This window comes from Danio aesculapii, chromosome 14 (assembly GCF_903798145.1).
Source record: "Danio aesculapii chromosome 14, fDanAes4.1, whole genome shotgun sequence".
NCBI lineage: Eukaryota > Metazoa > Chordata > Actinopteri > Cypriniformes > Danionidae > Danio > Danio aesculapii.
The window spans coordinates 48,077,158-48,149,246 of NC_079448.1; the positions used below are offsets into that span (position 1 = coordinate 48,077,158).

A 72,089-nucleotide genomic window follows, 5' to 3' on the forward strand; every position below is an offset into this window, starting at 1 on the left:
ACTGTGAGGATTGGGTTTAGGGTTGGAGTAGGTGTAGACGTTAATAACTGATGGGTACAGTGCCATCTTATCGACAATATAGTTTAAACGTGGGTCTCAATAACTTCAAGTAAAGCCTCTACTACAAGTTATGCCCCCATTATGTTATGCCCCTCTCTTGCAGTCTGCAGACAGACCCTAACTGAATGTACAAGTCCACCGCTTGAGGGGATTCCAGAGAATGGAGTCCAATAAACTTTGGTTCCGACTACATTAGTTCACTAGCAAAATAAAACCAGAGGTTGATTAATGCTTTGCGGGTTTCCCAGTTTGTAATGAAAGATGCAGACACAGTAACGTCACTGTGAAGACCAAGGTTATTAAATGTGTTCTATGAACAGCATGTTGAAATAGGACTTGCACTTAAAAATGGACACAAAACCCTCACTGCACTGCTTTTAACTGGTATGTAAACATGTTCGATTGTCAGAGAGTCAACAGCAGAGTTTGAGCTAGTGACGTTATCGCCAGCAGAGGTGTGAATGCATGATTAGTTTTGGGTCTTGACCCTGATTGTCATTGTTATCAAATGATCCCTGAAATCAGTGTTTAAAGACTCTCCACATCAGTATTAGAACAAAAGGACAAAGCACAGACAAGAGAAAGAGTGTTGTGGAGTGATGCACTTATAAGAGATTAACGTGATCTGCCCAGACGATTGATCCCAATCTCAGGCCCCAAAAATCAAAACAACCTTTCACCACAATGGACCTTTAGCCACGTTGTTCTCTTTGATACTGGACACACATAACCTTTGATCTTGAACAGGTCCGTTAATGTTAATGATCCTGTTAATGACTGTTTTTTTTTCTATTTCTGTTGTTTATTTGCTATTTACAGCTAATCTTGTATTTCACTCCGGTTCAAAGGTTTACTATGGCCTTGTCCTGTTGGCACATGTTAGAGGAGATCTGTCCAAAACCCTATAAATCTGAAGGAACATTTTGACCAAACAGCAGGCTGGTGTCTTCATCAACTGAGTATGGGGGTCTGTGAAAATGATTGAGAAAATACATGAATAAGTATTTAAAATATTAGAATAATAATAATTAAGGGTGGCAAGGTGGATCAGTGGTTAGCACTGCCATCTCACAGCAAGAAAGTCGCTGGTTCGCGTCCCAGCTGTCAGTTTGCATTTCTGTGTGGAGTTTGCATATTCTCCCCGTGTTGGTGTGGGTTTCCTCCAGGTACTCCGGTTTCCCCCACAGTCCAAATACATGCGCTACAGGTGAATTAGATCAGGGGGTTTCAAACTTTTTAATCTCAGGGACCCCCAAATATGATGATTCCTTGCAGGGGACCCCTTTGCCTAAAGTTTAGAGGCACTTATGTATTTTAGTTATAAATATGTAAACTAAAATTCTGTATAACGTAAAGACATTATAGTTGATATTTCACAGGCATGCAAAATGGTATTGGTTTTAAAACTATTTATTTTATTAGTTGGCAACTCACTATAGCTGAATATGAAATATAATGATTCTCAACATTTTTATATTTCATAAAAAACACCAAAAACAACAACGAAATATTTACATTAACTGAACAAGATAGCTTTTCTAAATGAGGCACTGGTAGATGAAAAGGTAAACCTGGACATTTGTGACATTTGTAGTTTCTATAGTTTTATCCCGTCTTGTATTTATGGAAATATTTACATTAAACTTATGCGTCTGCTTACTGTGTTGTCTGACAAAGGCACACAATCTACCTTTCGTGCAGCTTCCTCTCCAAATAACTCTCTGACGATGTCTTTGGTAGCTGGTAATAACAACGCTTTGCCAACTGTGTGCAGCTTCTTAGCACACGCGACGTGGAGTGATGCCAAATATCATGCTTATAAACACCTCTTGGGGACTATTGCTTGCTGCCGAAAAATACTAGCCTGCCTGGCCAAACACAACTCCTGATGTTTGAAATAGTCAGTCGATTTTCCTGCCTCATTGGGATGTTTCTAGATGGCGCTTGAGCTTGGATGGCTTCATGCATTCGTTGGAGAGAACCTCTTGACAAAGAACAAACTGGGGTCTATCGACTCCCTGCTTTAACATGCAGCTAAAACCAAACACAATGTAAGATTTGTCATATTTTCTGGTTTTTGCCTTAACGCTCGCCAAGTCAGATGTGCATGAACTGCTTGAGGGAGCGGGATTCTTAAAAAAATCTTTCCATCATCTGTACTGCACTGTACTAATTGCTCCATTCAACTGTATGCAAAACCTTGAAGAGCGCAAAGGATTTTGGGATAAACGCATTACAATTAAGTAGCCACTTATATAAATCATAAAACTATATACAGATTAATAATTAATAGTCATTAATAATTTTAGGATTGAAAAAAATCTCAAAATAATTTTTTGTTTCTGCCAAAATTTTCGCGGACCCCCTAGCGAACTTTTGCGGCCCACCAGGGGTCCGCGGACCCCAGTTTGAAAACCCCTGAATAAGATAAACTAAATTGGTGTGTGTGTGTGTGTGTGTGTGAGAGAGAGAGAGAATGAGTGTGTATAGATGTTTCCCAGTACTGGGTTGCAGCTGGAAGGGCATCCGCTGTGTAAAACATTTGCTGGATAAGTTGGCGGTTCATTCCACTGTGGCGACCCCTGATGAATAAAGGAACTAAGCCGAAGGAAAATTAATAAACGAATATTAAGAAAAACAGATAAGTATAATATCAAAGTATATAACATTAAATCACGTAAAATATGATTCATATAATTATTCTAAATAAATACAGAAAAAATTATATATTTCAATAAATAAATGGCAAGTTTGTGGAAATGTGAAGGGTTTTAAATGATTATAAAAACAAAAGTTTGATAAAAAAAAAAGTTTAAATAAACGTATTATCATTGGGAAATAGTTTTATTAAAACAAACAAATAAATAAAAAAATTAATTTAAATAAAAATATTTAAATAAATGAACGTATAAAGAGATAAGAAAAACAAGTTAAAAAGTAGTTATTATTTTTCTCAATATTATATTTTGACCCATTTATAAAAGAACTTTTTAAAGTATAACATCTTTATATAAAAATATATATATATTTCATTTTAACATTTAATTTTCCCTACAGATGATCACATTAAAAGTTGGAATCTGAAAGATTTGTTGTCATAACAGAGCAGTTATTGAGCCTGAGTTCACTAATGTAAATATTATGTAAAGATATTACGTGTATGGGTTGTTTGAGTCATGGATAAATCTCTCCCACTGCAAACATAATCTTATACTCGCACAAACAATATATAAACACATCTAAACAGAACTAAAGCAAAGTTCAGTCGTTGCTGTATCGAAAATATAAGTATTTCTTCTTTCCAGGTATTTTTGTCACCAAATATGGAAATGTGAGCTTTAAAAGCCGTATGATGTACGTCAACGATGACGAAATACTCTGATTTGCGTACGTCTTGCACTTTTCACTCTGATTGGTGAAGGCAACTTTAAACTCCTCCCATTCTCCGGTTTCTACTTCAGGGAAAGCACGGAGTGTTCTTTGACAGTAGAGCCAAACCATTTATTGTTTGGTGGGTGCGCATCGTGTCACAAAATTAGCCGTTTTGTAGTTTTTACTACACGTTTTGATCTATTTATAATTTAGCGATATTAAAAAAACGATTATAATTTCATTAATATAAGCAATACTTAAAGGATTGTGTAATTATAATCAACATACAAAACTCAAATCTCGGAACTCCCCTATTAAAATATAGTTCACGTGTCAGCCTGGAATATGATGACACTTCTACCGGCATTTTTTCCATACAGCGAAAAGACAACGAAACTTGTCTAACTAGTGTTAAAATGGACGTTGATCTAACTTCTTCATCGTAAAGCGATTAGATTAAGTGAATTATTTTAAAGGACGAACGACTGTAGAATAATAATAATAATGTATCCCGCCCGCCGCTGTTCATCACTGTTTCACCGAGACCTGGCCGCAGTCTGTCTGTCATCATTGGGGACACATCCAAAAAAATCCGCTCAACCGAAGAAAAACAGCCTTCAGAATTCACGACACTGGTCACACTCATCTCCTCTGCTTCTCAGTCGGTTACAAGGTAATTTAGATCTCTTTACACATTCCTCTGGTTTAGTCAGTCGATGGCTGTGTTTCACAACTATAATGAGTTCCCTTGGAAGTAGGTGACTCGGAATGCGCATTTAACGCCCAAAAGCTGTCTAGACAAGCAGTTCACGGATTTAAGACTAACTTATTAAGGTAAAGTTGGTTTTATATTCGCACATTAGTTCAATTTTGAACAGTGACAACTTGTAACAAGGTGCCTATATTGTACTTTGAATATTTGGTGTGAAATAGCATGTAATTATGCTATTATAGAACAACATTAGCACTATTTAATTGATTGTAAACAATACTTTAATAGTCATTGGCTGCTAATATGATTTCCCTATTTAAAATTTACAAAGAACAATTTTCTGAAATTATATTATTAAGGAGAGTCTGAATGTGTGAATATAAAGCCAACTTTACCTTAATGACTACCTTTGGGTGTAAATCAGTTTATTTGTGAAAGGATTTAGGACAGTCTGAGTGATCTTATCTTCTAACGTGTAAGTCATGCTTTAATAGGTGACTCATGTATAGTGGGAGTGATGATGACTTGTCTTAGGCATCCTGTCATGTGTGAAAAATTACTACATTTTCTCATAACAAGTCATTTGTTTGCTTATAAAAGGTGTTTCATGATTTTTATTCAGACACATTAGAAAATACAGTAAAAATTGCAGTTACTTTATATTCTTAGATTTATTTTTAAAGTTTATGTTTAATATTTGTATAACATATGTTATGAGTTGGTATTCAATTACGATTTGGTATCTATTAGTATATGGTTTGGGATTGGTAATATTCATTTTTATTACGATTGGTATATAATTATGATTTGGTTTATATTAATAACTGGTCTGAGATTAAAAAAAGAATTTATAGCATGCTGCATTTATCTGCTCAAAATACAATAAAGCACAGATAAACATAACCTTGTCATTTTTAGATTAATTTTCAAGTGTAATTTATTTAAGCGATGCAAACCTGAATTTATTATTATAATATTATTATTACTTCAGACTTAAGTCACATGATGTTTTTCAGAAATATGCTGTGTTTCTTATCATTGATGATAAGAACAATTGTCTTAAACATTTTGTAGAATTAAAAGTTTTTATTTAAGATGCAATGCTTTCTAAATAGTGCTGCACGATATTGGAAAATCTAACATTGCTATATTTTTTTTAATTTCGCGATTATATGAATACAACTTCACTTAGATGAGTTGAATAACTATTTGAAAAGAATTTACCGTTTTATTTTGATTGGGATGATTCTGTAGGGGCGTGAAAAAATATAATAAACAATCTACAAGCAGATAAATTCATTAAAGATACAAATAAAAAATATATATTTATTTAATAATTGTAATCCGAAGAGTTGAACTGTATTCAACTATACAGTAATTGAAAAATCAAATGTAAAATAATACTGCATAGTCTTCATTTTATAAACAATTCAATACAGTTAATCATTGTTAATATGTCAATGGTACAAATAGTATAATTTCTTATGCCTGAACGCTTTTAAAACACTCAAAGTCACAGGCCTCAAAAAACACTTGTGAAATGATAAATTATAAACCAGACTCAACATTGCAAATACTCACGATGTGACTATTGAGAATCATCACATTGCAATAACGATGCTGAAACGATATATTGTGCAGCCCTACTTTCTAACAAAAACTATGAATTGCTTAATAATAATAACTGCTAAAATAAATCTTTCTCTTCTTTAAAAATCTCAATCCAAGCTTTCAATATGTAATTTATGATACCTAGTGCATCATAGGGTTGTTGCGATACTATTCATTCATGTTACAATACTATACCAGCTGAAGTATCACGATACCAAGTAGTATTGTGATGCTGTAATTCATAACTCAAGTCTATGAAATAAAGAAAATTGTCAGAAATAATATATGTTATAACAGGCCTACTTGAATTTTATTCATAATTCCCTTATTACTGAAAAAAAAATTGTATTTGCACGTCACTTCACCTAAATGTATTAGTTCTTTTTGGGGGGGTTTCTAGATAACTGACCAACAAAAATACATAAAAATAAAGATACAAATTATACCAAATAAAATTAGTTAAAAAAAGAGCATTTGTCCAACTAAATTAGGCTATTGACCTTATTCTTCAATGCAGAAGTGCGCTCAATTTTGCAATTGTTTTAGAACTTCCGATTCAGCTCCCTATGGGAGAAATGACTAGGAATAATAAACGGCAGAAAACGGTCAAACTACTTACTCTACAAACAAGTATTTGCATGACAATACAGACAAAGTAGAATAATATAATAGGAAAATATCAGTTTGCAACACCAAGCAGCAAAACGAGCTGTTTTTAACGTTTAAAAATGAATGGAAGTGAATGAGACCGGAAGTCTCGAGCCAAAATGATTCAAATGGCTGCGCCCACTCGTACGCGGAGAATAAGGTGAATAGGAAGTGGCCAAAATTGTTTCACTGTTTCCGAATTGTACAGTTTTACAACCTTAGAGGGGTCCATAGACCTAGCATTTGGTGACTTTTCCACGTGCATAGACCGTTAATGACGATACTACTGTTTACAAACTACAGTGGCAACGGCAGTATTTTGGAGCCATAGTATCACGATACTACCATGGTACCGGTAAACCGTGCAACCCTAGTGCATCCAACATTAACTTTTTATACAATTTTAGTAGAAAAAAGTGGCTTTATTAAATGTTTTATGATTTTTTTTATTCAGACACAGTTCATTTATGTATTTCAATAATAAGAGCAATGTTATTTTGTGTCATTTATGCTGTTATAAGAATTCAAAATGAGAACAAGCTTTTATTTTTTATTAATAAAATTCTTTAATACAATATATGCAGGCGGTTCATTCCGCTGTGGCGACCTCAGATTAATAAAGGGACTAAACTGAAAAGAAAATCAATGAATTATTTTTATTTAAATAATAAATGCATGCATTTATTATTATTTTAATTTTCCAGTTTATTAGCTTGAATTAATCTTATTTATTTAAATAATCATTTTAGTACCAAGTCAACTGCAAATGCAATGTCTAGTTTTCTGTTAAAATTAGTTAAAATACTTATATTCAAGCAATGTTTCCTTACTTTAATCGTTTTTTGTTTTAATTAATAGCAACATGAAAAAGAAGCTTTTAATTTTCTTAAGATCTAACTCTGTTAAAGTTACAGTTCTGTAGAAAGTATGTTCGTTATAACTATTATATTTAGTTTCTTAATATTGTTTGTTGTGTCAGTGTTCTGTACTTGAATCTATTCTAGTGTACCTTCCCAGTAACATGATCGTCCAGCTAAAGGTCAGCAAACAGTAACAGCCCCCTAATGGTTCACTGCTCAAATTGAACTGTTTTTCTACGCTATCAGATTCTGATATGGTCTCTCGGCTCATTTTATATTTAACAAGCTCGTCTTTTGCGTCATTTGTGCAGTTGACTCACAGCATTAAACAGTAAGTACACAATGTGAATGTACGCGTCTGTTCTCAGATATTGAAAAGATAGAAGTAGACAAGCGTGTGGTATTTTAATCCAAAAGTTATAAAGAGATAAAACTCAGCACAGTGTAAGTGAATCCAGATCTGTGCGCACAAAGCCCCCTGCAGGACTGCTCTTGTGTAAGGGATTTGACCTGGATCAGGATGAGGTCTGAGGACCGGGACGTTATGTAAGTTGGATTGAATAAGCTAAAAGAAAAAGCAGCTCCAGTAAATGCTGGGATATTTACAATGAGTAATTAGGATTTACAATGATTATTTTTAGGGTGTGTGCATATACAGTATACTAAGGTTGCACAATATTGGAAAAAACTGACATTTCAATATTTTATTTTTATGCAATATCTATTGTGATATTCTATATAATTTCACTAGAGGAAATGTATAGCTCTATTTAGAAAGAATTTACATAATTTTACATTGATTATGATGATTTTGTAGAGCACATCTGCATTAAAAACAATAAACCAATCAAAAGTATTGATAAAAACAGAGCAAAGATATAAATGAAAAACATTAACAGATGTTTATTTTTCTCTGGGAGTCTAGCAGTATTGAGGTGCACAAATTGAGATATCAAATGTAAAAAAAACAGTGAAGTTTTCATTGTGTGTGTGTGTGTGTGTGTATATATATATATATATATATATATATATATATATATATATATATATATATATATATATATATATATATATATATATATATATATATATATATATATACACTTGCAATTAATCTTTCTTAAAGTTAAAAACATTATAATTTAATGTTCATGAATGCTTTAAATGCTTACACAATCACGTGCCTTAAAAACACAATCAACTGTGGTTCTTGGTCAACTATAATCTTGATTCGACATTGCAGATCCAGCGATGTGACTATTGCAGATGCGCAAAGCGTTATCGATGTTAAAACGATATATTGTGCAGCCCTAATATATACAGTAGAAGGCAAAGTTATTCACCCTCCTGAGCAATATTTAGTCATTTTCAAATATTTCTCATGTGATATTTAACAAATGAAGGAATTCATTAATTTTCTTTTTGGCTTAGTCCCTTTATTAATCTGGGTTCGCCACAGCTTAATGAACTTACTCAGCATATGTTTTACACAGCAGATGCCCCTCCAGCTGCAACCCATCACTGGGAAACATCCATACACACTCATTCACACACATACACTCCGGCCAATTTTAGCTTATCCATTTCCTCAATAGCACATGTCTTTGGACTTGTGGGGGAAACCGGAGCACCCGGAGGAAACTCACGCCAACACGGGGAGAACATGAACTCCACACAGAAATGCCAACTGACCCAGCAGAAGCTCAAACCAGTGACCTTCTTGCTGTGAGGCGATCATGCTACCCACTGCGCCAACGTGACACCCAGGAAGGAAATTTTCACAGTATTTCCTATAATATTTTTTTAAAGAAAGTCTTATTTGTTTAATTTCGACTAGAATAATATCAGTTCAATTTCTTTTTAAAACCATTGTATGGTCAATATTATTAGCCCCCTTATGCAATAATTGTTTTGTTTGTCTACAGAACAAACCATCATTATATACGATCACTTGCCTAATTACCCTAACTAGCCTAATTAACCTAGTTAAGCCTTTAAATTGCACTTTAAGCTGAATGCTAGTATCTTGAAATATATATTTAGTCGAATATTATTCATTTATTTGTTTGTTTATTTAACAGGGACAATACACTTGACATTGTTATACAAAGACAACCAATGCTGTGTACATAGGGCATATAGCATGAAGCTAATTTGCAACCCTTGTGGTTAGTCTTTATTTTTTAAAAATCTACAAATAAAAACAATAAAACAAACATGTACAGTATATACACAGCCGCAAACATAACATGCAAGTCAATCCGCATACTAAAGTGAAATGTAAATTGACCGACCTGAATGAATAATACTTAATGTTCACAGATTTCAACCACTCTTTCAGCTTTACAGAAAAAACTGAGTTCTATTTGTAATGTCAAATCAACAGGCATTGCATTCTATAGATGTGAACCTTTCACTGAAAAGGATGACTGACCCACAGTGGTTCTGCATCTGCGGATCCTATAATTCCCACTTACTGCCCCTCAAGTTATTGCCCCATCACTGCTGAATTTATGTGTCAACTCACAGACTACCAGTAGAATAATATGTTCTGTCATCATGGCAAAGATGAAAAGAGATCAGTTATTATAGATGAGTTATTAAAACTATTATGTTTAGAAATGTGTTTTTAAAAAATCTTCTCTCAGTTAAACAGAAATTGGGGAAAAAAATATACAGGAGGGCTAATAATTCTGACTTCAACTATATATATGAGAGCCATTGTACGATTAAAAGATGTAATTATGGAGTTGTGGATGCGTCTCGCTCAATTTCTGTGTTGAATATAGCCCTAAGCCAAGGTGTAGCTTCTCATTAAATCATTTAAGCACAGTTTTCAGGTTATAGTTGGTGTGAATTGTCTTCCATAATATGGTTGACAGCGTGTATGCTAAACAAAAAATAGCTGTTAGAGAGTGCATTTGTCATTAATTATCACACGCAATAATTTTACGCATCCCCAGGTTTGCAAACCCTGCTGAACACATTATGTTTCGCTTCATGATCTTACATAATGTGTCAAACGAAGTGGTAAATGTCAGAACGATGTGCAAATAGGGCATCAGTTGCGTAACGAGGCTTTATAAGCTCTTGATGGTATGGAATAGAGTATATCTATTTATTTGTTGCTTGTTTGCTTTGGGTTATGGGTTAAATATTGTTAAGACTTTGCAATAAATGTAATTTTGGATTTTTCTACAGTGTTTATGAATGTGTTCATGTTATTTTTGGGGGGTTTTCTAGATAACTGACCAACAAAAGTACATACAAATTATACTAAATAAAATGAGTTACAAAAAACAGTATTTGTCCAACGAAATTGGGCTACTGACCTTATTGTAAATAATAATTGTATGAAATATTTTTCAATTAAATGTTTATATTTATTTTTATTTTATTTATTATATTAGTAAATGGTTTGGGATTAGTAAAAATAGAAATTAATTTATTTTTTATGATTATATTTGAGTTTCAAATACTGCATTTATCTGTTAAAAATACAGTTTAAGATTTTTTAGATTTGTTTTAAAGTGGAATTTATTTATGTGATGATAAACTCAATTTATATTACTACTTCAGACTGAAATGCCACACAGTTATTCAATTAGCAATATGCAGATTTGCTTATCGATGATCATTTTTATTTGAAATAAAATGCTTTCTAAAAAATAAAAGTCAGAATAGCCACTTTTAATAGCCAGTTTTGCTGAAATAAAGCTTTAATTTCTTTATAAATCTTACTCAATACTTTTAAAAAGTAGTTTTCTTTTTAGTTTATGCTACCTAGTGTGTATTATATTAATAAATTGTTTGTGATTAGTAAAAAGGGAAATGTATTTAGTTTATGATTACATTTGAGGTTCAAAAGCTGCATTTATCTGCTTGAAAATACAGTAAAACTTACACCCTAAGATTTGTATAAAGTGGAATTTATTTATGTGAAGCAAAACTGCATTTATATTATTACTTCAAACTAGCGCTGGGCGATATGGCAAAAATCTATCTCTATAATTATTTTCCATATTGAACAATAACGATATACATTTCATTATGAGTTGTAAATGCTTTCAGGTTTAAAATAGTATCCCAACAATGAGTGAAGCCACAAAAATTAGAGGGTCCATTAAATGGCAGAACATTTTTTCGGATGATACATTTTCGGTGGGTGAAAATTCGGTACGTCTCTAATATTAACACACTTCTAGATTCTCGTTGTTGCACATTTCTGCTGTGTGATTGGCTCTTAGATCAATATGAAGTAAAAAAAGCCCAGAGCTTAGCATTTTTATTGACATAAATTTTATTGCGATTCAATATAATATTATTTATCGGCCCAAGCTCTTCTTTAAACTTAAGTGCCATACAATGTTTCAGAAATATGCTGGTTTGCTTATCAGTGAATAACAGTGAGCATTTATTTAATATAAAATGCTTTCTAAAAAAATAAAAGTCAGAATTATTAGCCAGTTTTGCTGAAATAAAGCTTTCATTTCTTCAAAAATCCCACTCCATACTGTAAAAATAGTTTTTTTTTTTAGTTTACGATACCTAGTGGGTTAACTAAAGTCACCAAACATAACCTTATTATAAAATATGGTGAAAATAATGACTTTATGAAATTATAGTCTAATAAACCACACTGTCTACCTCAATCCATAAACTAAATTTTATTTATTTTTTTTATTTATTTATTTTTTTTTATTGGTGTTTAACAAGACAATACATCACTGTATATAATACAACATAGGAAAAATTACAGTTTGTCTTATTTTTCTTATTTTCCCCACAATCCCCTCAAAATAAAATAAATTTAATTTATGAATAATTTATGAATTAAAAAAAAATATTAATGATAAATGAGCAAGTATACGATAAGAGCAAAAAAAATAAATAAATAAAAAAAATAAATTGACTAAATAAAATAAAAATAAATAAAATCGGAAAAAAGTTCACATTAAGGAGTCAATATTTTCTCTTTCTAATTATTTACTGTGTATTAGATCTGATATCAACTGAACAGGGTAAGCCTTTGATATAGTCTAAAACAGGGTTCCAGGTCTTGTAAAAAGATTTGAGAGATCCTGCGAGTAAACATCTTAATTTCTCAAGTTTTATGCAACTAAAGATTTCTCGGATCCACATGTCATGTGATGGAGGAATCACCTGTTTCCATTTGATAAGAATGGCTCGTCTAGCTAAAAGAGTAGAAAAAGCAATAACTTGGCGAGATGCAACAGTCCATAAACTAAATTTAAAGTGAACCGTTCCTGTCAGCCACGTGTGCACATATATGCACAGGCACGCATCGGGTCCCTTCTCGTGATTTTCAAATGAGTCATTGTTCAGAATGAATGGCAAGGGAAGCACAGACACACTGGCTCATTCAGGAACCCTTTTGTGTAGAAACACACACTATAATACACACGCAGTCACATCCGTAACCACCGGAATATTCCCATATACAAAAGCCAGAGAGTTTAATGGTTGGATGCTTGTGTTCTGCTGTGTCCGTCAACTCATTTCATACACTAACCCATTGGATCGCCATTGGATTAATCTAAAGAGAAGAGGATTGCGCCTTCAGTTCAACAGCATCTGAGACATTCGGTTAAAAAAGGACAAAGAGGTATTTAAAATAAATGTTTCTAAGTCATAATGGCATGTGATTTAAAAATCTACAATTACGATTGGTTTAAACTGTTTAATCACTGACTGAACAATTACTAAGCAGTGAGCAGCATTACCCGTGACCATCCCTGAGCATTCAGTGCTTGACTATTACATTAATAACTGGAAAATCTTTACTAGTCATGTATAAATAACAGAAAGATTCTGCTTTTTCTACCTGAGAGTCTATATACTGTATAATGGGTGAGATGTAGAAGTAGTTTATCTGAGGAGGCAGACGGAGCAGGATGGATTCAGATGGTAAATGTAAGCTGGATGAATTAAAGCTGTGTGTGTCTGGTTATAATATTTATTTAAGCTGCTTTTGAACTGCTTTGGATTCTTGTGAAAAGTGCTTTATAATTTGAATTGAGCTGAATATTTAGATGAACACTCTGAGAATATCTGATTGTGGACATGTTGTACTTGATATACATGTCGTTATTTGTATTTTCTTATAGTACTTTTTTGTACACACTCAGAAATAACAGTACAATATCTTTCAAAGGTACACATACTGTACAAGTGGACGTTAGTACATTTAGGGTACACTTTTGTCATTTTAAGGTTCAGTTTTACCTTTAGGGTACTATGAGGTACACATTTGAACTTTTTAGGTATAAAATTGTACCTTTAAGGAGTCCCAGTGACAGATTTTGTACTTTTATTTCTGAGAGTGTAGCTTCAGGGTGAGAAAACTGCCTCATAAATAAAATGTATTCATATTTTTATTATTACTATCAGTAGTTGTCGTAGGTGTAGTAATAGTATTAGTATTGGTAGTAGTATTGGTTGTAGTATTAGTATTGGTTGTAGTATTAATATTAGTATTGGTGGTAGTATTAGTATTGGTAGTAGTATTAGTATAAGTATTACTAGTTTTAGTATTGGTAGTAGTATTAGTATAAGTATTACTAGTTTTAGTATTGGTAGTTGTTATGAAGCGGACAGGAGACAGAGGTAAGGAAACGTTAGGGTGTTTATTAAATGACAACAAGGAGCACATGAAGGATAGCCAGGAGGATCAGGAATGATGTTGGGGTCTTTTCCTCCGTGGCTGGGTAACAGGAATACACGAGGATGGACAGCACACACCAGATACAGCTGACAGAGGATGACACAGACTTGGAAGGACTGGAAGACAGGACGATTCGGGTGGACCAGGAAGACTAGGAGGAATACAAAGAGAACAGGTAAGTAAAGCGTTTGTTTTAGCTGAGGATGACTACGCTGAGTGGTCGCTCAGTTGTCCGCTTTCGTCGAGACGAGCCCGGACAATGAGCGACTGGAGTGCTGTGCTTTTATCTGGTGCTCGTGAATGTGATGCAGCTGTGTGCTCATTAGAAGTCAGGTGATGGTGATCTTCGTGAGTGGGGATCGTGAGAGCCTGACCAATCCGTGACAGTACCCCCCTCCCCAGGGCCCGCTCCTGAGGGCCGACACCTCCGACGCCGTGGTGGTCTCCCTCTGCCTCTAGGCGCTGGGAACTCAGGGTGGCTCTCATGAAACTCCACCATGAGACTAGGATCGAGAATATCAGCTCTGGGAACCCATGTCCTTTCTTCGGGGCCGTACCCTTCCCAGTCCACCAGGTACTCCAACTGGCCACCACGACGTCGGGAACGCAAGATCTCCTTCACTGCGTAGACGGCTCCTTCTTCTAGGAGCAGTGGAGGAGGGGGGTTCCTCTTCGTGGTCAGGCTCTGTGGAGGGAAGAACAGGATCGTGATAGGGTTTCAGGAGTGATACGTGGAATGTAGGGTGAATACGGTAGTGAGAGGGTAATTGTAGTTTGTAGGTGACGGGGTTAACCTGTTCCACGATGGTGAAGGGACCAACAAATCGGGGACTTAACTTGCGAGAGGGCAGTCGCATGCGTATGTCCCGGGTGGATAGCCACACCTTTTGTCCGGGTGTGTATCTGGGTTCTTCAGACCTTCTTCTATCGGCGGTTACCTTGCTTCGACGGACTGCCCTCTGCAGATGTTGATGAGCCTCGTCCCAGACTCTCTCGCTCTCCCGGAACCAGTGATCCACTGCGGGGACATCAGATGGTTCGCCATCCCAGGGAAAGAGCGGTGGTTGGAAGCCCAGGACGCACTGGAATGGCGTGAGTCCGGTGGAGGGTTGCCGCAGTGAATTTTGGGCATATTCTGCCCAGCCCAAATACTGGCTCCAGGAGCTCTGGTGACCACTGCAGAAGGTCCTCAGGAACCGTCCCACCTCCTGAATCTTCCTCTCTGTCTGCCCGTTGGTTTGGGGATGATATCCAGAAGAGAGGCTGACGGCCACACCTAGGAGCTTGAAGAAGGCTTTCCATAGACGTGAGATGAACTGTGGACCTCTGTCCGACACAATATCTTCTGGAATACCAAATGACCTGAAGACTTGATTAAAGATATTGTCGGCTGTTTCAAAGGCTGTGGGAAGACCTTTCAGAGGGATTAGTTTGACAAACTTTGAGAATCTATCTACGATGACTAGAATACAGGTATTACCTTCTGACGAGGGGAGGTCAGTGATAAAGTCCACTCCTAGGTGTGACCAGGGACGGTTCGGAATCGGCAAGGGATGGAGCTTTCCAGCGGGTAGATGACGTGGGCTCTTGGATTGGGCACAGTCCTTACAGCCCTGAACATATTGCCTCACATCCCTTGCCATGTTTGGCCACCAGAATCGTTGGGATACTAGCGAGAGAGTATTGTTGATCCCTGGATGTCCAGTGCCTAGCGAGGTATGTAAGGAGTGGATCAGATCTACCCGGTGTTCAGGTGGTATGAACTGCCGATGAGGAGGGCATCCCGGCGGAGCAGGGGCTTCCGGAGTGGCAACGACTGGAGGAGCGTTCCAGGTGATCGGACAAATGGAGATGTGTTCGGGAAGAATCTTCGTTGGGAGTTCTTCATGATCGTGATGCTCGTGTAAACGAGAGAGAGCGTCTGCTCTTAGATTCTTGGGTCCTGGACGATAGGAAATGGAGAAATCAAAACGTGAGAAGAAAAGTGACCATCTGGCTTGACGTGGACATAGTCTCTTGGCCTCTTTGATATATTGGAGGTTTTTGTGATCTGTGATCACCTGGAACGGATGTTTGGCTCCCTCCAACCAGTGACGCCACTCCTCCAAGGCTAGCTTGATTGCTAGAAGCTCCCTGTCTCCTATGCTGTAATTCTGCTCCGCCGGGCTCAACTTCCGAGAGAAATAGGCACAGGGATGCAGTCGGGGCGGTGTATCATGATGTTGGGATAATACTGCCCCGACGCCGGTGGTGGATGCGTCCACTTCCACCACGAAAGGAAGATTTGGGTCAGGATGAGTCAGGAGTGGGGCCCTTGTGAACTCCTTCTTAAGAAGGCGGAAGGCTGCGGCTGCTTCTTTGGTCCACTCCAGTCCTTTGGGTTTACCCTTGAGGAGATTAGTGAGAGGTGATGTAATCCTGCTGTAGTCCTTGATAAACCGTCTATAAAAGTTAGCAAACCCAAGAAACCTCTGGAGCTCCTTAATGGAAGTGGGTTCTGACCAGGATAGAACAGCCTCAATTTTCTTCCCATCCATACGTATACCGGTTTGGTCAATGATGTATCCCAAGAAATGAATCGACTTCTGGTGGAATGAGCATTTCTCCGCTTTGAGGTAGAGGTGATGTTCTCTCAATGTGTGTAGGACCTCCGCAACGTGTTGGCGATGTTCGGCCTCACTCCGGGAGTAAATGAGGATGTCATCTATGTACACTATTACAAAGTGGTGAAGAAACTCCCGGAGGACTTCATGAATGAAGTTTTGGAATACGGAGGGGGCGTTGACCAGACCGTAAGGCATGACCTCATATTCATAGTGGCCAGTAGGGGTCACGAATGCTGTCTTCCATTGGTCCCCCTCACGTATTCTTATCAGATTATACGCGCTGCGGAGGTCCAATTTAGTGAAGACTTTAGCTTCTCGGAGCTGTTCCAAAGCGGCTGGTACCAGAGGAAGGGGATATCGGTATTTTACTGTACCGTTATTTAGGACCCTGTAGTCGATGCATGGACGCAGCCCTCCGTCCTTCTTGGCCACAAAGAAGAAGCTTGAGGCGGCTGGTGATTTTGAGTGACGTATGTACCCCTGACTCAGAGCCTCCCTTATGTAATCTTCCATTGCCTGATTCTCTGGAAGCGAGAGCGGGTAGATCCTACCTCTTGGCAACTGGGCATCTGGAACTAGGTCGATCGCGCAGTCCCATGGCCGATGCGGCGGTAGCTGGGAAGCTCTCTTGGGGCAGAAGACATCATGAAAGGAGCTGTACTCCTTAGGAATGTGGATAGACTGCTTCTCAGGAGGACTCTCGACCGATGTTGTAAACAAAGAAATGGGGTTCCGACCTTGAAGAGGGAGATTTGGAAAACAGGTAGGTGTACATCCAGATCCCCATTTCTTTATCTCTCCTGTGCCCCAAGAGATGATGGGATCGTGCTTCACCAGCCACGGGCGCCCTAGAATGATGTCCATATTTGCACCCCTCCAGAACCAGAAATTGAATCCTCTCTTGATGTAACAACCCCACTTGAAGAAGGATGTCTTCGCATTGTCGATGGATACGGGTCGAAGATCGAGTGCACTGGGTTATCGGTTGTATCTGGTATATATGCGAGGACGCCTCAGTACGTAGGTGGAGTTGACGACAGAGGGATTGGGAGATGAAGTTCCCTGCTGACCCGGAGTCGATGAGGGCTGTGACAAGGAGAGAAATAGAGGCAGTAGTTATTTGTACGGTGGTAGTAAGTGGTTTACATTGTTCAATATTCGTACTGAATACACTCACTGAAGTCCGAATGGGACGAAGGGGACACTCCATACGGGTGTGTCCACTGACACCGCAGTATAGACACAGACCCCGGGTCAGCCTCCTCTGTCGTTCCGCTGATGTCAGTCTTCCAGACTCTATTATCATGGGTTCTGGTTCTGGAGAGGCTGTTGACTCAGGCGATTGGAGGAGTGCAGACGAGGGGGTGATGGTGTCCTGTTGATAGGAACGGAGACGATCGGAACATCGGAGAGAATGTTGGATGAATCTCTCCAGACCCATAGTATCATCTAATGTGGCCAGCTGGATTCGGAGAGTGGGTTCCAAGCCGAGCCGGTACGTGGTCAACAACGATCTCTCATTCCATCCACTTGCAGCTGCTAGAGTGCGAAACCGGAGAGCATATTCCTGTGTAGATAGAGTACCTTGCTTTAGATGATACAGCTGCTCTCCAGCGGCTACTTCCCCATCAGAACGTCCAAACACCTCTTTGAAATACTCCGTGAAGGTAGTGATGGAATTCATGACCGGCCCGGCTTGGTTCCAGATCGTCTCAGCCCATTTAAGTGCAGGCCCAGAGAGTAGTGATACGATGTAGGCGATCTTTGACTTATCTGTGGGATATAGAGAAGGTTGCATTTCGAATATGAGGGAACATTGTAACAGAAAACCATTGCACTCCCCCGCTCCGCCTGAGTAGGGCGCTGGTCGGGCCATGGGACTGGAAGGAAGGGCCGAAGAAGAAACTGTGGAGGCGGAAGTGCTCGGTGCTGGTGGTGCGTTGGAAAGTGGAGCTGGTGGCTGTAGAATCCGCTTCAACTGGTCCACCAGCTCTTGAAAGTGATCGGGGGTGCTCATGTTGTCGTCGTTATTGGTCCGGGCTTCTGTTATGAAGCGGACAGGAGACAGAGGTAAGGAAACGTTAGGGGTGTTTATTAAATGACAACAAGGAGCACATGAAGGATAGCCAGGAGGATCAGGAATGATGTTGGGGTCTTTTCCTCCGTGGCTGGGTAACAGGAATACACGAGGATGGACAGCACACACCAGATACAGCTGACAGAGGATGACACAGACTTGGAAGGACTGGAAGACAGGACGATTCGGGTGGACCAGGAAGACTAGGAGGAATACAAAGAGAACAGGTAAGTAAAGCGTTGTTTTAGCTGAGGATGACTACGCTGAGTGGTCGCTCAGTTGTCCGCTTTCGTCGAGACGAGCCCGGACAATGAGCGACTGGAGTGCTGTGCTTTTATCTGGTGCTCGTGAATGTGATGCAGCTGTGTGCTCATTAGAAGTCAGGTGATGGTGATCTTCGTGAGTGGGGATCGTGAGAGCCTGACCAATCCGTGACAGTAGTAGTATTAGTATAAGTATTACTAATTTTAGTATTGGTAGTAGTATTAGTATAAGTATTACAAGTATTAATAGTTTTTTATTATTAATATTGGTAGTAGTATTAGTTGTAGTATTAGTAGTAGTATTAAAAGTATTTTTAGTATTAGTATTGGTTGTAGTATTAGTATTGGTATTAGTATTAAAAGTATTTGTATTGGTAGTAGTAATAATATTTGTAGTAGTAGTATTAATAGTATTAGTAGTAGTATTAGTAGTATTTTTAGTATTAGTATTGGTTGTAGTATTAGTATTGGTATTAGTATTAAAAGTATTAGTAGTAGTAATATTATTTGTAGTAGTAGTATTAATAGTATTAGTAGTTGTATTAATAGTAATAGTATTGGTAGTAGTATTAGTAGTAGTAGTAATAATAATAAGAGTGTGTGTTAATTATAATATAGTATATAATTATGATATAGTATTTAATACAACTATTTAATGTTTGGGAAAGACAGAGGCTCTATTTATCTGATCAGAAATACAGTGAATTGTAAAATATTCAATCATTTAAAATGTGAATTGACTTATCAACATTATATATGTTTTTATTGTGATTTTTGATCAAGAACTTGAATCCTCACTGATTAAAAGTGTTAGTGTCTTAAAAGAAAGAAATAAACTTTCGGATGTTATTTGATATCTGTGCTGCATATGATATTATAAAAGTGTTCTTTTGGTATATTGCTAAGCATTTCCTCCTTGCCTACTAGTTGTGGATGTTTACTGAACTTAGAAAATAAGTATCTCATCTCAATATTGTTCACTAGGCTTAGGAAACTAATAAAGGCGGCTGTTTCTTGTCTGCAGGGAGATCAGTGTTCCCTACAGCACTGTTTGTTCTTGATATTGCGCTTGTGAGCGAGGCTTAGTAGTCATGGCAGACAGTAGAAATATATTATAACTTTATATTTATATTATATCTATTTTATAATATAATAGAATTATTTAATGATTGTGAAAGACATATGCTGTATTCACATGATCAAAAATACAGCAATATTGTAAAATCATCATCATTTCAAATGTGAATTGACTTTTCTTCAACATTAAACATGTTTTTATTGTGATTTTTGATCTATAAATTGCATCCTCACTGATTAAAAGTGTTAATGTCTTAAAAGAAAGAAAGTTCTATTGTGGTTAGTGTTATTATAGTGTATAGACTTATCGTGTAACAACGGTTAGTGTTATTTGATGACAAATATATGTACTGCATACATGTATACTGTTATTAAAGTTACGTCCTACTGGTTGTGGATGATTAACTGAACTTAGAAAATAAATATCCCATCCTCATACCTTTCTAAAATCTTTTTTATTACTGTTTACTTGGCTAAATTCTTGCGGGCTGCTTAGGAAACTAATAAAGGCGTCTGTTTCTTGTCTGCAGGGAGATCAGTGTTCCCTACAGCACTGTTTGTTCTCGATATTGTGTTTGTGAGCGAGGCTTAGTTGTCATGGCAGACAGTAGAGTCAGCTGTTTCCAAGGCTGCGGTTAAGCCACTGTCTATTAATATGATGATTAATTTACATGCTAGCATCCACAAGTCTAACTAGCTAATGAGGTTAATGAAATATACTCTAAGTTAGTATGCAAGCCAGCAAACATGTGCACACTTGTAAGAATGTTAACATGTGATTCATGTCTGACTTCACCTTTAAACAAGTCCAGACACATGCTAGGACATCGCTCTGTCAACCACACAATCTTATTGATGCATTCAGAGTAGTGCTTTTTCAGCATGTGAATAATAACACTGAGAGATTTTAAATAATAATAATAATAAGTTTTGTCCCCAGTAATGTAATACCCATGATAAGCAACATGAGCTAGTGCTTGCTAGGGATGGCTGACGTGAAACTGACGTTTCGACACAGTATCGAGATCCCGAAGCGCAAGTGTTTCAAAACACTGCACTGAAGCATGATCCAAAACACCCAGGTCACGTGACTAAAGTGTTTCGAAACACCTGGTCATGTGACTAAAGCGATTCAAAGCATCGATCAGTTCAGAAGCACTTCGAGACCTGGCGAATCTGCGTTTGACTAACAGGGTCTAAAAAATCTTCTGTCTCATATAGCCTAGTGCAGTGTTTCCCAACCCTGTTCCTGGAGGCACACCAACAGTACATATTTTGGATGTCTCCCTCATCTAACCCATTAACTTCAGGTGTTGGAGTCTCTTCTGATGTTATGATAAGATAATTCAGGTGTGTTTGATTAGGGAGAGGTTGAAAATGTGGACTGTTGGTGTGCCTTCAGGAACAGGGTTGGGAAACACTGGCCTAGTGGACCGTGCATGTGCATGTAGTTACTGAGCTTCAAATGACTTTTGGGTTTGAATCCCGACTTGTACAAATACTCCGAATTCATGATTTTATGCATTTTAATAATGCTACTGTTTTATAGTGTAGTCTAGATGGGATACAGCTGCTGATACGCCATCAATTTAGCATCATTTTTGTAACACTGTAAAACAATGATGAATATTTTACAGTACTGTGATGGTTGGTTTTAGGTTGTGGGTAGATTTTAATAAAATACAATGGGAAATTTATTGAATAATATAAATAATTCTTGTTAACTTCTGGCCACAACCATGTCTGATCTAGCAACAACCCTGTTTTATGACCAAAACAAGACATATTTATTCACAAAGTGTTTATTCGGATGTCAGACCAATGTTGAAACAAAACGATACAAGAACAAAGCATCTCAAACTGATAATAAAGCATTTCAAAATAGCTTCATCAGTCTGGATTCAAACCCAGTACCCCCACACGGTAATCAGGAACCCTAACCGCTCCACTAAATCACTTGCGAATCCTATCTTATAAAGTTTAATACCTCAATTTGCTCAACTGATCTTTGCTGAAACTATTTCAGTGCATTACATAAAAAATGACCACTAGGTGTCACCGTAGAGTGGGGTTTCAAAACGTTTCAAAGCTTCGACACATTTGCTCCGACTGTTTCAGTGTTTCATGAAGCCTCGCTTTGCCCACCACTAGTGCTTGTGTCTGCACTTTAAATAGCTTCCATGTGCCGTCACGCTACTGTTTATATTGTCATACACCAGTGGTGCTCAACCCTGTTCCTGGAGATTGACCTTCTTGCAAAGTTCAGCTCCAACCCTGATCAAACACACCTGAACCAATTAATTAGGACCTGAACAGCACTTGATAACTACAGGCAGGTGTGTTTGATATGGGTTGCAACTGAAATCTGCAGGAAGGTCGATCTCCAGGAACAGGGTTGATCACCTCTGTCATACACTGTGTACTGCACTTCTGCTATTTATATCCCCATGGCTGCGGCTTGTTTTGGATGAAGTTCTGCATGTCGTCTTTCATGTACTACTGTGTATTGAAACGTGCTGTATTTTTCTATAATGTTCTAAAATAATGTCAAAGTGCCTTATGCATTTTCAGATGTTTCATTTCATACAGTGCAGGGGTGCCTAACTCAGTTCCTTGAGGGGCGCAGCTCTGCAGTTTACCTTTAACCCTAATTAAACACTCCTGACCCAACTAATTGAGTCCTTCAGGCTTTTTTGAAACCTACAGGTAAAGTTGCGGTCACACTGGGCTTTTCTCCCCATAGACTTCCATTCATACGCACGCGAAACACAAGGTCATGCGTCAAGTTTCGCAGGTTGCTGCGGTGCAAAGTTCAAGCTTGATGAACTCTGACCTGCGAAATCGCATCACTTGACTGCGTGACACCAATCGAGGATCAAAACAGGACCTCTCTGGACAGAAATTTAAAACATGGAGCAATCGCTCGCTTTTTTAAATGTCTAATCATCTTGTTTAATCCCGCCCCTTTTCGCAGCGACGTACGACAGAATTTCGCACACACAAACTCTAGTGTGACTGCAGCTTAAGTGTGTTGGAGCAGGGTAGGAATTAAACATGATATAGTTTAAAAAGATTCACAGAGCTCATCTCTCAAAGGTCAAAGTTTCTAAAATATATCCTAATGTTTCAGATATGTGTGATAGATGTAAACTTTAACCATGTAACCTCAGACACATGTTTCTATTTTGTCCCAAGTTGCAAAACTATTGGATTACTTTCTTTAAAATAGTTTCTGATATTCTAGGGGTCAAGTTAGCTGTTTGCCCTTTAATCGCGATCTTTAGTGATCTTCTCAGTGTCAACCTTTAAACCAACCGGAGACACGCTGACATTGTAGGTTTTGCATCTCTTCTCGCTAGGCGCAGAATACTGTTGTCTTGGACGTCCCCACAACCCCCCTCTATTTCATTATGGCTAAATATTTGGTCTTCTTTTTAAAACTTGAGAAAATGAAATACAATATCAGAGATAGGGGAGAACATTTTTTTTTTTTTAAAAATGGCAACATTGTATTGCATTTTTTTTATTATAATTTTTCGGGGTTTTCACCTTTATTAGACAGCATGTGTCGATGCACTAACCACTACACCACCGGCGCCGACATGCATTTTTTAATGATTTAAAAACCTTAGGGGTGGTTTTTTCAGATGTTGATTGTTTTATGTGGGGATTGTTTTGTTGGGGGTAGATAGGATTGTATATAGTGTGGGTTGTTGCAAAATGTAATATGCTATTTGCTAGAATAAAAATTCCATGACAAAAATATATAGAGATATAGTAAGATATAGTGCCACCCCTGATATAGTGTGTATCATAGGTGAATGTAAAAGGTCAGCAAGTGGCAAAGATTAAATAGCAGATAAATGGAATTATTATCTGATTCTGAACTGTACGTTTGTCACAGTTTGTAACAAATCGCCCTCAAACAGTATCTACTTTGACACTCAAGCAGCTGTTGTGTCTGAGGTCTGAAAGTGTTGTTAACATTTTGTTGTTGCTGTTTTCTGTGCTGCAAAAGCAAATTCACTTTGCTGCACTTCCAAAAAATGAGATTGGTATATGGTCATAGTCACTATTCAAATTGTTATGCTAATGAGTGCTGAAAGAAGTCTCCGGGTCTTAAATTCAGATTGTTTCAGGCTGTTTGGTTTATTTAGTTTTCATTTTAAAACTTCTTGTCCAAATTAGCATTTGAGAAAAACAAACTCTGTCCACACTACATTCTAAAGCGCAGTTGTTGCAGGAAGAGATACAGCTGCAGCCATAAGTTAACTTAAAAAGGATTTTTTTTTAAATAACCCATTAAATTGTTTTATTAACATCTAATAGTAGTCAACATTTGAAGTGGGTCAAAAAATAAATTTGTCCTAAGACAGAATGCAAGAATGGGTGTCGTTCAATAGGTTTAGACAATTTTCATAAACTTTTTGATCCACTTTAAATACTGACTACTGTAAACTTATACCCAAAGCCTAAACCTACCCCTCACAGTAATGTAAAAATATTAAAACAGGAAACGATACGAAATAGTCCAGTACAGCAGTCAGAGAGATTGTGAATAGCCTCACCTCCATTTTCAAAACTTCGTATTTCAGTCCATATATATTGAAAATAAACACCAGCTTTTCCAAATTAAAACTGCCATTTTAAAATGTTTAGTTTACGAAGTTCGAAGATGCCGGAGTAGTGAAGAAGCCAGATATAAACATAACAAAATGTATCCAATTTAAAATGAAAATGCACTTGTGTAAATGACACCTCATGTGATTGGTAGACCCCTCACAACAGGCAGAGTCATCTTACCAATCAAAGCAGAGTATACATTTAAAAAGGAGGGGCTTAGAGAGTCTGATCTTTCAAACAAACATTTCATGCACTAGCTGCGTTTCCACCAATTTTGCATTTTGGAATATCGCACAAAAAAAACCCTGGATGGAAAACCAAGATGCGCATAAACTTTGAATATGCACATAAAGAAATAATGCACACAACTGAGTAGGATGAAGTTTTTATCTGATAAGCAAGAATGCGCATAAACTACGATGGAAACACATTTAGTAAATATTTCCACCATGCGCATCAAAAACATCATGTGACAGGTATGTTTGGGTGAACGATGAGGTCCGACCATTTTTAAATGTTATATACAAGAAAGAAGTGATGACCATCCTTGATGGAAAACATCAGCAGAACACGCAAATCTTCCAAGAAATGCGAGCAGAGATGATTATAAAAAGATATGACTATGATATGATACATCTACATGTTCTAATACACAAGTAAGTTTGTACAAAAACAGGCCTTCTCCTAACACAGTAACTTCCATTTTTCTTTTGATATTTGGTGCCAGTTTATCAGGAAGTGATTTTGTTCTCTTGGACATGTTGGATGGACTTCATTCACAAATGTTTTATGCTGTATTTCAGTTTTGCGCATACATTTAACTCTCATCCCTGGATTGAAACATGAATACAGAGAGAAAAGAATGTGTTTTGAGAACATTCAAGTGTTTTTGAGCTCAAATGGATGTATTGTCTATACATTCTTCAATAATTTTGAATCTTTAAAGTTGTGTTTTGTGTGTCTGCAGTGTGTCAGATGGGCAGCAACAGCAGCAGTAGACTCTTCAGTACTCTGGCCCAGACTCTGAGCAGCGCTGCATTGACAGAACCACATGTGGATGCTGATGACTATGAGTATGAGCAGGCCGATCCAGACGTGCTGCTGCGCGAGTGCGGGGAGGTTTTAAGGAATCGACCACCTCGACTGCACCGGGACTTCATCATGACCAGAGCCTGTTCACTGCAGAATTCACCCCTGCGCATCATGCAGTGGAATATTCTGGCTCAAGGTACATCGTCTGTCTGCTTGCGTCATGTACTCATAGTTGATTTATAGGAGGTAACATAATCCTGGGGTTTTCCCACTCCCTTCCGTCACTGTGCTAAATTTAAAGCAAGTTATTCAAATATGTTCTAAAAATACCACTGAAACATTTTAGGTTTGAAATCATAAATACAACATTGTTCAGTAGCAGGGGTCTGGACATTTTTAACAAGTTTTACTACAACTTAAAAATAGCTATTATTGTTTGAATGTATTTTAAAACTCAAGTTATTCCTGTGAGGGAAAGTGTAATTTTCTGCCTCATTACTCCAGTCTTTAGTGTCAGATGATTTGCTGATCAAGTATTATCAGTGTTATGCTGCTTTTTTTTTAAACTCAGATATAAGGCTGATATAGAGATGAACAGAAATCATTTACTTAAAATGAAATTTTTTTTGTATCAAAGTAAAAGTCACTTAAACTTTTATACTGCATAAAGATGTAAAATTAGACTTAGAATTGGACTTCATGCAGAAAATGTAAAGAAATACATAACAATAAACAAATTACTTTTCGACAGTGTCAAGAAATCATGTAATAAAGCTGTCATTTTTTATAAAAACATTCTTGTTTTAAACGTACGTAATTTGTAACTCAAGTTCACCAACTTTCTTAATCAGAAGCAAAAAAAATATTTAAAAATATTTGCAACAATAATTATTGTGAAAAGCACTTAAAGAAATAAACTTGAATTTAACTGAATTAAATGACGTGACAAATAAAAATATAGAATAAAAACAAGTAATTTAGTCTATATGCAGTAATCAGAGGGTGAAATTCGTAATCGTTTGACAATCTCAACAGACATAGAGTAGCTCCTCCCCTTTTAAAAAATTGCTTTGTTTATATTCATGCACAACTCAAAAATAAACAAATATAACGCATCATAATGTATGGACAACGGACAATTTATCGAATTTGTTTAAATTTTTGCCATCGCCACTCATGAATGTTTGAATTTACATGCGCGAGGTTACCATAGAAATGTAAGTTGCTTGCCCTTTATTGGTGTCACGATTCAAGTTAAACCACAGCATCTTATTCATTTATTCACTTATTCATTTTGCTGTAGAAAATACAATAAAAGGGAATTGTAATTGTATTTTCAATAGGAAACTGATTTCTAGTGACAGTTATAATTTTTAACTTTAAAATATTATTGAAGAGAGACAGCTGGAGAGCCACATGTGGCTCCCGAGCCATAGGTTCCCTACCCCTGCCTTTAAAGGGTTTGTTTAAAGGGTTTGTTTAAAGGGTTAAACAAATAACGCACAGCACTACTACAGAAGTTACAGATTACAGAAAAGTTTGTTATAATTCACTTACCTTTTAATACATTTAGGTGCGATTATAACCCGCTATTTAAAGAAACGACTGAATGTTTTGAATGAGAAGCTGTAATGTAACTGTGGCGGGATGAATTTTGGTGTGGCGCCCCGCCATAGAAGAATGAATGTAGCGGAAACCATGATGATTTTATAAAATTCACAAAAAGTAGTGATAAACAAATATTTTCTCAATTTAAATGAGTTGAGAAGGTAGCTTGGAACCGAAAACAGTTTTTCATAAGTCACGAATAAGCGGATGGGCTACACTATCCCATTATGCCCAGCGAGAGAATTCACGAATCCTGGTAAAGCGACACCACTGACGTGGGTAGATCACATGATAATGACAAATGACGGATGTAGTACATCCCAACTCCATACTACTCACATTCATACTATATAGAACATACTTTTCTAACAGTTGTGTGTTAAATTCAAATTAAGCACCTACTCGACTAGTTTTAGTTTAGTAGTCGACTAGCGATTTGAGACACAGCCTTAGTGATACTACAAACACTCAAAAGTGATGTTCACCATTTTTTTTCTTGTGTTTCTTCAGCTCTTGGCGAAGGCAAAGATGGTTTTGTGCGCTGTCCAATGGAGGCGTTGAACTGGTCCGAGCGCAAGTATCTCATCCTAGAAGAGATACTCACCTACAGGCCAGACGTGGTGTGTCTGCAAGAGGTGGACCATTACTTTGACACATTCCAGCCTGTGCTCTCCAGCCTGGGCTACCAGAGCAGCTTCTGCCCCAAACCCTGCTCCCCCTGCCTGGACGTCCACAATAACAACGGCCCGGACGGCTGCGCTCTGTTCTTCAACCGCCGCCGCTTCGAGATGCTCCACACGGCGCATCTCAGACTCTCCGCCATGATGCTCAAAACCAACCAAGTAGCCGTCGTCGCTACGCTTCGCTGTAAGCTCTCAGGACGAGTTTTCTGTGTCGCCGTAACGCATCTAAAAGCACGAAGCGGATGGGAAGCATTTCGTAGCGCGCAAGGAGCAAATCTCCTCCAGCAGCTTAGCGAAATAACCTCCCAATCCATCCCAGAGATGCATCAGGACAACCAAACCGAGGGTATTCCTTTGATAGTGTGTGGGGATTTTAATGCAGAGCCCAGTGAGGAAGTGTATCGGCATTTTAGGAGTTCTCAATTAGGGCTAGATAGCGTTTATAAGTGTCTGAGTGACGACGGGACCACAGAGCCGCCTTATACGAGCTGGAAAATCCGGCCTAGTGGAGAGAGCTGCTCCACGCTGGACTATATCTGGTATTCGGAGAAAGCGTTCGAGGTGGACGCTGTGCTGAGGATACCGAGTGAAGAGCAGATCGGACCGGATCGGCTTCCTTCATTTCATTATCCGTCAGATCATCTGTCTCTGGTGTGTGACCTCAGCTTCAGTCAGCAGCCTCATAGGCTCATGTAGCTGTCAATCATTCATGCAGACGTTATTAGAGCTTGTGTGTGCGAGCGTGTGTTTGTCTGAATGTGAGAATGCATTAGTTGTATTATAGCGCAGAATGTAACTTATTCACATACACCTTATTTGTATGGAGGAAGAAACGTGCAAAAACAATAAATAAATATGCAAATAAATAAGTAAATACACAAATTCCTATATAAATAAAACGATAGATAAATAAATACGCAAATAAATAAATAAATGTATATATAAATCTACAAATTCCTGCATAAATAAAACAATAAATACGCAAATAAATAAATAAATGAATAAACACACAAATTCCTGCATAAATAAAACAATAAATACGCAAATAAATAAATAAATAAATGAATAAACACACAAATTCCTGTATAAATAAAACAATAAATACGCAAATAAATAAACAAATAAATGAATAAACACACAAATTCCTGCATAAATAAAACAATAAATACGCAAATAAATAAATAAATGAATAAACACACAAATTCCTGCATAAATAAAACAATAAATACGCAAATAAATAAACAAATAAATGAATAAACACACAAATTCCTGCATAAATAAAACAATAAATACGCAAATAAATAAATGAATAAACACACAAATTCCTATATAAATAAAACAATAAATAAATAAATATGCAAATAAATAAACATACAAATTTGTGCATAAATAAAACAATAAATAAATACGCAAATAAATAAATGAATACACAAATTCCTATATAAATAAAACAATGAATAAATAAATAAATACAATTTCCTGCATAAATAAAACAATAAATAAATAAATACACAAATAAACAAATAAATTTATATATAAATCTACAAATTCCTGCATAAATGAATATATAAATAATTAATAGTGTGATGTGAAAGGGGGAAAAAAAATCTACTTTCAGTTTAGTATTTTCTTATTCACCCAACATCGTGTAATTTATTTAATTATTAATCTGCCTGCACTGTTTATATATTTATTTATGCAGAAATATGTGGGATTTTTAGATATATTTATTTATTTTTTGCATATTTATTTATTGTTTTATTTATGCAGGAATTTGTGGATTTATTAATTCGTTTATTTGCATATTTATTTATTTGTTTATTGTTTTTGCAGGTTTTGTCCTCCATATATTTGGACCTGCTGATGTAGGTCTGAAAGGGGTAGTTCACACAAAACTGAAAATTATATCTCCCTTTAAATTTGTTTGAGTTTCTTTCTGCTGTTGAAACGGTAATAAAGTTGTTTTGAAGAAAGCTGGCAACCACTGACTTTTATAGTATCTGTTTTCCCTACACTGAAAAAAAAGATTGATTGGAATTACTACTTTTTTTTAAGGTAAGTGGTTGCATACATTTTATATGTGCTCAATTTATGCAAACAAACTAAGTCGAACATTACTAAATTGTATTTGTTTGCTTAAATTCAGCCCATATAAAATGTTTGCAACCACTTACCTTAAAACAATTGAGTAAATCCAATCAATTAATTTTTTTCAGTGCACTTCGGTGGTAACAATGGTTGCAGGTTTTCAGCATTCTTCAAAATATCTTCTTTAATGATCAACAGAGTACTCATAAAGGTATAAAACCACTTGAGGGTGAGTAAATAGTGAGTACGTTTTCAATTTTGAGTAAACTACACTTTTATTGCACCTCCGTGCTGCTTATTTTCCTTGATGGAGATTCATTATGAGGCTCTTATTGTTTTTGTTATACAGAGGTTATGCGGTATACTGTAATTTATTATGATCTCAGGAAGATGCGTATTCTTGATTAAAGTGCAAAAAAGGAAATATGTTTATATTTATATTGACTGTAGTTATTTCTTTTAGTAATACTGTATTAATTCATGTTTGACCAATAATATATAAAACATCACAGTGTATATATATATATATATATGAAGTGTGTGGTCTCTTTCTTTGATGAGCAATGTTAGATCAGTTTGTTATTAGAACAAGCTTGATTCATTTCTAGGTCAAGATGCATTGGGATTGTTCAATTTAAATTTGGGTTCAAACTAAGGTGCGAATTACAGGGGGGTTTGGGGGCGACTGACTCGTCGTCTTTCGTTCCACAAACGAACTAAGTTTTTCGCTGAGGTGGATCATGCTCGACCTGGACATCCGAAAGTTCTTATGCCATTCCTCAGGAACAACTATTTCACTTACAAACATGTCCCACCAGGCACTGGTTCTACCCGGTGTAATCCAAAACCGGTGGTCTAAATAGGGCTTACGCCACTTAAAACGCGAGTGATTAACAGATGCTCGAACAATAGCTTGCCTCTTCCGAATATATGCAGCTGCTGTATTAAAAACGGCAGTCTTTAACTGCACAATGGCACCTAAAACGGACAATAATGCAAGCAAAGCTTCCATTTCTGTGTCCATGTTGTTTACAGTCAAGACTGGTCTGCCGTCTTCCGGTAGCATTATAGTCATTTCATAGGCGCGAATAAGGATACACAATAACCCAAAAACCCCAACCAGTTAGTGAATCTCAGCAGCCACGCCTCCTTTTTCAGATGTCTCCGCTTTCCTCCATCCACACTGATACGAATCAAAAGTCTCCATTTTTGGGGCTCAAAAACTCCGGTGTAATGTGGATGGAAGGTGTAACCGTAGCAAAACTTATGCGTTTTAAAATGAAAATGTATTAGTGTAAACAGGGCCTAAGACTTGATCCCCCCCTAAAGGACGTCAAAACAAGATGTAGGGGGGGCACCTTTGTATCTGAGAAGAAGTTCACTCTGATCTGTATTTTAAATAATAATGTTAATAATTAAAATAATAGATATCCATTTGACCACCCCATAACGGTTCATACCATTGTGAATGCATAATCACGCCAATCAGAGCGAGAAGAAAGTCATTCAACAGTCTGAAACCGGCAGATTCGGAGCATCGATAGACACTGTCAGAGTTCACAAGACTGATTTTCCATAAGATAGGTGTTTGTTTCTACATAAAGCCTAAAAGTAAAGTCAAATTACTTGTGTAGTTTGTATAGTTTGACCTAAAGTAAGCCGAAAATAGCTAATCAGCTAATCAGAATACATTAAATAACCTATCTCACAAAACACTGAAAACGTAAATATATTTCATTAATAAATTAGATGTAATTTAAATAAATACATACATTTGATTCACTGAAGCATGTATTATACAAACTAACATTACCGAAAACGTTGACTCCACCCCCGATCAATGTATAATTCGCACACTGGTAAAACAAAACAGCGGTCAAGGTTTATGTCAAGGTTTATTCACACTTTGAACACGTTATAAAAATGCTTTCGTATTTTATCTTTTAGACCCTGATGAGGTCAAGACCCAGTAAGATATTTTAACTGCTTTCTGGGTGTCATTCGAATCATTTCTGAGTCATTTAATCTGTAGGTTACAAAAGCAGTCTAATATGCAGCTCAATGATCATTCATTCATTCATTCATTTTCATTCAGCTTAGTCCCTTTATTCATCAGGGGTCACCGTAGCAGAAATGAACCACCAACTTAACCCGCATATGTTTTACACAGCAGTTGCCCTTCCAGCTGGAACCCAGTACTAGGAAACACCCATGTACACTCATTCACAACAGCCAATTTAGTTTACTCAATTCACCTATACTGCATGTCTTTGGACTGCGGAGGAAACCGGAGCACCCAGAGGAAACCCACGCCAACACGGGGAGAACATGCAAACTCCACACAGAAATGCCAACTGACCCAACTGGGACTCGAACCAGCGACCTTCTTGCTGTGAGGTGACAGTGTTAACATCTGAGCCACCGTGTCGCCCTCAGCTCAGTGTTATAAACAAGTATTATAATATTTTTGTAACATCATAATGTAATCTAATTCTTAGAGTTAGAGAAAGAATTAGAGAAACAGAGAGATGCCCAAACTAGGGCCTGCGAGCCAAAGTAGGCCCATGATAACCTTTGATTTGGCCCACCATCCAATCTGAGAAGAGGGAGAATGATGGGGATGGTTAAGAGCCTGTCATTTCGAATTTAATGGAACGTTTTATTCATGTTTTATTGTTAATCTACAAAAAAAAGCTATCTGAAATTAAATGTTTCAATTTAATTGCTGTAATTTAGTTCTAGCACCTGATGGATAGAGGACAATGCAGATACTTTGGTGAGCAAATCAAGGCAAAGGCAGATTCTACTTGACCAGTGTATTCAGCATTGAACTCCACTGTGTTACGAATGTGATTATGTTTTTATTGTAATAAATTATCATTTAAAATATATACTGCATTAATACAGGGTGTCCTAAAAAGTCTTAAAATGTTTTAAATCTCAAAAGCTAAAATTTAGGCCCTGAAACGTCTTAAATCTACTGAAATGTTGTGTTGTAGGTCCTAAATCTTAATCTTAATTTTGCTTTGTTCATTTATAGCTACCCACTCTGGCCATAAACACCCATACAATCATCATCAATCCTTCTCAATAAATCTTTCAACTTTAAAAAAAAAAAAATAGCATTTAATTACTTTCAGTAACTTTGCTTAAAAGTTCTTTATTTATTTATTGCTGAGGATACTGGCTAAATATATATTTTATTATTAAATTATTATTATTGTAGTCTGATGTAATTGAGCACTATGTTTTGTTCTATTCTTAGTAAGGGTTATAGTGCTTGTGAATGGATCTATTTGAAGATTAATAAAAAATATTCAAACTAAATTATTATTATTGTATTAATAAATGTATTATTATTTTTCAATTATTAGGTTCATCTTAGGTCAGACAATAAAATATACATAATACTGATATACATAGATATGCACTAATACAATTCAACAAACAAGAAATTATTAGGAAAACAATTAAACAGGCAGCACAGTGGCTGCAGTGTGTAGCACAATCGCCTCACAGCAAGAAGGTTGAAACACATGCGCTTATAGGTGAATTGGGTAAGCTAAATTGTCCGTAGTGTATGTGTGCGATTGAGTGTGTATGGGTGTTTCCTAGTGTTGGGTTGCAGCTGGAAGGGCTTCTGCTGTGTAAAACATATGCTGGATAAGTTGGTGGTTCATTCCGCTGTGGCGACCACAGATTAATAAAGGGACTAAGCCGAAAATTATACACTAAATAGGTATAGAAATAAAAGGTACAATACCCTATATACACAAAGATGTACAAACATAAGATAACATAGAATAAGAATAATAAAAAACAAAAAAAGAATGAATAAATAAATAAGTTAAACAAAGAACAGAAAGGGAAAAAAGGCTATTAAGATATCGGTGTCTCCTTAAAAAAATTAGAAAAGGGCTCCAGACTTTCAGGAACTGTTCTGGTTTTTGTTTTATAGCAAACCGAATCTTTTCCATTAGCTGAGCATGTAAGGAATCAAAAACCCACTGCTGATGAGAAGGGGGAACTGCTGACTTCCAATGCACAAGAATAAGTCATCTAGCCATAAATTTATTCATTTGAATCATTTTTTGATAGGGCAAGTGAAAATCTTTTCTAACTGGGATATTTGAAAACAAGTCCCTAAGTGTCAATCATATGGTCTTAAAAAGTCTTACATTTAAATTGATGAAGCCTGCAGAAACCCTGTAGTACAATTAAAAGTAATGTTTAAATATTATGAAATAAATTGAAGGAAATTACCCATGGCAACTTTAATGTAAAATAGTTTGGTATATTTACCTTTAGCCCACGGCGCTTAACAGTGCCGGCCCGTCCAACAGGCAATATAGGCGGTCGCCTAGGGCCCCGCATTTCTTGGAGGGCCCCACGAATGCTCCTCTTGTATATTTACTGTGAAAGTAAGTGCGAGCACGTACGTATAAATCATGAACAAATGCACATTGCACAATGCACAAACCCAATTAAACGTAAAACATTCACAACGACGGTGAGAAAAAAAGATAACCTTCACATTTCATTAAAAGAATAGCTCTATATAATTCATACATGACAAATAACTGAAAATGATCATAAATACAGAACAACAGTAAGAATAAAAGCAGCACCACGCTATATTTTGCCATCTATTTTGGGTGAACATGAATGATGTAATGTATTCCTACACAGACTCCACACATCTCTCCAACTTGCTCATGTTGCTCAAACCTGAAAAAGTGTCTTAAAGTCTTAAGTAATATAACGTCACAAGTGTCCAATCTGTGCCCTTCTTCATATATAAATATATATATATAATTTTTTTAGGGTTTTTTCACCTTTAATTGAGATAGGACAGTTGAGGTTACAGACAGGAAAGCATTGGGAGAAGAGAGAGAGGGGTAGGGTCAGCAAAGGATCCAAGCCAGGAATCATCTGATCACCATGAGCACCATGGTGCTATATGTCTGTGCACTTAACCACTAGGCTATTGGCGCCAACTTCTTCATATATTTTTTATTTATTTGTATTTTATTTCATTTACAACACACTTGCACTTTCAATTGCAATGCTTTACAATACTTTGCAATACCTGCAAACTTATTTGATTAAATCTGAGAGTAAATATTTTTACATATGTATTATAGGTTAAATATGTTACAGTTAATAAAAGTGTACACAAGTATTAAAATTGTTTTTTTTTTTTTTTTGTGCTCTCTTCTCACTGTTTTTACACCAGTTTGCCCATTTTTTTAATCTCGCCTAGGGCCCCTCAACCCTACAAGCCGGCTCTGGCCCTTAATATGAGAAGGTTTGGGCACCGCTGGTCTAACGAATCTGAAGTCTCTCATTTCGCAGCTTCAGCTACAAACTAGCATAGGAAACAAGCTTAATTTCTCGCCATTAAAACCTGTTTTAAAATCAACTATTTAAAATATAGAACGAGTAGTACATATAAAAAACATACCTCTTCAAATGTTTGTTTCCATTACTCCAAATTCAGGAGATTTTGATGACGGCGGGGCGGATTAAGCGGGAAACTCCACACTTCCGTCGTTTGTCGATATTCATTCATTCATCCATTTTCCTTCAGCTTTTTCTTCGTCGCCACTGCAGAATGAATCACCCGTTTGTATATATTTAAGATTTAATTCGCATATGATTAAAAGGACAACTTACTTCGACCATATACTATTAAAAGCCGAAAATGTTGCACATTGAAATGTTTACAAATAAAAAGCGAAAAAAACGTTATAGTTGCTAAAATACAAATCTATTTCTACAAAATGTTAACATTGGAAGCCTGTTATAGTGTATTTTAATAGCCCTTGTATATTAATGACATCCATAATTTGACCTCAAGTGTGTCGAATATGTCAGCTTTGTCAAGTAAAAATAACAGCAACATATAAGTAACTTACCTGTTCATAAGACATATTTTCGGACATCCGTCTATTTTTCGTAATTAGGAGAGTTTTGATTGATGATAATCACCATTAATCACTTATAATAATCAAGTAGAATTAAATAGACCTCCAGCAGCGCCATGTCATCAGATTCATCCGCGGAGCCGAAGCACGACTCATGCAATCATCAAAACAATGTCCCTCCGCGTGTCTTTTAAATGTTATTTATGCCTCGACATTTGACACTGTAGCTTTGAATGATAAAAGTATCATATGAATTTCATAAATAATTTTAATGTTTTTAGTTTTGATTTAACAACTAGAATAGGCTATGTACATGTCTATTATCATACACAAATTGTACTAAAGCTGGGTCGGTACTTTACATAGTAAGCGTTTGTATCTAAAAAGTCCATAATAATAAATGTTCTCTTTGAACCCCTTTGGGAGAACCACCCCGTGACAGTCTTTGTACTTTTATTTCAGTGCAGACTGCATATGTTTTATTTCTATACATTTTTTAAAGTATTTACTATTTTCCCAAGTGAATAGAACTACTACTGTAAGAAAATATCACCATTCGATACATATTTTAAGTATTACCTTTGCTTATAATGACCCAATCTAATCCTGTCCATATGAAATGAGCCTGCTTCAGAGGAGGCTTGAGCTTCCAGACCTGCTGCTCTGACAACAACCCTCGGATGAGTTTTGAAGAACGAAACGATCCTGTATGGTATCAAATCGTCAAAAAACCAAATCCAGCTAATTGAGTAATCCACATATGAAGAACAGACCCCAGGACTGGGTTTGGACTACTTGGACAAACCCGAAAAAATAAATAAATAAATAAATAATAGGTCTCATCAGAACTGCTTGTTTGCATAATTCTCTATATTTAAATCTACTTGGATACATTTTTTAGGGTAAGAATACAACAAAATATATGCTTCATATATTGAATATTCAATATACTGTAATCAGACATTCTTTCCCTTTTTTGTACACATGAAAAAACAAAAACTGATCTGCAAAATACAAAGCAGTGGATGCATGATACAGAACACACATATACAGTGATAAATGCACAAAGTAAATTATTTTAAAAGGTCTGAAATGACAAAACAGATTCATATGTCCTTCAGAAAACAGTTTCCTTTCAACTGTAAAAAAAACAAAACTTCCAGGTACAAAATATCCAAAGCAAAAATAATATTATTTACACAAAACAAAAGATCAATCAATTACTTTCAGTAATGACTTGGGAAGAAAAAAGCTGACCTAAGGCTGCTTGTTGTATTGATCATAAACTACCGCATAAAGGTACGTCTATGCACCGATTCGTTTACGCTCCCGAAACACATGACGGCTGTTTCTCTTCACCCGTGTGACTCTTTCAGTCTTTAGCACCAAATGAAGTTCATTCCTTCAGCATCACAGCGCAGATGGTCGGCTATAACGAAGCGCAAATTAACCAGATTATGAAATAAAAGAAATAAAAAAGAAGTCTAATCCAGGCTACACGCGGTGGTTATAGTGTTGTGCGTGAACAAGCGCTTGAGCTGTAGTGCTGGTTTCCCATCAGAAACAGACGCTCTGCTCTTTATTACACCAAGTGATGCGTGCAGTTCGTTCAGCTCTGTGTGGTGTTCGTCTGTGTTTTCTCCTTATCCACGGAAACTTCCGGAGGTTCGACTTTAATGATAGTCACGTCATGTAGAGACATGGCTGGCTGTACGCTGGGCACTACGGTCACTGCCGGCTGCGAGGACACCACTGTTACTGGAGCCGTGGAGGCCGGAGTGGTGATGATGCTAGACGGGATGGCGAGCTTCAGGACTTGGGTGTTGCTGGTAGGCACGGTGAGGGGCGAGAGGGCGCTCAGCGTGATGGGAGTGCCGGGTTTGCCGGGCATTGTGGGAAGGGTGATGAGCTGTAGGGTGATCCTCTCTCCGCTCTGGCCTTGAGAAGGTACTAGCGTCGGGACGGCCTGGAGAAGCACTTTGCCTGCGCTGTTGCCCCCGCTGATGGAGTTTGGCGCAGGGAGGATCGGCGAGCGGACGGTGGGAGAGTTCATAGTCACTGTGGAGATTTTCTGACCCTGTGTTGTCATGAGGACAGGAACCTGCATGGCCAGCCTCACAGTCCTGGAAACAAGCAGCAAACACAAGGAAAGCCAATTTATTTTATTTTTCTGCTAATTTAGTTTGTTTACTTCACAATTAAGGACAGCCAACATTAATCAACGTGCCACAAGAGCGTAAATGTACCCAAATTAGTCCAAAGATTAGTTGGTGGTCCCTTAGCCAGATGTTAAAGGCCATAAGCAATACTCAAATGAACAACTAATCTGATTTTAATACGATTAAGACTATACTCTGATTAAGAGTCGACCATGTAAACAGCGATTTTTGATTAATTTAATCTGACTAAAGTCATACTCGAACTAAACAGTAAAGGAATTAAGACATGTGGAGTATTTCGATTTTAGTTGCATTATTGAAGTGAAGTACAGACATGTAAACACCGCAATCAAACTGTGTAGGAGTTTTGCCCCATTTTGCGACAGGATAGTCTATACACACACAGCTGTTTGACACTATTCTCAACACATATCAGTTAAGAACCACAGACACATACATCGTGAAATGCAGAGGGTTATTTCTCCCATTTGGCGTGTGGTATCAAATTCCATTAAAACTACACTCTTCTAGCAGTTCCTCATATCCAATATCTTGTTTTTCATGGGGACATGATTGAAATGTTCCTGAATGAAAGTAAAAGTGCCAAACTACAGTTAAAGTCGACAAATTAAAAATGAAACACCTGAAATTACACAAAACTCCGGAGGAAAAGTGGATGGCGCGGTGACGCAATGACGTTAATCAATATGTGCTATAACATGAAAAATGGATCATGAAAGGAACATTCAAAAAGCAACTCATGTAAACACCTTAATCATATTACTGTCTTAATCAGATGTAAATAATTAGATTACTGATGTCCATGTAAATGTAGTCAACATGAGATTATTTAATTCAGTTCAATTCAAGCTTATTTGTTTAAGTGCTTTTCACAATAATTATTGTTGCAAATATTTAATCATTTATTATCTTGTGATTAAGAAAGTTGGTTAACTTGAGATGATTTATATCTTGTATGCATCACAATGCAGAAAAAAAACACTTGTTTATTTCATTCATTGTGTGATGAAGCCTGTGCAGTTTGACTGACTTTATATTTTAAGTTATGAAAGCAAAAAATTATTCACATTTCCAATGTGTGATTTCCTAAATTTCTCCTTGCAAATGTGATAATTTTATAGATTACAGTTCGGACATGATATTATGTTTTATTGTGCTAGTTCCAAAGACGGAGCAGAACATTTGTGCGCCTGCAGTGTTTCGTTCCTAAATAAACCTGATTTTGTCAAAATTCATGAATTTTTGTAAAAAAAAAAAAATAATAATAATAATAATTAATTAATTTTAAAAAATTACAATAAATAAAAATAATAAAAAATTAAAAATAAAAATAAAATCACAGGTAAATTTTTTTTTCTAAATGTATCAGCAGTTTTGAACAGATCATTTGAATGAATGATTCAGAGAATCACTTAAAACAGCACTTTCTGCTAGGGCTGTGCGATTTGGGAAAAAATATCTAATTGCGTTTTTTTGACAGATATTATGATTTCGATTTGCGATTTAATTTAGTAGTTAAGCTTCAGCTCAATCACACTCCATATATAGCCACCTGTGATGCTTTTTAGGCACTGGTAGTTGTATTTCCACATGCTGTGGCAACAATTCTGTGACAGCTCTTACATATTGCCTGTTTTTGTTCGGTGTCTATGATTTTGTAACCAAAATATTCCAATATAACCAACGTGCTGTTTTTCTTTGATATGAATTAGTCTATAAATGCTTCTGAAGCGGCAGACACCATTATCCCACTCATCTGCGCTTTCCTGTTTGTTTGTTTTTTTATTGAGGGCGTTCCGCATAGTTTGATGCAGAATTCTGATTGGGCAAAAAATACCTCATCAGAATTCTGATTGGGCAGAATTCTGATTTGATGCACAATTCTGATTGGGCAGAACGAAAGTGAGCTCACTCAATTGGCTAGTATGACTGTCACACACTGACCGCAGTCACGCATTTGCTCTGAGAGGGGGAAATTAAATAATATGTATTTATATTATATATATATATTCAGCTTTTTGCGATTAGCTAATTACAACTTTTTAAAAACGCGATTGTGATTCGATTTCGATTAATTGCACAGACCTTCTTGCTGCTACCTTATGCCAGTTTTAGTGTCATTTATAGATTAATGGCAGGCCTCAAAATTGCACAAAGTACAAGCATAAAATGTCATTACCCAGGTATGTATGTTTTGGTCAACATCACACATTTCTACTCTAATGGTTTTAGTAATGATTTACAATAAAATAAATCATAAAGGTTAACAGTTTTAATGTGATGATACACATTTATAGGAAAACCCACATGGAGAGCAAAACAATTCTTTCCTCCTTTGAGCACCATTCATTTTAACCAGATTTGCACTAACGTACTAAAACAATTAAATTAAATCCCCAAATTCAATACAATACACCTCACTGATGATGCAAACTATATACAGATTCATACAGCCTTCATTTGGACATTAAACATTACAATAATAATAATATATAAAATAAAAATAATAACCATTATAAAAATACCTCAATACAACTTAATGCATCAAGACACTATGCATGTTCTAAGCTCTTCTGCTTGACTTTATATAGTATGCACCATCAAATTTAACTTAAAAAAGCTTAATCGAGATATTTATTCACAATAAGTATTTTAGATTGTCCTGCAGTTTGTTTTCAGTGATTGAAATACTCTGGCAGGTGATGTTTATAGATCACAAGTGGCCAAAACATGCCATTGTTTTTCTTCTTTTGTGATTAGATCTAATATTAATGATTTGAAACAAATGGAAACTCTGTCTGCACTGAATGTTTTGCCCTCCAGGTATCTGCGCTGGTCATGTGACTGAAAACTCTGAATTAGACATTTGGATACCGTACCCAGGTGCTGCTGTTATGCTGTCTCCCGATTGTTGTACGGTCATAAAGGCATCTTGTCCTGAGGTTAGATTGATGATTTTAGGTACAGCAGTAGAGGGAGACACTGGCGTCCCTTTGCCTCTCGGATTGCTGCGGTTGGATGCGGCTGGAGTTTCTCTCTTTCCCTCATCAATGCTGTCGTCCATATTGTCATCATCAATGAAAACAATGTCTTTGGGCATCTCCTTAAACTGGTACACAAGTCTTTGGCCTTCTACTTTTGACAAAATGCCCCGCTGGTAGTAATACCTACAAACAAAACATCAAACCATCAAGTAACGCAACTAACCTTCACATACATACTTTCACCCTCTTTGTTGTAATTTTACAAAAAAGAAAGATATTGAGAAGAACAATTGGCAGTAAAGTCACTGAAGTTCCCCAAACTGCTTTCTGCTGTTCTTATACCATCTCAGAGCTTGACAATAAGGACAGCCCGATGGCCCGAGGCCAGCATGCGAGACGATCGGGACAGTAGACAGGATCGTTTCTGGGCTGATTGGGCCAGTTCTGCCTTGTCACTGAAGTTTAATTTGGCTGTAACAGTTAGTAAGTTGCATGCAAATAGGGTGCATCTCACACCTAGACGTTTGTTTCGAAACCTGTCTCATTTGCCCAGTTAGCACGGTTTGTTTAGCATATGTGAATCCAGCAATTGCACTCGGATCCACGCCAAATCAATCGGTCAGAGATCGCCTGAATGAGGTGGTCTTGGGTCGATGAATATTAACACTGGAGCGGATTGATTGTAGTGAGAAAGCAAAACAATCCAACAAACCAGTCTATATCAGTGTTTTATGGTTGTGTAATAGCCGTATACAGCTAACTGAAGAGAGAATTATGAGTAGAGCGGGATGTCATTACTACCGGCAAATGTGCATTTCATGTCGAATACGAAAGTGAAAGCATGCAGAAATATTACGGAGTGCTGTTTATCCATTAAGAAAATTGACAGAATATACCATCTGATATTTTTCCATGTTTTATTGTTATAATATTTTGTATTAGGCCTATTGTTTTGTTCATTTCTGCACTGACACCTCGAAAGAAAGATCAACTTTGATCTGCTTCATGACTGCAGTCTCGGTCCATCTGCTATTTCTCTCTAATTTAAGCCTATTATAAATAATCCCGGCAAACAGATTGATTAATTCAATAGCTAGATAGCTGATTTATATTTGGTGACCATGTCTGTGGGTGTCAAAAATTAAAGTGTACACACACACACACACACACTTGTATTTTTTAATATTGTCAGTTGAATTTAAAGTTATCTTCGGCACATTATTTAAAATATGTGGCTAAAATAGCTATTAACTTTTTTTTTTGGTGGGGCCAGTGAACATTTTGGCAGGGTAAGCAAAAATTTGAACCACTCGCTCGATTTGGCCAGTGGAAAAAATCCTTAGCGTTGAACACTGTATCTGTTCAACTTTTGGTTAAGCAATAACTGGTTGGGGCAGAATAATAATTATGGTTATGCCTATTATTTGTAGGATTTTCATATCAATTTAAACTACCCCCTCTATCTGTAACAAAAAGCTAGAGTTTTGACTGCAAATACTCTGTGGATGAATGACTGAGTGTGTCTAATTCTCAGACATACACACAACAGCCACAGATATATTTCAGCAGCAGTGTGAGGTGCTAAACATGCTTACTGCATTAGCACTGGTGAGAGATAATACTTGAAATCTAAATGTCTGTTGTCCTAAGATGCATCAATTACATCAGGTTGCCATTTTTTTCTTGTGCTTGAACGTTAAAACGGCCCTCCTAGGAATTGTCAGTCATTGAACTAGCCCCCTGCCAATTTGAGTTTGAGACCCCTGATCTAGATGTTCATCTAACCAGTTTAAGAAAATATGAGACCCCTTTAGGATGTTTCCCAGTACTGGGTTGCAGCTGGAAAGGCATCAGCTGTGTAAAACATATGCTGGATGAGTTGGCGGTTCATTCCGCAGCGGCGACCCCTTATGAATATCAGGACTAAGCCGAAGTTAATGAATGAATGAGACCCATTTAGAAAACATGTCCAAGAACATGTTTCATTGTTAGATATAGACAGAGTCCTTATTTCAGCAACTTCCATCATTTTCCTTTTCCAAGTTGAAATTAAATTGTATTGTGTGATATGGATTGAACGATTTATTTGTGTTGAGCCAAATTACAATTTTTTTATGATTTCATTACATATGCTTAAATGTCTTTGTAATATTTCTATAAAATCCATAAAGTAAAAAAATACAGATCAACTAAAAATCTCTGACCTTGAATAAATCTAAAACAATATCAAAAACAAATCCTTACCTGAGTGCTCTTCCCATTGTCTCATAGTTCATATCAGGTTTATTCTTATGTCTGCCCCATAATTTAGACACCGCTTTAGAGTCCACAAGCTTGAATATGCCTTTCTCCTTCTGAGTCCACTTAATGTACTTTGGGCAGGTTTCCTTGTCCTGCAGAAGGTCCAACAGGAACTCCCACAGGTAAGTAGTCGAGCCTGAAAGATTCCCATTTAAAATCTGTGGCGCCAAAAGAAAATATTCTCCTGCATAAATATAAATGCAGAGAAAGGCTCACCCTTGCTGTCTTTAGATTTCCTCCTATAGACCAAATCCAAAGAACCATCACAGCAATTTCGTGGCGTCCTGGGTTTTCGTCCTGCTAAGGAGGATCACATTAAACAAATGACTCTTCAAGATAATTACTCAATTTTTAACATAAATGCATTTAATAAATTGAGCTTTATTACCAAGTGAAACAAATGAATTGAAAGTGTATAACATAAAGGTTGATGTAACATTTCAAATGTAATGTATAACCATGCAAATATGTAGCTGTAGGATATAGGATACAGCTATAGGATACACTAACCATTAGTGATAGGAAATTCAGATCACTTTTTCTGACTCAAACATTTGAGTCTGTTTCATTATGATGAATGAATATTTTTGAGTTATTTCTCAAAAAATGAACGGATCACATCTTTTTCCAGCTCTGACTGCATATGATTGGCTTCTGCCTTTCACGTGATGAACAAACGACTCGAGAAATGAATGGATCAAATCTTTTTCTGGCTCTAAATGCGTATGAGTGGCTTCTGCCTTTCAAATGATGAACGAACAACTCAAACCGAGGACTCAAGAAATGAACAGATCAAATCTTTTTCTGGCTCTAAATGTGTATGAGTGGCTTCTGTCTTTCAAATGATGAACGATCAACTCAAACCGAGGACTCGAGAGATGAACAGATCAAATCTTTTTTTGGCTTCTGCCTTTCACGTGATGAACAAACGACTCGAGAAATTAATGGATCAAATCTTTTTCTGGCTCTAAATGTGTATGAGTGGCTTCTGCCTTTCAAATGATGCACGAACAACTCAAACCGAGGACTCGAGAGATGAACAGATCAAATCTTTTTCTGGCTCTACATGCGTATGATTGGCTTCTGTCTTTCAAATGATGAACGAACAACTCAAACCGAGGACTCGAGAAATGAAGAGATCAAATCTTTTTTGGCTTCTGCCTTTCACGTGATGAACAAACGACTCAAACCGAAGACTCGAGAAATGAACAGATCAAATCTTTTTTTGGCTTCTTTCTTTCATGTGATAAATGAACGACTCAAGCTGAGCACTCGAGAGATGAACAGATCAAATCTTTTTCTGGCTCTACATGCGTATGATTGGCTTCTGTCTTTCAAATGATGCACGAACAACTCAAACCGAGGACTCAAGAAATGAACGGATCAAATCTTTTTCCGGCTCTAAATGCATATGATTGGCTTCTGTCTTTCATGTGATGAATGAACGACTCAAACCCGACAGAGGACGGGTTTATAATCAACTCATTTTCTCCTCCACCTGCACAAATGTGCACATACACGAATGAACGAATCACTACCTGTGAGGACTCATCGTTCTCAAGTCACATCAAAGATTTAACCCATCACTACTAACCATCTATAGGATTGACTTCATAGGGTAGATTTTATATTTCCTTTTATTTTCTATTGCATAACTTCTATTTCTCCAAAATTTTGATTCTTGTTGTTATTATTTTTGTTATTGTTATTATTGTAAGGTCACGAGTAGTTGTGTAAGCATCTCACTGCATATCATACGCTGTATGACTGTATGTGATCAAATAAAATTGGAGCTCATGTAGATCTGTAGGGGGAACAGCAGTATGTAGTTCACCTCTCTTTTTCTTCTTGAGTGAATCTGCTTCCTGCAGGACAATAATATCTTTAGCAACTGGTCCCATGTCTTCAGTTCTCACCTCCACCTCCACCTCTGATAAAAGCTCCTCTGCAAAATACATATTGTTCATTTCACTTTTTATACCAATGTGATATATAGATGTGTCAAGCAGGACAATGGAAAATTTAGCAGTAAATCAAACACCTGTACTGCGGTCCCCTTGTAAGCTGGCAGGTGAATCCATGTGGAGCAGAGCTTCAGCAGCTTCAATAGTCTTGTCATGCACGGAGACCTCCACTACAGAAACAGGAAAAAAATAATAGGGATTTTATTTCAAGTTTTGCCAATAAAAATATCAGATTCTGGTATATACAAACAAATGTCATATATTATATCATTTTAATAGTAGTATAATTGTGACCATGAACCACAAAACCAGTAATAAAATGTAAACATTTCAATTTTATTTTACACATTAAATTGAAATGATGACTTATAAATGTTATAAATATACATCATGTGAATAAATACGCTTTCCACTGATGTTTACATTGTTAGAATCGATCAATATATACAGTGCTCAGAATATTGAGGACACCCCATTTTGAAAATAAATATTTGCATCCATTTCTCAGTGAATATAGGCAGTGTATTTAGGTGCATTTTAACAAAACAGATTTATTAAACAGATATATTTATTAAAATAATATTTTAGTCACCAAATATATTTAGAAATTGAAAGATAATACAATTAAATTCAAACAAAATATAGCAAAAAAAATTACAACCTACAAAATTTCAACTAAATTTTCTATTTCTTTGCTTCTTGATTTTTCCTCTTTTTCAAATTTGTATTTAATATTTTTCTATTACATATACATTTGGGTGTACTAGTTATTGGACCGTTATCATAAGTTATTTTGTAAGATAAGCTCCAGATTTGGCTTCAGTACTGACTAATCTAATGTATATGCACAAATATAATATTGTATAGTTTTCTATTAAAACATAAACTTAAAAGATTAGTGAGGGGTGTACTCATGTACTGTGTGCTGAGCACTGTAGAAAAAATACAACTATTTGAAAATCTGTAATCTGCGGGTTAAAAAAAAACTCTAAATACAGAATCTATATTAAGTGCTTAGCAATTACTAATCAAAAATTAAGTTTTGATATATGTACAGTAGGAAATTTACAAAATATATTCATGATACATGAATATTGTAATGATTTTTGACACGGAATCTGCGTGTGCAGAAATCCCACAAATTTCCGCAGATTTTCAGCCCATCATATTCGCAGATGACAGTGTTCTGTTGGCTTCATCGAATGCACGCATCGAATGCATGCACTGGGGCGGTTTGCTGCCGAGTGTGAGTGTGAGAATCCATGGTGCTCCACCGAAAAAAGGTTGTTTGCCATCTCCGTGTTGGAGGAAAGTCCTTACCCAAGCTGGAGGAGTTCAAGTATCTTGGGGTTTTGTTCACGAGTGAGGAAAGGTTAGAACGTGAGATTGACAGGCGGATTGGGGCAGCGGCAGCAGTAATGCGGTCGATGTACTGGTCCGTTGTGGTAAAGAAGGAGCTGAGCCGAACGGCAAAGCTCTCGATTTACTGGTCAATCTACGTTCCTAGTCGTCTCACCTATGAGCTTTGGGTCATGACCAAAAGGACAAGATCTCGGATACAAACAGCCGAAATGAGTTTCCTTCACAGGGTGGCAGGGCGCACCCTTATAGATAGGGTGAGGTGAATGAATGAAATGTAATTAATTTCAGTAATATTATTGACTAATATGAAAGCATTCATATGATTTACTTACAATACAGTCTGTAAAGTAATAAGTTCTGTCTTTTAGTTGATGTATGGTAGATCTATTATATGAGAGATTTGCTTTGTTTACCAAATAAATGGATCTAATAGGATTTGCGTTGTAAACACTAAAGTTAAACATTAAGTTAAAATGTATTCTTTTTTATTTAACATATTAAGTTTTTAGATATGATACTCCCAAAATCATTCCGCAAAATTTTCGCAGACTTTTCACAACATTCTGCGCAGAAATAGCAAAAATGGTCGCAGATTCTGTCTGGCTCTACATATAGGGTAATGCAATGCTTTTGACCCAAACAATGTCACAAAAATGTTGTAACAAAAATAAATATCCACTTACTGTGTTCATTAATGTTGTAATGAGGAAAATCTAATAATGCTTCAAAAAGAGCCTGTTGTTTGCATCCTCTGCTCATTAATATTTCATCCTGTGCATGAAATTGGCGGAAAATAGTATTTGCATTTCGACGTGTTCATTGGCTAGACCGCAGCCTACGAATACAATGCTAAGCGCTGATTGGCCGTGGGTCCTGTCACTCAACCATTGATAACGCCTATGAATACACTTCCGCCCTTAACGTCGACAACAAAAAGTGTACTTGTATACATCTTAATCATATTTACAGACAGCGAAAATATGTAAACACTCCCTACTTCACAGAAAACTAATCGAAATAATAAGTTTATACAAGCGCGTTTGCATTGTTTCCTGCACAGCCTCGAGGAAGTAAATATAAAACTGAAAGCCGTCAATCAATTTCTTTGACATCGCTTTTCGCGTACAGATAGCAAACCAGCACCCTTTATGTCCTCAGTTATTAATATTAATTTAATAACTATCGTCTGCAATGATCAAATAAAGAAGTCAAAGAACAAAACCGTTAGCTGATTTGAAGAGATAATCAGATCGCACAAATATTACAGACTCAATACAACTTTTAAAGCTACTGCTTTCCCACAAAACTCGATCAACAAATAAAATCACGCGATAAACAATATATCAGACAACGTGGCTAATACGCAAAAGCAAAACAAATACGCTTCCTGGTTTCTGACAACCAGCATCAATCCGCTACAACAAATCATAACTCCAAAAGCTTCCAAACGAACATTATTTAATACACACACAACAATGAATACACACATTACACTAACAACAATTAATAAATATGTCGCTAAGACAAAAGAGAAAGAAATATTATTTTTATACTTAAACTTGGCGCACGGAAAGCTCTTCACTTCCTGGTTGTCAAGCGTTTTGGCAATCGCATCCTTCACAGAGCCCAGAGCTCATTACCTAAAATCACGTGATGCAATTGTTTTATTTTTTTTAGCTAGCTTTAATGAGTGAGTAGACTGGTGGTGACCAGCAGATACATTATGAAACCGCAGCTGGAGAGTTATTAATTTATAAAATGAGCAATAATCTCTGCACTGTGCAACTCTCGTGTCTTGTGACAGAAGATCTGATAATATCTAATTTTTCCTCTGATACTATATCTGTACAAACTCAACACTGAAGTTTTGTATTGGCTTGAATAACTTCCTCAAAAGCACCACAAGATGTCTCTCTTTAGCTGTTCTCAGCTTAAAAGAAATCTGAAAAAAAAGCTTATTACTGCCTTCATGTTTTGTTGTAAACATAAATGCAAATCCACACATTTATATTAATTGAAGTAACTGCAACTGAAAGACTCAGTTATATGTTACACTCAAATGCAACACAGGGGCGTAAGCAACTCACTTTTTGAGACAGACCATTTAGAAACAGGTGATTAATAATTATATGAACATATGATCTCATCCTGCCGTCCCCCCCACTTTTAATATGTCCGCTACGCCCCTGATGTAGCATGAATCAATAATTAAAAATATTGCACAATATAAACATGCTTGTGTCCATTGTGACATTTACCTTAAAGCATGGCCTCCAGTTTTAAAGCATTAGATGAATACTTAAGCATTTGGTTCACTTAAGTCAGTCAGACTACACTGAGATTATGGAGAAATTATAGTTTCCTGTTTAGTGCAAAGTTTAACACTGTAAAATAGTTTAAATCATAAATCAAATTGATATGCAATATTTCTAATTGACAAACTGAATTTAATTTACTACAGAAAAGAGAGTTTACAAATTTAACTGGTTTGGCCCCTCAAGCTCCAAAGTCAGTCACATCCAGAGGAATAATGCACAGAATTAAGATAAGGAATTTAGCTGGGATTTTGAGGCTATACTGGCTGAATTTAGCATTGACTCAATTGCATGAAAGCAGGCAAAATTAAACAAAATTAAGTTCCTACAGAGATTTATTCTTACTGATCTGCTCTATATGTTAGTTTCATTGTCAATGCTACTAAAGGAATGTGTTTTACAGTCACTCCATACTCTTGGCTATTTTCATATATTTTTCAACTGTTGGAATTAGTATGTTTAAATGTTATAAATTATTAGTAATCATTTTATATATCTTCATATATAGCCTTTTCAGATTTAACTATGGGGGAAATATAGATAAGGGAGGTAAAAAACCAGATGAATGATTAGAGAAAAAAATACATATACAGTGCTCAGTATAAAGGAGTACAGCCCCTGTTTCTCAGGCTGTGAAACAGCCTTTTCCATCTTTAGGTGTAAGATAAGATAAATTACATTTAAATTCAAACGAGATATTGCAAACATAAAAATTAAACTAAAAATTACAAACTAAAGAATGTCAACAATTTGATATTTTTTTATGTTATTTATATATATTTTTTATAATAGAATTACTAATTATATATTATATTATATTATATTATATTATATTATATTATATTACATTACATTATATTACATTACATTACATTATATTATACTATATTATATTATATTACATTATATTATATTACATTACACTATATTATACTATATTACATTATATTATATTACATTACACTATATTATATTACATTATATTCTATTATATTATATTACATTATATTATATTACATTATATTATATTACATTATATTACATTACATTACATTACATTATACTATATTATATTACATTACATTACATTACACTACATTACACTATATTACATTATACTATATTACATTATATTATATTATATTATATTATATATTTAATGATGATGATGAAACATATAATGGATTAAATAGACTCAATTAGAAAGAAAAATCCTAAATGAAAGTGATATACAAATGATATTTGCAACAATCTTCACGATTAACTCATTAGAAGCATGAACGTCTACTGGTTACATTTAAGACAAAGTGAACAACTTAATTTGTTATTACGCATCCTCATACGCTTCTTTTAATTCTCTGAATGAAAGTAATGAGAGTTCCCAGATTGATGGATGAGAGAGGCGTTTTTCAACTGAATGGCTCACATCGGGATCATTGATTCTGTGATTAATCCCGTGATCTGGTAACAAATGCTGTGGACACGCACTTATTCTTGCTATCTACACCGTGCTTGACATCGCGACTCGTTCTCATCCTGGATCAGCAAACGTGCAACGGACTAAGCAGTGCTTTTTTTTGTTATCCTGGCTTTCTTGATTCCACTTTTGTGCCAATAGCCCTCAGAACTCAACATTTTCTTTGCATGGAAATATGGTCCTCTGACCGCTGTGCTTACCTGCTGCCATCTCCTGCAGCTCAGTCTCCACAACTTGCTCCTCTGCCACATCCTGGACCAGGTATGTGTTCTGGTCATCATAGACCAACACCTGAGCAGCATAGCACTGCTCCACATCAGCACTGTTCACCTGCTCCACGATCACCGCAGGACAGTCCTTCTCTCCATAAGATTCCTCCCCATCAGGACAAACCTCCTGACAGAAAAAAAAAAAACACAAAACCTTGAGTTTCCTTGGATTATAAACATCAAAGATGTAAAAGAATTATTATTTTTTAAAAATAAAACAGCTTCATATCGCTCTTTAACCCTTTATAGGACAAACTTCACTTCACTGACATTGCCTACAATATATATTTATTTATCATTCTTGTAAAAGTTTAAAAAAAAGTTTTGTTATAACTGCAATACACTTCAGGGTTTCTCAATGAGTGCCTTATAAATGTTTTAAACTCTTTTTTTGTATGCATTACAGTTGTCTGGCTTAACTTTGTTTTCGAACAAATATGCAAGCATCGCTGTGCAGCCCGAAAACACAAATTAAATAGCTTTAAACCATTGAGTTTTATCCATATTTCAGTAAGAATTTTGGTAAAAAGAAACAAAAATAAAAATCTATAAATAACATAGATTATCCCGTTTATGGCTAGTCCTAGACTAAATTGCACATATGCGTTGTCCTAACTAAAAATCACATGCAGTAACAAACAAACAAACAAAAAACAGCAGTGCCATAGAATAAATTCAAGACAAAGATTCAGTAATGTGTATTTGAAAGTCATTTTGTTAAAAGTTGCTTAATAAAGCTAATTTATTATTAATAAACAAGCCTACCCCTGGTAAAAACTAAGCCCTATTGGTGAAAACCGATCTTTAGGGTGTACTTAGGGCGCGATTGTCCCTCCTACCCTCTTCCCCTCTGTCTGCACTCACATTGCATTTCACCTTTTGCCTGAGCACCCTTCTGTCATCCACGATGCAGCTGTTCAGTTTAACAGAAGAGAAGCGCTCTCGCTCAGCACAGTGGACATTGCTTAAGTTCTAACATTTTGTATTATTTTAAGTCATTTGATATGCAGTGACAGACAGTCAAACCGATCCACCATGTTCGATGCTCAAATGTTCATGAAAGTCATCGTGCTGCGGGTATTAGGAGGTTTGCCGAAGGTGCAGCGAGGGATTTGCGTCTTTAATAAACTATGACAGTTAGTGCTCATTAAAAAGTAAGAATGATTAATAATCCCATATGAAATAGTCCCTTATAAGTCACGTCTAGTCTTCAGTTTTGCATGCACTCACACTACAAGTGTACTGCTCCAAAGCCCAACCAAACAGCGTCCTGGCATACCTCTTCCAACTCTTCCGAAGTCTGGCCAACTGAACCACGCCTGGGCCCAATTCAGAGCACTCACACTTGTCAAACGAACTGGAAAATGGGGACTAAATGTGCCTGGGCATGGTTCAAATAGCCTAGTGTGAGTACACCCTTAAAGTGCATACCTTGCATTTATTATTACTCTAAACATAGGTTTATTAAGCATCTCGCATTACAAGATTTATGATAGGGCTGGGCAATTTGGCCTAAAATAAAAACCTCGATTAATTGTACATTTTAACTTGATTGTTATTTTATTTATTTATTTTTCCCTCATAGTTTACTGACAAGTTTTGTACAGTATAATATGCTCACACATTACAAGAGATTTTTCAACGAAGGGTTCATAACTTGACTTAACTTGAAAATAATTGAAGGAAACAAACTACTATCTATGATTATTTACTGTTTTAAACATCAACATTGAACAACTGAAATTAAAACAAACACTGCCTAAAACCAAGTCACTTTTTTCTTATAAAAAAAGAAAATAAATCAGCGGCGTACATTTGAGAGGGTGCATTACGTTTTGTGCACTAACAGAGGAAATCAGCACACGAGCAAAGAGTTTCACACACTCGTATTACATCAATGCGCTCTTAACTTGTAATACTGCGCTCACGGCATTTATAATTGAAATAACACCATAGAGATCAGATCTGGCTGCAATGTGCAGAACATTTATCAGCTTAGTGAAATTAATTGACATGTGACCTGGTAGGGAAAGTAATCAAAACAATTGACCAGGAAAAATTAGATCGATTATAGGTTCTGAATGTCAATTTCGATTACTTTACGATTAATCACCCAGCCCTAATGTTTGATTGCAAAAACAACTTTGATATTACAGGGTTTCTGCAGGTTTCATCAAGTCAAATTTAAGACTTTTTAGGACCATTATTTTTCAGAATTAAACAGGGCTAAATGCTAAAAAAAAAAATCTAATCTCTTTTACTTGCCCATCAAAAAATAAAAAGGTATTTCTAAGCCACATTTTAATAATGTGTCAAAGTAAGCAAACTCTAGTTGTATACATTAAAAAAATTCAACACAGACTTCCTTTTTTTTAATAATAATAATTAACTAAATATATATAAATTTACATGGACATAGCAAAATCTTTACCTGCTGTGCTTCTTCATCTGCGGTGACATACTCCAATATATTCCCTCCACCATCTACGATCACCACAGAGGTCATGACTCATTCCTCTGTGTGAGACCCTCTCTTGTGCCCTGCGCCCCTGCTGATGACCTTCAGTGACGTCACTCCCTGTGAACACAAAATAGCTGTTAGTAATTGCATTATCTCTGTAACTTACAACCATATCCCTCAAAAAACTGTTCAACTAAATCACTGTAAATCTGTTGTTCTCCTTGTTACTCTGGAATTGGTGTGTGCAAGGAATTTGTACGAGCATGGGACTACTTTGGTTATTGGGCCAAGAGGGAATGAGCATCATCTGACTAAAGTTGGTTTTATATTCGCACATTCATTGAGTGAGAACTTGTGATACTATGCTCCCTATATTGTTTTCCATGGTCATTTAAATATTAGGTCTGAAATCACATGCAAGTATGACTACAAAACAACATCAGCACTATTTAATCAACTGTGAACAAGGTTGTACTTTAATAGTCATTAGGGATGTGTAGATCGATCTGCATCAACGATCACATTTCACAACTCGATCGGTACTTACTGATCTGGGGTGCATTTCCCAAACAACGACGTAACTCGTGGCTGAACTATTATAGTACGATGCATTGTTTGGGAATAGAATGATGTAATGACGAGTTCTTCCCGTAGTTTCTGTCGCAGATCCATCGTTTGAACCAAGTTAGTTATAACGTAAAAGCCCCTTAATGATGCTCTAAACGGGGTGGTAACAACTTCTTTAGAGAAGAACTCCATCATTTCTCTGTGCAAATTATATTGAATTATATTTTACACGCATTAAAAAAAATCCAATAATAGTTTTGGTGAAAACTTGCACTCATTTATCATATTATTTGAAATATATGTATAATGTATAATGTCACATAGACGGCTAATGTTTCCTTTACAAATATTATTGAGAACATTACATATTCTACTCTAAATTAACATAAAATCAAATGTAAACATGAAGATCGCTAAAACTGAACTGTAAAAATACTTTGAAAGCAAATTACACCTAAGAGAGATGACTTTAATGCTTTATTTTCTAATTATTTTAAGTTTAAATGTTAAAACATCCTAAATAAATAGGGCATAGGGGGGATAACTGGGAACAGAACACAGCCAGGAACTATGTTTTTAACTACAGCTCAAGTGGTGTAGTTGCAAGTATACAAGTTTGCGAATGTTCGTTGGAATGATGGATTTGGAAAACGGCAAATCAACAAGCTATGTTGCAAGTCCGAGTCCGGGATATACATCAGCAGCGCTACAACACATGAGCAATGCTTCCAAATTGCATTGTTAGCAATATTTCTTACATTACTAATCTGTTTTATCTATTGTATTTGTAAAGTTGCTTTTGACTATTACATGTATGCAACATCCTTAATTTGTTCTCTTAGGTAAGACGACATCTCGTACTCAAAGGGAAAATGTGCTTTATGCAATGGCAAAGTTATATAAAGCTTGAAGCATCGGTACGCAGTATCAGCCGATCACCATGACAAAGAATCAGTACTCGGTATCGGCTGCAAAAATCCTGATGAGAGTATCTCCACACTGTAAAAAAAAAAAACTATTTGATCAATTAGTCCTGACAGCATATGTTTTTAGATCATTGTAACTTAAGTTAATCATGTTCTAACTTAATTTTGTAAGTTATGCAAGTTGTTTTAAGTCAGTTTAACATAACATAAGTTCAATTGACTCATAAGGTTAATTGTATTCAGCTTAAAACGTTTTTTTGAGTGTGTACTGCTAATATCATTTCACTATTAAGAATTTTCTGAAATTATATTATTATGGAGAAAGTCTGAATGTGTGAATATAAAGCAAACTATACCTCAGTCACCATCTGACGTCTTTTCAGCTGGCATGGAGGGATAAAAGCTAACATTCTTGCAAAAGATCACAAGCAGACCTTCAGGGTAAGAAATGCACAGGCGCACACACACACACACATGCAGAAGCAAAACAAGAAAACGGAAGAGGCCTGCATCCTGTAGGCAAAACTGATCACAGCAGAGTCGTATTCACGATTTGAGTAAAAGAATAAAAAAATAATAGCTACAAAAACACAAAGAAGTGTTTTATTTTATGAGATATTTTCTTATAGCACGCTACTACAACACAGTACGAACTGTATTAGTACTTCACAGTGTACTTCAAATGAATAAAGCAAAACTGTTCACAGGCAAAAATACATAAATCAAAAAGCAAACATTTTAATTTAAACTCCAGTTCAGTCTATGGTTTAATCTTGCACTTCTTTGTTATTAAACCTTTTCACAGTTTACAATCAAGCGATACAGAATGTAAACACTGATACAACACTGATAACAGACACTGACAGACTGAGCGCGCTCTACTGACGTCCAAACAGAGCTTTCATTTTCCTCAAGTAATATAAATATCTTATCAACTATTTATTTACATTTATGGGGTCAAATGACGAGTCATAACCGCGGAAAGAAAAATAATTGCACAAATGATTAACTTTTACACGAAGCATCTTTATATCGGTAAACAGCTTGCTGTAACGTTACAAACAGACATGCTAAAGCAAAAACACACCTAACGTTAGTCTAAATTAATAAGCTTTAACCACTAATAAACGTGTAGCTCGATAAATATGCATTTCTTACCGTTTGTGGTGATTTCCAGTCGTTTGGTGCAGCTCAAAACAGCCGAGTGTACTCTGTCATAAGGTTAGCATGCTAACAATGCTAATGACAGATTGACGTTAAAGCTGCTCAACTCGCCAGAAATGCTCGCTGATAAAGCGCACACATGCAGGCGATATAAAGACGTCTATTTAGTCAAACGTAGAATACAAAAAGATATTAGTTTCAGCCTTCCGAGTCGGTGTTGTAAATGATGTTTTGCGTTGCTGGTTTCGGGCCTCCCGTTAGCAGGATCTGAATGACGAACTGCGCAGTAACCTCAAGTGACGTCACATACACCAGGTGCGCGTACTCTGAAATTTCATCTAGTCCAGGGGTCGGCAACCTTTTTTCATCAAAGAGCCGTTTCTGCATTTTTTAAAGAGCCATTGGGGGGGGGGGGGGGTGTGTGTGTATATATATATATATATATATATATATATATATATATATATATATATATATATATATATATATATGACTCTTGTGTGTAGGTTTAGAAATTTGACTTTTATAGTGACGAAAAACGTCTTTTCATTACTATTAAAGTGAAACATAAACATAGGAAGCTAAGAAAAATACTCATTTAAGGAGAAAATTTCAGATGGCATATGTATGTATGTATGTATGTATGTATATATATATGTATATATATATATATATATATATATATATATATATATATATATATATATATATATATATATATATATATATACACACACACACATACATATGCCATATATATACACATACAAATGCCATCGGAAATTTTCTCCTAAAATGAGTATTTTTCTTAGCTTCCTATGTTTATGTTTCACTTTAATAACAATGAAAAGACGTTTTTCGTCACTATAAAAGTCAAATTTCTAAACCTACACACAAGAGTCATATATATATAACAACAACCATTATTTATGTCCGTGCACAACTTAAAAATAAACAAATATGATGCATCACATGTTGAGCAAGTCCTTGTATGAAGAAAGGACAATGTATAGATTTTTTTCTTTTCGCCATCACCACTCATGAATGTTGTTTGAATTTACGTGCTCGAGGTTACCATAGAAATGTAAGTTACATGCCCTTTACACAAGCATTGGTTGAAAAGTTATTTTATTGTAAACTGAGTTCCTATTCGTTTAGCTGTAATTAAAATACAATAAAAAAAGTAACTGTAATTGTTCCGGAACATCAACGGCATCACTGCTGCCGCTGCACCAATCCACCTTCAATCTCACGTTCCATCTTTCCCTCACTCGTGAACAAAACCCCAAGATACCTGAACTCCTCCAGCTGGGGTAAGGACTTTCCTCCAACCAGGAGATGGCAAACAACCTTTTTCCAGCGGAGCACCATGGCCTCGGACTTAGAGGTGCTGATACTCATACCAGCCGCATTACACTCTGTAGCAAACCACCCTAGAGCAGTGTTTCCCAACCCTGTTCCTGAAGGCACACCAACAGTGCATGTTTTGGATGTCTCCCTTGTCTGACCCATTAACTTGATGTTTTGGAGTCACTTCTAATGTCCTGATGAGTTGATTCAGGTGTGTTTGATTAGGGAGAGGTTGAAAATGTGTACTGTTGGTGTGCCTTCAGGAACAGGGTTGGGAAACACTGCCCTAGAGCATGCTGAAGGTCCATGTTCGATGAATCCAACAGAACAACAGCTTCTGCGAATAACAGAGATGAAATCTTGTGGTCCCCGAACTGGACCCCCTCCAGCCCAATGCTGTGCCTTAAAATGTTATTCATAAAAATTATGAACAAAATTAGTGACAAAAGGCAGCACTGCCGGAGCCCAACATGCAGTGTGTATACGCTGTACAGCTTAATAATAAAAAAATTAAAAATTTCATCAGTAATAGCTATATTTTTTACATTATCTATTACGTTATCTACAACGTTATCTATTATTAAATCATAATTATTAATATTTTTTAATATTATTAATATTTAATATTCGTTTTTGTGTTGCATCACGTTCTAACATGTCTCGGCCAAATACATTTATAATTAAAATTACATCAAATAAAACAACAAATGTAAATTAATTTAAAGAACAATAAAATAATACGTATTTTACATGACAATTTCGATCGATATCCATATAATACACAATATTATTTGTAGTAATTTCCAAAGTTATAACTTGTGCATTCCTAATCAGACAAAACCATTGAGGTAAAGTTGGTTTTATATTCTGAAATTCGTTTATTTCAGCGGTCCCTATATTGATTACCAAGCTACTTTGAGTATTTGCACTGAAATCGCACTTAATTCTGACCAGGGCCATATGGAATCTGCGAACATTTTTGCTATTTCTGCTGAGAATTTTGTAAAAAACCTGCAGATTTATGCGGAATGATTTTGGAAGTATCATAACTAAAAACTTAATGTATGAAATAATAAAAAGAAGACCTTTTTACCTTTTATTTAAGGTTTACATTGCAAATCTAATTAGATCCACTTATTTGGTAAACAAAGCAAGTTTTTTTTTCTTATATCTACTGCAAGACAGAAAAATATTTACTTTACTTTGTAAATAAATCATAAAAACATTTTCATATTAGTCAATAATTTAACTAAAATTAATTAAAAACTGAATAAATATAAGTTTACTTGCTGGGCTTATATCCAGAGGACTCGAATTATAGTAGAAGCGAACAAGTATTTATAGACCTCAGCTTGCTTTATGCCAAACGATGTGTAGCTTTGCTATGGACAAAGATGCAAAGACCAAACGCTACTCAGTGGATGAGACAAATGTTGTCAAGTCTGCCATTAGAAAAAAATAACTTATATACTAAAAGCTAAACAGCGTGTATTTGAAAACATATGGAGTCCTTTCATTAGTTATATCAAAGAAGTGGATATAACAGAGGAAGAAGTTGATGAATAATTTCATAATGGACAATGCAGTTCCAGCTTTATAGTTCAGTATTAATACATTCTTCAATATATGTTGGCTGTACTTAGTACTCAGTATGATTATAAATGTCATGTTTGAATAGATTACCATTAACAACAAAAGAGGAGCAGTTTTACTTTTATTTATTTTTTGTTTGTTTGTTTGTTTGCTTTGTTGTTAATATAAATATTTATATATCCTTATTTTTGTATAATTTGTAAATGCAACAAGGTTATTGTTGGAAAAAATGTTTGAAAAATGTTGTATTTCAATGTGTACAAACTGAAAACGAAAAATAAAAATATTATGGAAAAAATATATATATGTAAGTTTACACATGTAATAGTTTACACAATACATGTAATAAGTTTACACAATACATAGACTCAATGATGGGCCAAAAATCTGCGGATTTCTGCAATGTGCAAATTCTGTGTGGGCCTAAGTATGACTTCAAAACAACATTAGCACCATTTAATTGACTGTAAACAATGTTGTACTTGGATAGTCATTGGCTGCTAATATGATTTCCCTATTTAGAAAGTGCAAATAATACTTTTCTGAAAATATATTATTAAGAAGAATGTCTGAGTGTGCGAATAAACAACCAACTCTATTAGACATCCTTACCATTGAGCATGCTTCTCCAAAATTTACAAAATAGTGTCATCTTGTAACACACAAAACAGAGAAATCTATTAAATCTATTAATAAATATTAACCCTTAGTAATACACAGTGGCACAAAAATGCTTTTTAATTCTTTATTTTCCCTCTGGTTTACATTCACAGTTAAAAACCCCTGCATTAGGGTCTACATTAAAAGTGAAATGTGTATTACATAGCTAACCCTTAAACAAAGAGAACCCGTGAAAAGACCATTGATGATATTGAAACATACTTCACATTATTCCCTCACATTCACATTATAAATCTGTAATCGTGTAACACTCGAGGTCCCTTTTCAGACATGTATTAAAGAAATAAATGACAAAACTATTAGGAGGTAATAGGTAGTATTTATCCAACCTTAATTCCCCTTGTCTATCAGTCTAACTTCAGAATGAGTGCAGACTAGCATCTAATAACATAAAATTGAAAGTAATGAGGGTGTAACTTTGGCATAGCAGGTTTGGGGACCTTCATTTTGACACTAAAGGAAGTATTTTATTACATGCATGTCAAGTATAGTTTTATAATCACATATATTGATGATGATGATGATGATGATGGATCAGCAAAATAAAAGCAAAGTATTGAGCAAAAGGGGTTTTCCTCTTGGCTAATACTGCCTTCAGAATTAATACTGGAATGTGAAGATGGCATATTATTGTATTGATTATTTGGTAGACTTTTACTTAAAGGGGTGTTCATAAGACCTGTCATGAAACCTTTATGATCATGACATGACGTCATGAATGTGAATGAGATTATATGCATGCTTATGATCACTGTCATTAAGTGTCATTTTCTCAGTTATGACATATTAAACATTGTTTGTTAAAACAACTTGACATGAACCCTTATGCACCATTGGTGATGTTTCCATCCACTCTGGGGTGATTTTAAATATTAAATTGACCATAACGTTTTCTGTGTTTTAGCTAGTGGAATGATTTTTGGTAACACATCTATATTTGACACATTTTAAGAAAAAAAAAACCACAACCATACACTCTGGGCAAATTTACTACCCTTTTGTTAGGTTTGGGATGAAAATATTCACTGAATTAAACTGCTGTAAAATGCTTCAGATAAATATATTTTTTTTTTGCATAAATCTGTTAATCAACCTCAGTCCTGATCAAAACTACTAAATTGTTTAGAGAATTATTGGATTTGAACTATTTAATTGACAAATTTACAAATAATGTCACTGATTTGGTGGAAAAAACACATAAATGGCGTATTTTCAATGTAAAAAGTAATTGCGGACTGGATTATTTTAACCTTTTATCACAGTCTTGGACATGTGAAACAACATTAATGCATTATTTTTGAATAATTTTCATTTTTTCTCCCTAATTTACTGTTGGTGGCTGTTTTTGCCCTATTGACTTCCAATATAACCACATTTTTTGATTACAAAACATGACAGCATATAATCATGCAGTTTTGATTGGTGGTTTTCCCTGTTGTGAAGAGGTAACAATTTGTCATTTTTACTGTTGATCAACAGTTGGCACCATTAACCCTTTAGATGCAAAAAAAAGCTTAGTTTCTGGATTTTATATGGAGCATAACTGCTAATTAAAGAGTGTGCATGCGTGTCTGTGAGTGTGTGAGAGTGACCGTTTACGGACTTACATTGATGTGTCTGAGAAAATCTAAATATGCATCTCAGAACTACATGGAGTAAACAAAAACAAAGACTGTGTATTTATGCGCCATCAAATGTGGCTGTATTGGAAGTCAATGGGGCAAAAACAGCCACCAACAGTAAATTAAGGAGAAAAAAATTAAAATCTAACAATGCATCAAAGCCAATGTTGTTAATAATCATTTACATGTCCAAGACTGTGATAAAAGGTTAAAATAATTCAGTCCACAATTACTTTTTATATTGAAAACATGTCATTTTGTGTGTTTTTTCACCAAATCAGTGACATCATTCGTGAACTTGGCAATTAAAGAGTTAAAATCCTGTCATTTCTAAAAACATTTAGTAGTTTTAAACAGGACTGAGGTTGATCAACAGATTTATGCCAACAAAAATTGAAAAAAGTATTGATCTGATGGATTTTTACAGCAGTTTAATTCAATTTTCACCCCTAACATAACAAAAGGGTAGTAAATCTGGACAGTGCACAAGGGTTAACAAGTCAACAAAACCTGTCATAAATCTGTCATAAACATAACTGTCATGTGAAGCCATTATAAATGTCCTGAATTTTATTTTGACCTCAACTACAATAGACAAACTGAATTTGTCATTAAAATGTTATTAAGTATTAATGACACAATTAAAAAGGATTTGACAGAGTAATGACCCTTTAGTGAGACATTGTAATGACAAATACAGTTTGTTCCACTGAAAACGTGATCAGAAAGATCAATTCTAATGCCCTATGACAATCATGTTTATGACAGATTTATGACAAGTTTTGCTGTCTTATTAATGTCAATTTATCAAAGATGAAGACAGGTTGTGATGCATTTGTCACGTGTCTTAACAATCAATGACATCTTTCTGTTTAAAATTACATAACTGAGCAAATTACACTTAATAACAGTTGTCATAAGCATGCATAAAATCTCATTCACTTTCATGACTTGTCTTATCATGAATGGGTGTTCATAAGACCTTTATAATCAAGTAAAGTGTTACCGATTATTTCGTTAAATCTTCATTTTGACCTAATCATGACAATAAATGGCAGCGGGTTTGCTAACACTGGAAATGTGTAAAAAGAAAAAACAACACTGTTTATGCTGAGGTAGAAAGAGGTACAAATAAAAATAGAGTTAGTTAATAAATAATGCCGATAGCATCGTTTTTAAAGGAGAAACCTGAAATCTGGTGGCCAGCGTGTATGTATGGCAGTGTTTGTGGCATATTCTGCTGGTATTGTAACCATTAATAATTTCAATGTCAAGTCATGTCCTATAAAGTGAGATTTGAGGTAGGGTAAACTATAGTACAGTGTTTCCCATCCCTTGTCTTGAAGGCACACCAACAGTACACATTTTCAACCTCTTCCTATTCAATCCTGAATCAAACCATCAGAACATTAGAAGATGCTCCAAAACCTGAACTTAATGGTTCAGATAAGGGAGACATCCAAAATATGTACTGTTGGTGTGCCTCTGGGAACAGGGTTGGGAAACATTACTATAGTATTGGCTCATATTGTGCATTTGACTCAAGTGAGTGGAGTTCCATTTATAAAAAGGCTCTGTCACAGCTTTGCATGCGTTTTCTCATTGTTGTCAGTAAACCTGTATGCCTCACGTGAGGATAAAGTGAAGGTTCAGGTGTAGTAACCATGTTTCAGTGGAGAGAGAGAGCTGTAGGTGAAGGAGACGTCAGTGTGGACGCAGGCATCAGGGAAGGGGAAAGGCACATCACTAATTCTGTATCAGGGAACCGCTTTACTATCCCAGAACAACATCTGACTGCTGCAAAGTGAGAAAAAGACAAAGATAAAATTATGTTAATAGTTAAAATTCTGTCATCATCTACTCACCCTTTACTTGTTCCAAACCTGTTTGAGGTTTTTTTTTGGGGGGGGCACAAAAGAAGATACTTCGAAAAATGTTGGAAACTACTATGAAATAAACTATGAAAGTCATTGGTTAAAGAGTTTCTTCAAAATATCTTGTTTTGTGCTCAACAGAACAGAACACTAAAAACAGTGAGTAAATGATGACAATTAATTTTTTTGGGGAAAACTATCGCTTTAATCCAAAGTTTTGTTTTATTTTTACTTTTTTTTTTGGAAATGTGAAAATATACATTTTACACTACTTGACAAAAGTTTTGTTGTGGAACCCAGTTGTGAGAGCAACAATCCCAATCATCACAAAAACTGCAGAAGACCTACTGGAACCCACATGGACCCAAGATTCTCTAGAAATCAGTCAAGTTTGGTGAAGGAAAAATCAAGGTTTGGGGTTACATTCAGTATGGGGGCGTGCGAGAGATCTGCAGAGTGGATGGCAACATCAACAGCCTGAGGTATCAAGACATTTGTGCTGCCCATTACATTATAAACCACAGGATAGGGCAAATTCTTCAGCAGGATAGCACTCCTTCTCATACTTCAGCCTCCACATCAAAGTTCCTGAAAACAAAGAAGGTCAAGGTGCTTCAGGATTGGCCAGCACAGTCACCAGACATAAACATTATTGAGCATGTCTGGGGTAAGATGGAGGAGGAGGCATTGAAGATGAATCCATAGAATCTTGATGAACTCTGGGAGTCCTGCATGAACGCTTTCTTTGCCATTCCAGATGACTTTATTAATTAGTTATTTGAGTCATTGCAGAGATGTATGGATGCAGTCCCCCAAGCTCATGGGAGTCAGACACAATATTCATTCTTTATCCACTGCAGCATGACTTTATATTCTATACTGGACATTATTTCTGTTGGTGACAAAACGTTTGTCTATGCAAAGTCGGACATTACTGTCTTAATGAAATCAGTAAAAGTCAAGGCATGATCATATTTTATTTTGGGAAAATAAGCGTAATCTAGAGGCCTTTGCCTTTCATATAAGCCACTTCGGATACCAAATGATCAACTAGAAGTCAAGTTATTGCTTGTTGTTTATAAAACTTTATAGTAAAGACTAAAAACTAAAAAGACGACAAGACTTTTGTCAGGTAGTGTATTCTTTACACCTCACCAACACACAAACTTCTCCATTAATATTATGTTAGTTGAATACCTGGTGAGAAACAAACTGTAGGTGTGTGTGCATTTGGATGGGTAAAAGGCAGAGTACAGATTTCCGAATGTGGGACACCAAACTTGACCACTTCACTAATAATTCATTTCAATAAGTAACAATTTAATACAACCTGTTCCAACTGTGAAATTAACATTTCCACGTGTTATTTCTTTCAGATGTGCAAGCAGAAGGTATGTAAACTGATCTGCTCATGTGACATTGAAACATTTTAATCAAAACAATCATTTAATAGTTGAATTTCTTGAACAAAATCCAACAATAATTTGAGATCTTCCAGAAATATGTAAAAAGACATGGTCACAAATTCATTACAATTGAAAGATTTTATATTTTTGAAATGTCTTTATCGAAAACAGAGTAAAAGAAATACTGTAACCATTTAAAATAATGTAAATATAGATACAAATATAGTTTAAACTGTAATTTATTCTTTTACTGTCAAATTAAAACTCTTTAAAAAGTCTTCAGTGTCACATGATCCTACAGCAAATTAAAAAATCCTTATTAAATATTTGATTATTAATTCATTTTCCTTTTGTTACATTTGTTTAAAATAGAGTTTTGCGTGACAAGTTTTCCTTAAAATTCTTACTGGCTGTAAACTTTTGAAGAGTGCCTATTGCACCAAGCATTATATGATAATACAACAGTATTAAAATTTGATTTCCACAATGCAATATTACCTTTTTAGTTGGTGCTAATACATCTGCACTTTAAGCAACCGGCGCTTTCTCTGTGAATGATGAAAAAAAGTAACATTTAGATCATAAAAAGAAAGTTACAATGTAAATGGGCCAAAGATTTCAAGAAGAATAAAAGTGTAATCCTTTATTTTATATAAAAAATTGTCCTTTTTTAATGTCATTTCTATTCTGAGCAAAAGCAAAGACATAACACTTTGCAACTTCCTTCAAACCACTATTTTACTGATTTGACAGCAAGAAGATCTTAAACATTTGACCCATAGTAAAATACAGCAAGATCACATATTAGTTTATATATTTTTAATTAGTAAAGGTCACACTTTAAAAAATGGTAGGTCATTTCAACTTAATTTTGGGTGAAATAAGGATAAAAACAACTGCAAATATATATATATATATATATATATATATATATATATATATATATATATATATATATATATATATATATATAAATAAATAATGTACTTCAACTGTACAAAGAAAACCCAGGTTACTTATTTTTACTGTAGTATTTTTACCAATTTACAGTTTTAATTACAGTATTACAGTAAATTACAGTAACTTTTAACAGTGTAGCATATGAAAAATCTTTGGCATGTCGCACTCAAATCACTTTTTCAAGTATTTGTTCCTTATGAACGCTTCTGCTTCTTCTCATATTATATTTAGTTAATTATTACCTGTTACCTGACCCGATGGCTCTTCATCATCATCATCAGGGGCTGGGATGATCCTGCCCATCACAGGGGACACGCCGAGCACCATGGGTTTCTTTTCGGATTTAGGAGCTCCTTCCAGGACGACCACTACGAAGTCTCGCTTGGGTTCCACAGCAGCTGGAGCAACTATCCCAACTGCACTTTCTTGATTCTCCTCTGAACTTACGGTTGCACTTTCTTGTGCTTCTGCAATGATCTCAACTACTGGAGCGACTTCTGATGCTGCAGGTGTTTCCTCTGGCACAGCAACAGGTGTTTCTTCGGTCACAGAAACCACAGCTTCTTCAGATACCAATAAAACCGGCGCCTCTTCTGGAATAGAGGCCAATTGTGCATCTTCTGTCAATGCTTCCACTTCTAACACTGGTACATCAGATGTTTCTGAAGGTACCTGCAGATCATCTGGTGTTGCATCTTCTACGACTAAGGAAACAACCGAAGAAACTGGTGCTTCTTCAGACAGTGGAGCAATGGATAATTCTTCAACCATTACATCAACATGTGGTTCCTCAATAACTGGAGAAACTGGTGGTTGTTCAATCACTGGGGCAACTAATGGTGAATCAGTTGGTGTATCTTCAGGCTCCTCTACAACTAATGCCACAACTGGTTCCTCAATAACTGGAGAAACTGGTGCTTCTTCGGTCAATGGGGCAATGGGCAATTCTTCAACCATTACAGCAACATGTGGTTCCTCCACAACTGGGGAAACTGGTGGTTCTTCAATCACTGGAGGAACTAATGGTGAACCAACTGGTGTCTGCTCAGACTCTTCTACAACTAATGCAACAGCTGGTTCCTCGATAACTAGAGGAACTGGTGCTTCTTCAGCGATTGGAGTGATGGATGCCTCCTCAACTATTGGAGCAACAACAAGGGGTTCCTCTACAACTGGGGAAACTGGTGGTTCTTCGGTCACTGGAGAAACTAATGGTGAATCAACTGGTGTTTCCTCTGCTGGTGGAAATGATGGACTTTCAGAAACTGGAGCGAGAAATCCTGAATCGATTGGTGTCTCTTCTACTAATGGAGCCTCTTCTGCCAGTATTGCAACAACTGGTTTCTCTACAGCTTCTGGTTCTTCTAGGACTGGAGCAATGGAAAACGAAGCCTCTTCTGTTCCAACAGAATCTGATACTGGAGAAATTGGTGCTGTTATTGGTTCACTTTCCAAATTAAGCACCTTCTCTGGTAGAGATTCAACTGGGATGTCTTCCACAGAGAGCGGCTCCACTGGAACGAGCTCAATCACGGAGGCAGCAGCCAGATCGGCAGTTTCTGGGCTGAGCGAGACTGATGGGATCACTGAAAGACACAATCAAGCCACCCAACAATCACATAAATGTTTAAGGTTTGCACTTGGTATTAAAATGCTCCCTCACTCACTCTCCTTCAGCTTAGACCCTGTTTTATCAGGGCTGCAGTGGAATGAACAGCCAATTACTCTGGAATATAATTATGCAGCAGATGCCCTTCCAGCCGCAACCCAGTACTGGCAAACACCCATATACTCTCACATTCACAAATACACTATGGCCAATTTTGCTAACCCAATTCATTTATACCATGTCTTTGGACTGTGGGTTAAACCGGAGCACTCAAAGGAAATCCACACCAACACGGTGAGAACGTGCAAACTCTATATAAATATATTGGTCAAAATTAGGGGCAACGCAGTGGCTTAGTAGGTAGTGCTGTCGCCTCACAGCAAGAAGGTCGCTGGTTCAAGCCTCGGCTGGGTCAGTTGACATTTTCTGTGTGGAGTTTGCATGTTCTCCCTCCGAGTGCTCCAGTTTCCCCCACAGTCCAAAGACATGCGGTACCGGTAAATTGGTTAGGCTAAATTGTCCGTAGTGTATGAGTGTAAATGAGTGTGTGTGGATGTTTCCCAGAGATGTGTTGCGGCTGGAAGGGCATCTGCAGCGTAAAGCAAATGCTGGATAAGTTGGCGGTTCATTCTGCTGTGGTAACCCCAGATTAATAAAGGGACTAAGCCGACAAGAAAATGAATGAATGATCAAAATGATAATGTTTTTCTTTGATGATAAAGTAAAGATCATGTTCCTAAAAGACGTCTTGTAAATTTCCTATTGTAAATATATCATAATTTATTTTAATTTAGCATTAAACTTTGCTTTTAAAATAGGATTTTCTCAAAATATTTTGATTGTTTTGAACCCTCAGATTATAGATTTTCCAAATAGTTGCATCTCCAGCAAATATTGTCCTCAATGTTGTCAAATAACTCAATGGGTAGCTTATATATTCTGCTTTCCTGGTATGTGGAAATCTCAATTGTAAAAAGAGACACTTTTGACTGCTTTTGTGGTCCAGGGTCACATATTAAAAAAGCTACAGTGATATTTTGTGTCATCAGATAATTTCAATAGCTATATTTTAAAAAGTTACTGTTTTAAAATGATTGATGATTTTGTAAAAGTGTGAATCGGCATAAAAGATAATCACAAATTACAAGCACTGATAAATACATTTTTTCTGGCATATCACAGTTTAACAGTATTCAAGTGCAAATTCATTCATTCATTTTCCTTAAGTTTAGTCTCTTTATTCATCAGGGGTTGCCACAGCGGAATGAACCGCCAACTTATCCAGCATATGTTTTACGCAGTGGATGCCCTTCCAGCCGCAACCCAGTACTGGGAAACCCCCACACAATCTCGCATTCACTACAGCCAATTTTATTTACCCAATTTACTAATACCACATGTCTTTGTACTGTAGGGGAAACCGGAGCACCTGGAGGAAACCCACACCAACATGGGGAGAACATGCAAAGTCCACACAGAAAAGGCAACTGACACAGCCGAGACTTGAACCAGCGACCTTCTTGCTGTGAAACAACCACTGAGTCACTGTGTCACCTCAAATGCAAATTGAAATTGAAAAATAAAGCAGTTGTTTTAAACTTTGTGTAGTTTTCACTGTATAAATTAAATAAATTAATTAAATAATTAAATTAAACTTTCTTAAAGTTGCAAACATTATGTATTGGGTCTGAATGTTTTATAATCGCTTGGAATGTTTACACTTTAACAGGCCCTTAAATCCCCTGCAAGTTAAAGTTAAACCTTGCAACTAATCTACAAATAATGTGCTCCAAGCTGTGGCTCCTGCTCAACTTACTATAGTATAACTCATAGTAAGTCCTCATAATACTACTCATGCACTAGACTCACAATAAAAGTGTGTCGTATGACAGAAAATGCATATTAATACCAGGTGAACATTTAGATCATAAAAAGAAAGTTACAATGTAAATGGGCCAAAGATTTCAAGAAGAATAAAAGTGTAATCCTTTTTTTTTTTATTAAAAATTGTCCTTTTTTAATGTCATTTCTATTCTAAACAAAAGCAAAGACATAACACTTTGCAAGTATCCTTCAAACCACTATTTTAGTGAATAGTGAAACATGAATTTTAGACATTTGATAACTTTAAAACACATTTGGCTAAAATATTAGGTAACAGTTTAGTTTAGGTCTTAATTCACTGTATTACCAAACCAATTAACTAACACTACTGCCTTAATAAACAACTAATTAGCAGTTTATGAATAGTTAGTAAGGTAGCAGTTTTGGTTTTGTGTAGGACTAGGGATGTAGAATAAAATAATACTTCATAACTACTAATGAACAGTTAATATCTTAAATATAGGTAGGTAATAAGAGAGCACTTAATAGCATTAATTGTGACCTAAAGTGTTACCAAACATTAATTTTTTGAATATTGAATATTTTAGTGTGTGTGTGTGTGTGTGAGAGAGAGAGAGAGATTAGAAGGTCAACAGACACAAAAATAACATGAAAGACAGATACAAGATAATTATTAGTAGACTACAAATGTTCATCCTCACTAGAGTAGAGACGGATCTAACAGCAAAGAAAAACGCTATTAAATTAAGTGCACTTAGTCTCAGATGGTGTATTTTAAGTGCCTTAAGTGCAGTTTAAATGCATTCAGATGGTGTGTTTTTGGTCATATTACTTTCAGCATCTATCCTAATGCATGTATATTTTTTAAATTGCACATCAAGAGGCTTTACTGCCAAATATCACCAAGGAAGGGACACACCACAAATATTACCAAACACCAACATAAAAATAATCCTAATATGTTGCGATGTAGACTTCAGCTCAGAAATACTGCAAACATTTACATTAAATTCAGCCCTTTAAAACATTACTTTTGGAATAGAGGATGAACGGTCAGTGTCATACCGGCCACTTTATTAGGTACACCTTACTAGTACCAGGTTGGACCCACTTTTGCCTTCAGAACTGCCTTAATCCTTCGTGGCATAGATTCAACAAGGTACTGGAAATATTCCTCAGAGATTTTGGTACATACTGACATGATAGCATCTAACAGTTGTAGCAGATTCGTCAGCTGCACATCCATGATGCGAATCTCCCATTCCACCCATCCCAAAGGTGCTCTATTGGATTGAGCTCTGGTGACTGTGGAGGCCATTTGAGTACAGTGAACTCATTGTCATGTTCAAGAAACCAGTCTGAGATGATTCACGCTTTATGACATGGCGTGTTATCCTGCTGAAAGTAGCCATTAGAAGATGGGTACACTGTGGTCATAAAGGGATGGACATGGTCAGCAACAATACTCAGGCAGGCTGTGGCATTGACATGATCCTCAATTGGTACTAACGTAAGTGTCTCAAGAAAATATCCCCCACACACCATTACACCAAAACCACTAGTGTGAACCATTGATACAAGGCAGAATGGATCCATGTGTCTGGCACCAACAACCATGCCACATTCGAAGTTACTTAAATCAGCTTTCTTCCCCATTCTGATGCTCTGTTTAAACTGCAGTAGATCATCTTAACCATGTCTACATGCCTTAATGCATTGAGTTGCTACCATGTGATTGGCTGATTAGACATTTGCGTTAGAGCAGTTGGTAAGGTGTACCTAATAAAGTGGCCAGTGAGTGTATATAAGATATAATATTACTTTCTAAAATCAAGAGAGAGAAAAAAACAAATTAAACACAGAGAATATCTTGTCATATTTATCCATAATTTTATTAAATAGCTTTGAATCCCTTATCAGTTTTCATCACACGGTTGCAAAATGTCCATGAACCACACATGCTTGAGCTCCTTTGTTTAATTTCTGAGTTCCTTGTTCATTCGTTCATACAGAGGAAAATGAAGGGAAAACTAATACAGAAACACAGCTATAGGGAGCAAAAAGACACACAGTTTTTCACAGTAACATCTGGCGTGTACCAACTAAGTGATATCTGGCAGAGAAGCACAAGTTTTGACAATGCGAAATGCACCGTTACTGTTATTACAGAAATAACAACACACAGCAGTACATTGGCAGCTCTTTTGGTGTCTTTGCATGCAATTGTGCCTCTAAGAAGAGGTAAGGCAGGATAGAGGTTGAAAAACAAAAAGATCTGTCAGGTTGGCTCAGATTTTAGACATTAAGTGTGAAACTAAGAGAAGGAGAAAAGGAAATAGATACTGTGTTGGGAAGTGTGGAATGTTTGGTCACAAAAAGCAGCAACTTTGAGTCCTCACAGTGGTTTCTACAGTTATCAGCACTTGATTTCCAGGAGTATAATAGAAATGTACACATTAAAGACATTGTTCGACTCAAAAATGACCCATTACTTGCTTCAAACATTGAACACAAAAGAAGATATTTTGAAGAATGTTGCAAAACTGCAGCCATGCCTCCATTGTATGGTATATCTACTGTGGAATTAAATGGCTTTTTTTAACAATATCTTCATAATTTCTTATTTCAGGTTTGTTTTTTGGCTGAACAATCCCTTTAAAACTGTCTGCAATTTAGTGGGATGACATTACCACAATGCAAGGATCCTGCTCTATAACTTAATGCAATGAAGACTGTACAGTCGATCCCATATACTGACATTTATTGTCTAGGGTTGTCAAAAGTTTCGACTTTGGTACCAATTAATGCTGAAATTTAAAAAAAATGTCCATTTCCTGCAAATACCTGAGCATGTTTTTAAAAGGACTGTTCACCGAAAAATCTAAATCAACTCAATTTACCCTTCCTCGTGTGGTTTCAAACTTTCATGAGTTTTTTCCCCTTGTTGAACAAAAAAGGATGTTATTCTAAAGAAAGCTGAAAACCTGTAACTATTGACCATAATAGGAAACAAAAATACTATGGAAGTCAATGGTTACAGGTTTCCAGCTTTCTTCAAAACATCTTCTTTTGCATTCAACACAATAAAGAAAGTCAAACAGGTTTGGAATAAGTAAATGATGAGTAAATGTTGACGGAATGTTCAGTTTTGGGTGAACGATCAGTTTAAACACAGCCTGGCTGGCTGTGTTCACATGCTTAACAGATATGATTGTGATTGGCTCTGAAGGTCAACATGTCACCACTC

General features: G+C 36.0%; 4 protein-coding genes across 9 annotated transcripts in view; 2 read left to right on the forward strand and 2 right to left on the reverse strand.

Annotated features, from left to right (window-relative positions):
* The window catches only part of c1qtnf2 (C1q and TNF related 2), a 5,678-nt gene extending 4,686 nt beyond the window's left edge, over positions 1–992 (forward strand). For both annotated transcript variants that reach the window (XM_056472898.1, XM_056472899.1), the window contains exon 3: positions 1–992. This exon is cut by the window's left edge and continues 2,320 nt beyond it. The gene's annotated coding sequence lies outside the window, so the exon portion shown is untranslated.
* Positions 993–3,860: 2,868 nt separating this feature from the next.
* nocta (nocturnin a) lies at positions 3,861–28,773 on the forward strand. Of its 2 annotated transcripts, none has more exons than XM_056472695.1 (3): positions 3,861–4,105; positions 25,562–25,822; positions 27,745–28,773. In XM_056472695.1, exons 1-3 carry the CDS (start codon positions 3,937–3,939, stop codon positions 28,611–28,613), a joined length of 1,299 nt encoding a protein of 432 aa, XP_056328670.1. In that variant the 5' UTR covers positions 3,861–3,936; the 3' UTR covers positions 28,614–28,773. The 2 variants fall into 2 exon arrangements, with proteins under 2 accessions (XP_056328670.1, XP_056328671.1); XM_056472696.1 differs by lacking the exon at positions 3,861–4,105 and adding an exon at positions 12,643–12,889.
* Positions 28,774–36,784: 8,011 nt separating this feature from the next.
* elf2a (E74-like factor 2a (ets domain transcription factor)) lies at positions 36,785–56,176 on the reverse strand. 3 transcript variants are annotated; one of them, XM_056472454.1, is made up of 9 exons: positions 55,897–56,176; positions 53,216–53,362; positions 50,716–50,911; positions 45,439–45,531; positions 45,232–45,342; positions 43,614–43,694; positions 43,341–43,533; positions 40,992–41,279; positions 36,785–38,055 (listed from the first exon to the last, which is right to left on the reverse strand). In XM_056472454.1, exons 2-9 carry the CDS (start codon positions 53,288–53,290, stop codon positions 37,542–37,544), a joined length of 1,551 nt encoding a protein of 516 aa, XP_056328429.1. In that variant the 5' UTR covers positions 53,291–53,362; positions 55,897–56,176; the 3' UTR covers positions 36,785–37,541. The 3 variants fall into 3 exon arrangements, with proteins under 3 accessions (XP_056328429.1, XP_056328428.1, XP_056328430.1); XM_056472453.1 differs by having other exon boundaries at positions 43,614–43,697; XM_056472455.1 differs by lacking the exons at positions 50,716–50,911; positions 53,216–53,362; positions 55,897–56,176 and adding an exon at positions 48,277–48,340 and having other exon boundaries at positions 43,614–43,697.
* A 5,709-nt stretch (positions 56,177–61,885) lies between these two features.
* Positions 61,886–72,089, reverse strand: part of mgarpa (mitochondria localized glutamic acid rich protein a) — a 39,284-nt gene continuing 29,080 nt past the window's right edge. The window contains exons 6-8 of one of the 2 annotated variants that reach the window (XM_056472613.1): positions 65,638–66,974; positions 64,927–64,976; positions 61,886–62,945 (exon numbers count right to left, since the gene is read on the reverse strand). In XM_056472613.1, coding sequence (XP_056328588.1) covers positions 64,941–64,976; positions 65,638–66,974 — 1,373 coding nt within the window. In that variant the 3' untranslated portion in view covers positions 61,886–62,945; positions 64,927–64,940. Of the gene's footprint in view, positions 62,946–64,926; positions 64,977–65,630; positions 66,975–72,089 lie in introns of both variants that reach the window. The other variant, XM_056472612.1, reaches the window with a different exon arrangement.

What these genes read in the sequence shown, in the direction of transcription:
- elf2a (XM_056472453.1), bottom strand. Translation starts at nt 53,290, where the DNA reads ATGACCTCTGTGGTGATCGTAGATGGTGGAGGGAATATATTGGAGTAT. An exon ending in GCTGCAGGAGATGGCAGCAG is followed by an intron (nt 45,532 to 50,715) that starts GTAAGCACAGCG and finishes CTGTTTCTGTAG; the next exon opens with TGGAGGTCTCCGTGCATGAC. An exon ending in AGCATAACAGCAGCACCTGG is followed by an intron (nt 38,056 to 40,991) that starts GTACGGTATCCA and finishes GCTTGTTTCCAG; the next exon opens with GACTGTGAGGCTGGCCATGC.
- nocta (XM_056472695.1), top strand. Translation starts at nt 3,937, where the DNA reads ATGTATCCCGCCCGCCGCTGTTCATCACTGTTTCACCGAGACCTGGCC. An exon ending in GCTTCTCAGTCGGTTACAAG is followed by an intron (nt 4,106 to 25,561) that starts GTAATTTAGATC and finishes GTGTGTCTGCAG; the next exon opens with TGTGTCAGATGGGCAGCAAC. An exon ending in GTGGAATATTCTGGCTCAAG is followed by an intron (nt 25,823 to 27,744) that starts GTACATCGTCTG and finishes GTGTTTCTTCAG; the next exon opens with CTCTTGGCGAAGGCAAAGAT.